We start from the raw sequence: 71912 nt of genomic DNA, 5'->3' as shown, positions 1-71912 counted from the left end.
AGTTTATGAAAATACAAACCATAAGAAATGAAATGTTTTCAAATCTCTTTGTAACTAAAATGACAAGCGACATAGTTTATACTTTATCTCAAACAGGGGAATATTTTCAAGAGTGATTAGCATATTTAATGCACTGGGGATTTGGGCCTAACCCTAGCAGATACGTAGAAGAACCGGTTTCTGATCCCAACTCCATCATTGCACTGTGCACCCTTGGAGAAGTCACTTGACTTCTCAAGACCTGGTTTCCCCACCTAAACAGTGAGGTTAGTGGGATTAAAATGTCATATACCTGGTAACTGTCACCACTGCCCTTCAGGATCTGTGGCCGGCTCACAAATAAATCAGGGCACTCTTCCTCTGAGCTTGAATTTGAACTCAGAACTATTCTCCAGATCGTGCTTCATGTGGCCACCACCAAAATGATTTGAAGTCGGTTCACCAAATGAATAATTTTAGCCTCCTGCACTAAAATTGCCCCATTACAGCAAGATGTGACATTGCTTACCATCCAGTTCAACCCCTCATTTTGCAGATATAGAAACTAAGGCCCAGAGAGGGAAACAACATGACTGAGGGTACACAGCTGGTTAGTGGAAGGGGAAGGTGATGTCCAGAACCTGAAATGATACTCCCTTCACACCTCCTAGCCAGGAAGGGATGGCACAGTCCTCAAACACATGTCTTCCAGGTCCAGGAATGTCCCTCCTCAGGCTCCCTCACAGTCACAGAGCTGAGGGAATTGATTTCAGGGGAAGGGGGCTTTTACCATTGAGTGACAAGGGTGGAGAGACCTAAGAAAGGTGCAATTCTTTGACTTCCTTTTCTCCAAAACTCACGGTCTTCATTCACACTGCTCCACACCTCTTCTTTATAGTCTTCAGGTTACACCCTACCAAAACAGTCTGCAGGGAGATCACCTGTGTTGAATCTTGACTCCAGCATTCACCAGCTCTGTGATGTTGGGCAAGTCACAAATCATTTAACACTCTGTGCCTCAGTTTCCTCATCTGTAAAGTGGGAATACTAGTACTAGGTACCTCAGAATGGTTATGGGGATGCTGTGTAATGTATATATTACATTAAAATGTACATATAGGACTTAGATCAGTGTCTGGCACTTACTAGAACTCTATAAATGTTAACTGTCAGCTGTTATAACTTTATGACCTTAAAGTTGTAGAAAATTCATTATCAGGAAAGCTATGCTCAGGGCAGCCCAGCTCCCGCCTAGCAGCGTGCTGTCAGCTCACTAACTAAAAGAACTTTAAGGTCCCTCAATCACCTCCAAAACACCATGATTTCTTGTACACTGTATGAACACAGATGTTGAGAGAGGCCCCGAGGAATAGTTCTTCGTCCATTCCATGAGACACTGGACTCAATTTTCAGGAATTTTTAGAACATGCTTTTAGCAGGAAAAAGCCACTGAGTCCAAAGCTTCAGAGGCCTTCCCTATTGGCCCGTGTGGCTCATTTAGAGCAATGGTGATAAATGAGGGGAGGTTGTGGAAGCTGGAGAAAGTCAGCAACGTCCTGCTTCAGGTGGGGGGTGTGGGGAAGTGGTGTTGTCTGCTGTCGATTGCTAGAGGAAATGCTCCTTGCATGTGAGATACTTGTAATTAACTCAACCTAGCATGAAAAATGTTATGTATATGAAAATGGTGTACTACCCATGTAACAGTAAATCATTAGCAGATGGTGCAGGGATGAAGATTGTTATTAATGACTTTGGGGAGAAAAAAGGTTTGTGGGAAATGTTTGATTCAGAGGGACAGCATGGTTCTCGCTCAGTTGTCTGGCATGGCACTGGAGGTGGATAGTACAGAGGCATGAAAAGCCAAAAAGCACAGTGTGCATAGGGACCTGCTCTGCTTTGTCCAAGCTGATGGGAACTCTCCTCCCAGAGAGGAACTCTCCTCCCTGTGCCCCTGCCATGAAGACACTGCCTCTGGGCTTCTCTCACTGGATTAGGTCTCGGGTCCTTGGAGTTCTGGGGCCTCACTCTTCCTGTGCACACCTGAAGGGCATCAGGGTGTAACTGTCAGACTTGACCAGGAGCCACAATTTGGTTTAACACAGCAATCATTTTTAGGGTGCCCACTCTGTGCCAAATTCTCAACTCTCACTGGACTGTTCCAAAAATTTAACCCTGAGAAGCAACAAACAAGCCTGAGCCCTCTGCTCCTGGCAGTTTCTCAGGTACTTGAGGCTCGCATGTCCCAAGTCGAAGGGTTCTCACTCCTCCTGTGCCCTGCATCAGATCAGACAGCACAGCATGGGTTAGCTCGGTGCTAGGTGGTGCAGTGCTGAGCAGAGCAGTGGTTAAGCACGGCCTTTGAGGTCAGCCCTGGCCAGGTTTGCCTGTGACTTTGCCAATTGTTAGTGGTATGGTTTTTAGCAGATGACCTTACCTCACTGATCCTCAGTTTCTTCATCTCTAAAATGAGCAAAGTAATACTATCTATTCCCAAGTACTTTTGAGGATTAATCAAGACACATATATAAAACGCTTAGCCCTCCCATGGTTGGGATGGGGATGTTCCAACTCTCTTACCAAGAGGAAGGGTCTACACACCCAGGCTCTCCCCCTACACCACCCTTTCCTTTCACACACATTCCCCCTCCATGAGGCAGTGCAGCAGAGCATTCCAGAGTATGAACTGTGGGCTCCACAACCCTGCCTTCAAGCTCTGGCTCCTCCACTCACTAGCTCTGTGAACATGGACACCTGACTGGCTTCTCCAGGCTGCGGTTGTCCCATGTATAGAACGGGGATAGTAACAGCACCTGCCACATCAGCACTGATGTGTGGACTGAGTGAGATGAGGTGGTCAATGTCCCAGGACATGCCCCCTCAGTCCAGGTATCATCACTCTGCCAGAGGCTGCAGGCAGGAGGGCTAGAGCAGGAATGTGGTCACTGTCCCCCAAGAGCTCAAGTCCAGGACTCCATGCTGGCGAGAGGCATCTTCCTCCAGACTCACTCTGCCCAACACTGACATGAGTTGATGCCACAGATCTCTGCACTTCAGGGCTCCTTTTCTTCATCCCCCTCCTCCTTCACTGCCAGGCTGCCTCAACCAAATCCTGGTTCTTTCAGACCTGAGAGCCAGAGACAATTGGGCTTAAATCCACAATTACTCACTATGTGACTTCAGGCAAGCTGCTTAACCTCTCTGAAACTGTTCCCTCACCTGCAATTAGGGATTAAATGAAACAATGCAATCAATTATGTTTCAATAGGAAAAAAAGAAAGAGAAAAAACAAGACAATTCATGCAACATGCCTAGTCCAGAGCCTGGCACTGTTTAAAAGATGAACAGATATTAAGTTTCCTTGATCCTTATCTTTAGTCTTAAATGCAAACCCCTTTCTCCTTGCCCAATGAAATGAACTCTTCTCTCCAGATTTATACTGCACCCAAACATTCTTTCCAGTGTTTCCTATTGAGCTCCTGTTGTGTTGGAATCAAGGTCTCCTGCACCCTGTACCCTCTCCAGAACCACCCTCTCCCTTTGCATCTTATGGTAGAAATTGTGGCTCTCTCCCAACATCAGTTCTCCTTGCTGTGTAGATTGTTGCATAAGGGCTCCGAATTTGCCATAAATTTGTATACACCTCCTTAAGTTATCTCCCACCCCAACCTGATTCTGGGCTTGCCATGTGACTTGCTTCTGCCAATGAGACAATAGCAGATGTGAGGCAAGAAGACAGTTGAAAAGTGTTTGTGTCCTGGGGTCTGTCCCCTCTTGAGTCTCTTGGAACCCTGATATAATCATCTGAGCAAACCCAGGCTGGCCTGATGGAGGATAACATCCATGGGGAGTGAGTCTCCAATCATCCTAGCCATCTCAGCAAGGATGTTCTAAACCACTCATTCCCAGCTGACCCATTGGCTGACCATAAATGTGAAAGAGATCCAGGCCCAACAGAAGAACCATCCTGCTGAGCACAGCCCAAATTGCTGACCCACAAAGTTTGAGCTAAATAAATAGATGACATTTTAGGACACTAACTTTTCAATGGTTTGTTACATAGCAAAAGCTAACTGATACACCCTTCCCTGCTGTGCAGCACTCAGGGGATTTGGATGAGCCCTAATTAGTCTAATCTATCAGAGTAATCCCCATCTCCTGACCACAGGTGCAAAGGTGGCTAGGGTGAAGTCAGTCAGCACATGGAATCACCCAGCCACCAACTTGGTCAAGAAAAGTTATGTGACTGAATTCAAGCCAATGAAACTCAGGGAGAGGTTTGCTGAAGGACTCTGTGAATAAAGCTGCCTTGTCATTTTGAAAAATTTTCCAGAAGACTTCTCTTCCTCTGGGTTTTAAAATGTATGGATGTAGAACCAGAAACTACTACCTTTTTTATTGCCTCCATAAAGGAAGCAGTCTAAAGACAAAGATAAAGCAAGAAGAGAGCACAGATGAGAAAATTGAAAGAAAAAAATGGACACCGGATTAACCATTGGATTAAGTTGACCCTTACACCACTTTGTACCTGGACTTCACATTGCAAAAGACAATAAATTTCTTTATTACCTGTGCCAGCATGAGTCAAGTTTTCTCCTATTTGCAACCAAAGTCATCCAAACTGCTATAGCTCCTCTCATAAAATGAAGAATAAGTTTCTCCTAAATGACTATGCTTCCAACCCAACCTTCTCCACTCTGCAAGCTCTTCTCCCACCCTACCAGAAGGGAAGATGAGGACCCTGGTCAGGGAGTGAATACCTCACTCCCTCTGAGCCAACAGCTCTCTTTCCTAGGAATTTTTTAATTTGTGTTCTAGAGGGTCAGGCTCTTTGGTGATGAAGGCTATGAGAAATAAGACACAGAAATGCCATGTGTCCTGCCATTAAAGAAAGCTATTTATCATGGAAACAGAGAATGAAACAAACATGCCCAAGAGTCAACTTATGGAGAGAGAAGGGGAGAGAGAGAGAGAGAGAGAGAGAGAGAGAGAGAGATCTGTTGGCAATAAAATCTCTGGTTCCAATTGTTCTTCAGACCCATCTGCTTCCCTCCTTCCCCACAGCTTGTCTGATCTGCCCTTCCTGGGATACTGGAAGACAACAAATTGTCCTTTTCTTACTTAAGCTTCTTTGAGGTTGGTTTTTGTAATTTTCAGTCTGAAGAATTCTTTAAAATGTGCGTTTCACCCTAACCCCTGATATCATCCTTGGTGAATTCAACATTCAAGATAATGCTCCTCCACCATCCTGGTCAACTACAGTCCTTTTCTCCACTATTCCATGGCCTCTCAGGCCTGGGACCCTGTCATAACTCTGCCCTCCACCTCCAACATCTCAGACCCAGCTGTGATATATGCATGTATACTAGATTCAGAGTCAGAAGACCTGAATGCACATCCAAGCTCTTGTAGGGTGGTCTGAGCTTGGAAATCAAAGGTACCTATTTTCTCAGGCCAACATCCCAGCTCCTGTTTCACTTACCTCCCTAAAAATTCTTGACAAAGTGCTGCTCTTAGTGACTCCCTGATGTCCCGTGAACCCAAGCCCTACCTTCTTACCCTCCCCTAGTCAAGGACCTCACCCTTTGACTCATCTCTAATTCTCAGATCACTGAGCTTTGCTGGAAATTAAATAAACATGAATTAAATAAAATTAAATGCCAGCACTTTTCACTCATTCCTTCCACAAACATTTATTGGGCACCAACAATATGGAATGCACTGGTCAATCAGAAACTAATCAAACCCAGCCCCTGCTTTTGCCAAGCTCTTGGCCTAATGGGGGATCCATAGTTTAAATAAATAACTTCAACATGGTATAATAAGACCTATGTTTAAAAATCATAGTATCTTTTTTTTTTTTTTTTGTCTTTTTCATGACCAGTAAGGGGATCGCAACCCTTGGCTTGGTGTCGTCTGCACCATGCTCAGCCAGTGAGCACACCGGTCATCCCTATACAGGATCCGAACCTGTGGCGGGGCGCTGCAGCGCTCCCAAGCGCCACACTCTCCCAAGTGCGCCACAGGGCCGGCCCAAAAATCATAGTATCTTAATAGCCCAGTAGAGAAGTATCCACTAGGGAAAGTGCCCTAGAGTTGGTAACTCCTGAGTTTAGTCTTAAAGAACTAATAAGAATTTGGAAGCAAAGATATCCCAAGCAGAAGGTAGATGCAAAGTGACTAAGGTATTAATTCTTAATTCTACAAATACTTACTATGCACCTACTAAGTGGCAAGCATCATTACAAACACAGAGGGTACAGTGAACAAAACTCTGCCTATTCCTGCCCCTTCCCAGACAAGCTTCTAAGCTTTCCCACACTAGGGGCATGAAAAAATACTGGCATGTGTAGAGGACTGTTTAACACCTCAGTCACCTGTGAAGTTTCCTTCTCCCCAACACCCCCCCCCCACCCCCAGTCACTAAGAGCCATTGACTCACAGACCTTTATGTTAGTAACACTTCAAATTTACCCATGTTCAATAGCATCTTGTTAATCTCCGGCAATTCTAACAACCTATTAAGATCTTTTCAAAAGCTGAATAATCATTCCATGTGTTTGCTACCACTTCCAGGTTTACGTTACCTGCAAAATCAGTAAAGCATCTGCCCCTGGCATCTTCATCCAAGCCACTTGCAGAAGTATTAAATACATTGTGCTTGAAGTGAAACAAGCATCCTGTGCCAGACACACTATGTGGACCAAGCAGAGATGCCCCCCATTGACATCAAATCATTCCCTCATGCAATGACCTTAGTTCTATGTGCTTGACATTGTTCTGTTGCCAGATAGGTCGCATAACTACCTCTGCCCTTGACGTATTCAGTACCTAGCCAGACTTTCAAAGACGGCAGCTACTAACCCTGGCAGGGGAAGGTGGGACATATTTCTAAAGGAAGGGGACATTTCAACTAGCTCTTGGAAGACACATAGGAGCTTGCAGGTGGTTAAATGGAAAGTGGAAAGGAACATCCAAGGGGAGGGAAGAGTGTGTGCAAGCATGATGCATCAGCAAGCAACCTGTGGACACCTGGGGTGGCTGCAGCATGGGGCATATGGAGACTGGAAAGGTGGGCTGTGCCAGTGGTGAGGGGCCCCATGTATAATTCTTTAAACCCATGTCATTTTCCATTGTGTCCATAAAGTCATCTTGAGAAACCACCAGTTCTGTTGTGGGGCTGAGTGAGCCCAAGGTTCCAAGTGGCATCATTTCTTGATAAATAATTCAAAGCCCTGTCTTCATGGATCCACATATGTCATCCCATTCATGGAGCACTGATTTATGGACACTTAGCTTTTGAACACAAAAGGCTCTGATTCCATTTTGTTTAAAAAAAAAAAAAAGCAGAAGTGCTCAGAATTTATTACACTTAGGCATGTTCAGAAAATGAGAGCAAGAGAGAGCTATGGGCTATTTGATATAAATATGCAAGGATGTTATTGTGGTCTAAGGGGAGAAGAACTATCCTGCCGACTGCCTCCCAGCCTGTCCATCCTGAGGGGCAGAGAGGGATAAGAATGCTTTCTGTAGACCCTAATAGTCCCCTGTGACAGCTAAGGCCCTTTGCATTACAGATGGGAAAATTGTCTAAAGGCACACAGGAAGTGTGGCAGAGTCGAATCACTCTGAGCTCTGCATCTCAGACTAAGGAAGTGTCCACTTCTTTGAGGCTTCACCCGTTTCTTCAGATCCAAAGTATGCGTGGACTGACCACTACATGGAGGCAGAGAGGCTGAACAGACAGAACAGAGGCTGACGCTAGGGAGGCGTTGAGCTCAGCCTCTCAGTTCTGCCGCTCTCCAGCTGCCTGATCTTGGGCAAACTACTTAGTCTCCCCATGTCTCAGTTTTCTCATCTCTAAAATGGGGGTTATAATGAGTAGACGTCACAAGGATTAGAGAATGTTTGGATAGTGCTCACTATACAGACTCATCTCTAATTCAGAATTCATCTCTAATTCAATGCTGAAGGGGCTTTCTATCTTTTGCCATTTCTCTGGGTTGTATGAGTATTTTATATTGCGTGTCCACATCTATGATGTAAAATAGGAACTTAACTTACTTTTGTACAAGCATCTTTCTTATGTATGAAGTTAACTGGATATTTCTCTAATCCAGCAGTTATAAAATAAGTAAGTCTAGTATTGGTTAAGGTTGAGGAAAGAGGCTTGCTTATGACGCTGTCGGTGAGAGTATAATTGGCACCATATTTTGGCAAAAATTTGTAAATGTATAAACAAATTCAAAATATATATACTAGAGGTCTTCAAACAGTTTATAGAAGAATTTACATTATCTTTCAGTTCTATCTTTCCACAAACTTTTAAAAATACCCTCATACCCTAAAATCCTAGGCTCCCGTTCCACAACTCTATCTTACAGATACATTAGTAGGACCATGTAAAGCACAAGATGGAATATTGTAGTGAGAAAAAAGAAACAGGAAAAATAATGTAAATATCTGTCCACATCTGAATGAATGAATTATAGTACATCTCTACAAATAAAATTCTATGCAGCCATTAATAAAGTACCATATGTACAAATGTGAAAGAAGTCTACAACATGTTGTAAAGTGAAAAAGCAAGTCACGACACAGTAAGTATAGTATTAACACTTATTTGGGGTTTTAAAACCCATACATAATAAAAATAGCTAATGGTTTATTAGATATTCTTTGCCAGACACTTATCTAAATATTTAATCCTTACAACTATCTCATGAGGTAAGTACTATTATTCTGTTTTGCAGATAAGGAAACTGAGGCATGAGAAGTTGAGTAACTTTCCCAGGGCTGTAGGGCTAGCAGGTGTCGGGAGCCAGCACTGAGCTGGGCAATCCGGCCCCTGAGCCTGTACTTTCAACCACACTCCACGTGTGGGGGAGGAGAGGCCTCTCTCTGCCTACTTCATCCACTTTTGTGTTGTTTGGATTTGTTACAATGAGCATGTAATTGAAAAATAAATTTTTTATAAAAGCATCTAACCATGTGGAATCCTTGCCTGGGATGGGAGCCAAGAGTGGGTGGAGGGAACCGTGGATGCTTTTCTCAGCTGGGCTGAGCTCAAACTTGGCTTTACATGGAGCCCCCAAATTACACCTCCCTCATTGGCCAGGAGAGGTATGTGGTGAAAAGCACAAGTCTGGGCATAAGATAACCTGACTTCAATCCCACCTCCATCTCCTATGAGTAGTCTTTGCCACGTGTCTTAACCTCTCTGAGCCTCCATTTCTCACCTGCAAAAGACTAACACCACCATTATAGGCTTGCTGCGAGAACCAGAGAGAATGACTGGCACTTAGCAGGTGGCAGTAAGAGTTGGCTACTGGGCCCCATCCTCTCTGCAGCTGTGACTCCTGGGGACCTGGTTTCACATTATTTTGGCTGACATCATCTGGGAAAGTTTTATTGTCACACAGCATCTATATCTAACTCTCAGGTCCAAGCTCAATTCAGGAGAGAGGGTTTCACAAGGATATTATAAACCCAAAAGCCCAATGTCTTCCAAGTCTCCCCCATTTTCAAGGACCCTCCTATTCCAAGGAACAAAAGGGACAGGAAGAGATTTCTGTTCCCACCTCCCCCAATGATCTAACCTCAGCCCTTGGTGTTCAGAATCTGTTCTGGTGTTTGGAAACAGAAATTTGCCTCATGTTTCCCTCTCAGTGGATCTGAGAACCACCAGGACACTCTGATGCAAAGCTGGGGTGCGGAAGGAACAAAGCCATGACACTTGGGTCCTGCCTTTAGAAACCTGGACTTGAGTTTGCATCTGCAAATGAGAGACAGAAGGGCCGGAAGTTATTTTGATCCCTTTGAAGTCTCTATTTCACCTTTAAAATGACCTTAATATTAGTCTTCTCAATATTACCCAACATCACCTGCATGGATTGGATTAACCAGATAATCACTCAAGTCTCCACTACCCCCACTTCCAGCCCCTAACTGGGTACCAATCTCAGAGCCAGAGGCTTCTCCATTCTGAAGGTCCTTGCAAAGTCTGTGTGATGCTCTGTAATCTCCTGAACAGCTTCGTTTATCGCTATTGTGCGTTCCTACAGATTCTTAATGACACCCTTTCTGAAGCAGCAGCGAGGTGCCAAATGGCACTTGCATTTCCAGGAAAGCAGCCAAACTCGTTAAGTTAATAAAGGAATTTAGCTGTACAGAGATGCCTGCTTCACGTACGTTCCCGAAAAACCCTCACTAGCACAGCTCATCAGAAGCCATTAAACCTCTGCCTCCACCTGCAAAGTACCAGTCCCACTGAGTCACAGCGCACCAGCCTCCATGGGCCGCAGAGGACAGAGCCCTCCACATGCAAGCTTGGGACGCATACCGCAGAGCCCAGCCAGGTGGCTTCTCTGCCACCTTTGCTCCCAATGTGGCTCCCCAAGTACCTCTCTCCACACCAGAGTGAGCCCCATTGGAGCCCCATGGATGTTGTCGGGGAACAGACAGGCCGCATCTATCTGCCCAGTTGTTATAGCTGGACTGTTCAGATTTGCAGCATAGCCTGGATGGCAGGAAGCAGCTGTCAGATGAATCATTAGAACAGCCACCCAGATAGTCTCCCTGCCTCAATCTTAACCCCTCTCCTATCATATTTCCTGTCCACCATATTGCTTTATCAGCTCCTCATTTCTCATAGGAGACTAGTGCAAACTTCTGGTGTAGCACTGGACCTTTGGGGGTACCCTCCACCACCACTTACCTCTGTGGCCTTCCCTAACATCATCTCCCACTCCCCACCTGCCCCCACTCCAGCTCCCAAAACACCCCCTGCTGTCTCCCTCACTGCAGGCCTATGGGTACCAGTTTCCAGATGCCTAGCCTTCCCCTCCCCCACTGCCTCCTCTTTTCCTGCATAACTACAGCTCATCCTTCAAGACTCCATGCAGAAATCTCTCCCCTGAAGATTTCCTGGGCCTCCCACGTGGCCTAACTTGGATGCTTCTCCTTCAAACTGCCCCAGCAATGGGCACGTTCATGTTCCAGAGCATTCGCCACGCCGGACTATGCTCACCTGCCTTGTTCTCAGTCTGCACAGCTACAGCGTGAGTTCCCCAAGAGCAGGAACCAGGTCATTTTCCCTTGTGCCTTCCCACACACTGGCGTGTCCAGGCACAAAATAAATGAAGCCAGAAGACCCTGTCTGTGGAACGGGCATCAGCGCCCTATGTGTGGAGTCCCCGTCTTCCTCGCCATTATCTCTCTTTAATGACCTTTGTAGAAATGTCCTCTTTTCCTCTGGTACACAGATCTCTTTTCCTTGCCCTCTCAGCTCTTTCTCTCCTCCTCTCTCCTTGTTCAACAGGCATCATATTTATTGCCAAACTGAAGCTTTAAATATTTTCATTTCCCCACCGCTGGGGAAGCTTTCACCTGGTTCCATCCACTTCCTTGGAGTGGCCCATCCATCTTCTCCCCAGCCCACTGCCCTTGTATTGTCCATGCCTTCAGCAGGACCTAAGCCATGTTGGGACCTAAAACCACTGGACTGCAGGGGGGAAGGGAGGGATTTTCAAAAGTACAGGTTTTTTTTTTTTTTCTTTCCACCCCCTGACTTTCTGATCTTGATTGCTAAATAGGAAAACAAGGCTGAGAAGCTAATCGGCACTTTGCAAAGCTAACAGTTCTTTCTTTGAGTCTTGTAGAGTTTTGAGAAATGATCAAGGCCAAATGACTGAAGCTGACCTTGGCCACCAGCCAAGTCAACCAGAGCTCTGCAAAATGAAACCATGCAAAAGACTGCAGAAAAGATGATTCTGCTCCGGAGCAAATCAAAATGTTACAGGGTCCTGAGTTAACAGCAAAGATGAGAACAGAAACCAGACGAAGGCTTGGTGAGACCTCGTACCTGACTCACAGACACAGACCCCTCGTAGCTCATGTCTCCTTCTCTCCTGCTTTTCACCTTCCACATTCCATCCCCTCGACTCCTCCTTTAAACACCACTCAGTAACATTCTCCTACATATCCAGTTCTCCCAGCACCATTTGCTGAAGAGGCAGTCTCTTCCCCAGTGTGTAGACTCGGTGCCTTTGTCCAAGATCAGATGGCTGTAGGTGTGGGGGGTGATTTCTGGATTCTCTATTCTATTCCATTGTTCCGTGTGTCTGTTTATAAATAAATAAATAAGTATACAATCAGTGGGGGTGGGGGGAGACACAACAATCACAACAATTCCTTGAACTTGTTAAGACAAGTGAACAGATACGATGTAGATGGGGGAGCAGGGAGAGGGAAGGAAGAAAGTGGAACTGGTAAAGGGACAAGAAAATCAGCTACACTGTATATTAACAAGTTAAATAAAAAACCCTCAGTAAACATAAATCTTTGAGATGGGATAGTCTACGTCTCCTTCAGCTGAATACATCTGCTTTTCTAACACCAGCCATTTGGCTTCTGAGTCCTTTTTCCTGTCCTTCTCAAGGGCGTGGGCAGCTGGACCTGAGTTCAGTAACAGAATCATTCCTACACCCCTCAGTGCACCAGAGGTTGGGGAGAGTCTCTTACCCTCTCGCTATCCTGCAGAGGAGCATGAGAACCAGCAGTAGGGTCGGCCAGCCCAGGTTCTGGCTCCAGTGGGGTCCCCTAAGTCACGTTATCACTGTTCCATAGTGGGGATGGCCACATGACAGACTCACTTCCCTTAATATTCTTGCACAGATCAATTGTTGAGTTCAGCCAGGACTCTCAGGAAGGGTTTTATATTTCCTATTGGCACCAGCTCTTGGCATAATGAATTGCTGAAGTTCACTACCCTCTGAATGTGTTTCAAACATCCTTTTCCAAGAGTCAGGGCACAGAAAGTAATGAGGATCAGGAAGTAGTGGCTACATGTGGATTGTGGTCTTGCTCCCTATCTCACTCTGCCAGGATTCAAGATCCTCCTTCACAAGAACCAAAGGGCATGGAAGGATTGGCTCAGCCAAGGATCCAGATCACCAAAATCACCTGATGAAATCATGATAGGAATCATGTGGCAGATAACAGCAGGAGACCCCTCTGGCTCTTGTAAGGGCCACCAATGGCAGCTTGCCCAGACAGAAGTCAGTGGCAAGGGAGCCTGGGAAGCACAGCTTGCAGGAGAAAGACAGGGGATGGGACTAAAAGCAAAGGGCAGTGACCAGCCCAGGGACCAAGGGACAGACAGACTCCAATAGTTCATGTACCCCTCTCTCCTCCTGAGTGCTTTATAGCTTTCAGTTGTGTCCTTTCTCAGCTTCTGTCCTTCTATACTGAAGGGTCTGTCCCCACAAGGCAGTCTCCTCTGTCCATCCTATGGGCTCCATTAATTTTACAATTCTCCAAATACTTATCATGCACCAAACATATGCCGGGCACCCTGCTGGGCAATGAGAGGAAGGCAACACTGAAAGGGATGAGATATAACTCTTGTTCTCAAGGAGTTCGTGGTCTGGGGAACAGGGGAGACAGATTAGCACACAGCTCTCTATGACAAGAAATAAATAATTTACAGGAGGCCAAAGAATGAACTGTGCCTGGGAAAATGGGAGAAGTCTTCCAGCAAGAGGTGACAACTGAATTGAGTCTTAGCTGAGAAGGAGCTCATCAGGTAGGAGAAAGGCATCCCAGATAGTCTGACCAAAGGCCCAGAGTGGGTGACAGAACACGAGAAGCCAAGATCAGAGTGGATGGCCCGCACGGAGGGGGACACAGATGAAGCCTGAAATGTGGACCCAGGTTAAAGGGGCTTGTGGGCCACACAGCAGGGGGAAGGCATCAAAGGGGTTTATCAAGGGTTGTGACATGATTAGGTTTGTGTTCCAGAAAGATCTCTCTGGCTGTCTACCTGGAGGATGGGTTGGAGGTGGTGGGATCAGAGGCAGGAAGAAGAGTTTGAGAGGCAATTACCACCGTAATCCAGGAGGAGATGATGAGGTGCAGAGGGATGGAGAGGACGGCCAGGTGCAGGAAATGGAGACGTCTTAGGGGCAGGGTCATGTAAGAGACGATGTGGGACGAACGCGCCTGACACACGGCCTGTCACTGGGCTTCTGCAGTCCCAGTGGTATAGAGATCAGAGCTGAGCCCAGAGGCCTGGTTTGAGAGTTTATGCAAAGAGAGGGAGGCCTGTCTTTGAAGATGCCCTGCCTGATGGTGCCTAGCCTTGGCGATACTTTTTGCTGTAGAGGCACATGGGCACTGACATCAGAGCTCCCTGCATCATATCAGAGCAAAGTTTGAGTCGTTTTCCCCAAATCACTCCTGCATCTACCTCCTGGCTCATCTATATTGATGGCTCTGAAATTCTGTCTCCTCACCTGCTGGTTTCTGAGCTGGGTGGCAGAACCTACTGTCCCCAGAGTCTGTGTGGCAAACTGCAGCTTGGTCTTAGATTCACTCTCTTGTGAATCTTAGTGATCCTGGTAAATCTTGTGAGTCATAGAGTCACTCCCTAAGCTCCACCTTTTGTTCCTGATTCTTACTTTCCTCTCCTTTGTATTATATGAGAGTCTGAGATAGTGAGAATCTACATAGAAGAACCAAGAACCAGCTCTTTCAGTCAGTCCAGATGTGAGAAAACAAACACAGGAAAGAAATAGGTGGAAATAGGGATCCTTCATCTCCTACTCCTCAGAGAGGATTAATGGAGCCATTCCAGGGGGTTGAGCTGAGAGCCAGATCTACATCTCCTCTATCCTCAGCACTGTCTTGCACAATTAGACAGCATGCATCTTTTATTGAGCACTCACTTTGTGTCTGGAAGTGTGCAGGACACTGTGAGCTCTTGGGGTGGACAAGGCACCCCCCCCCCTGCCCTATGAATGCACATCTTAAGCCCTTTACAGCCTGGCCCGAACTTGCTTCCCCAACACCATCTCTTGCTGCCCTCCCACCATACACGTTTCACCACAGTGACATGAAAGGGACAGGAACTAGGAAGTAGAAAGTCCATTGATACAGATGAGGGATGAGGTATTCAACCCATTTGGTTCTGCACAAAGAGAACAGCTCATTTGGATTTAACCCAGCAAGATACCTGGTTACCAGTGAGGGTACAGAAAGACTATTAAGGGAACCACATAATTTAATAAACATGTTAGGAACAGCTTTTGTGCAAGTTTTATGGCAAAGCCCTGGGAAGAAAAAGACCAATCAACCAAAGAAAGCCAGGTGCTGGTAAGAGCCCTGGACAGCTCCATGGAGACCAACTCATCCTACTATTCATTCATTTCTTTGCTCAACATATACACATTAAGCTCCTACTGCATATGACTTGTGCACTGGTTCGGTGCTGGGGCTACGGTGGTGTACAAGATAGACACAATCCCTGCCCTCACAGAACTTACTTGAGGGAATAGACAGGCGAGAACACATAAAAGATCAGTGACATCTTCCTGCAGGCTTTATCCCTATCGCCATAGACCTCCCTGGTCTGGGAGAAACTCTGCAGATCCATAGGCCTTGGTCTGACTGCTCCAGTTCACACCTCATTGAGAAAGGAGATCCACTTCATCTTCCCAAGATCCACTGGCAGCAGGACCCTGTCCTCTGATCTGACCAAAAGTGATCCCAGTTGGAGCCCAGGAGATCCTTGAGAAGCAGGAGAGGCATCCCGTGAGTGGCGTCTGCTTCTTCCTCAGAGGTTTTATCACCGAGTTTCCCTCTAGGGCCTGAGCAGGAATACCTAGAGACCTCAATCTCCAAACTGTACTTCAACCAGCCCACTCCGTGGGCCCACTGGATTGACAGAAAGGTTTCCCCATCTTGGTCCCAGAAACAGCCTTCCAGACCGCTTATAATGCCTTCTCTCATGGCCCAAAGAAGCCCTACATGGTCTTATTTATGCTAAATTATCACCACCTGGTGGCCTAAGCCAAATTTTGTCAAGAAAAGAGAGTCTGCAGTAATGGAGTTTAATGACCAGTTAACATTGCGGATTTGTAGTTTTCTAAGGAGGTTTAGCAGAGCTGTCACAAGGGGCCTCATTAATTCTCCACACTGAGCCCCAGATAGCTGAGGATTTGGCCTGTTCTTACAGGCTCCTAGAGGGAAATTTCACATTTACCTCTCCAACTCTTTTCTGCACTTAGCACCTCTCACTGGGCAGAAGTCCTACCCCAGAGCTCATCCTAGTTCCTCCTGCTGCAGTTAAAGCCCTTTCACTTTGATTGACGTGAATGGAGCTGGATTCACTCAGAGGTCATCATCTAACCTCTGTATTTCCTAGCTCAAAAGCCTCCAGGAGGAACAGCAGGCAACAGTTCACTTAATGCAATGGACACAGGCATGTTCTGAGAGACTCAGGCCTCCCCCAGTGCAAGAGCCAGAACAAGCTCAGGGTGCACATCCCACCTGCATCCCAGCTGCCTTTTAGAGGCAGCCTTGGGAGTGACAGGAGGATAAGCCTGTTGGAGGCAGACACAGAGTCTGGTCTCCCTGGGAGCACATTGGAACCCCTGTGATGCACAGAGATGAGGCTTTGCAGTCTCCTACATGTGGTTCTTACCTGCAAAACAGGGATAATCCTTTCAATCTTAGAAGAGTGTCAAGAAGATGAAGTGAGCTTCATGCAAAGTGCCTGGCATGAAACAGATCCCACTCAATAGATGTCAGTCATCTGCCCCCTCTCCACTCCCAGGACTGTTGTCAAAAACCTCAATTCAACCAGTTTATGTACTCACAACCGTCTTGTTCTGGAGGGATTCAGGGCACAAATTTACATATATGTAAAGATGTAAGATAAAATAAAAATATTATTAAGTTAACACACATATCAAGCAAAGTTAGAGTGAGAGCTGGGAGGAGATAAAGATGAAAACAGGAGTTAAGGCAATACACAAACCACATGCTTAAGATTGAACTTGCTTGTATATTTTTAACAGATGGGCCAAACGTTGGCTTCCAAGAAGACAAACCAAACAGTCACATGTCCAGTCACTTGAAACAGTGCTTGAAAGAGAAAAATAAACAAGTTTCCAAGAGAAGCACATTTCTAAACCAAAATTTTTCAGTGTGTGATCTCTTCAACCCAGATATCCCTTTTCTGGGAATCTATCCCTTAGAGGTACTCACGCATGTACAAAAAGATATACGTGTGTACAAAGTTGGTCATCGCAGCCTCATTGGTAACAGCAAATGCAAATAAAAACAAGCTAGATTTTCATAAAATTGGATTAATTAAATAAATTATAGTACATCCAAGCCACAAAATACGTGCACAACCACAAACAAGGGAAAACAATGACTCAGATCCATATGAACTAACATGGAAATATCTGCAAAATACCTGAGGAAAAAAATCAACTTGTAAAAACATTAAGTCCTATGCATGTAGTACATAGAGAAGTTCCTGCATTCATGTAAAAATGTGTTTTTTCGTGTAACCCTGAAACATTCATGTAACTTTCATGTACCACTGGCTACCCCTGGGAAGTGAATGGGATGGTGGGAAAAGTCAAAGGAACATTTTTGCTTTTTACTTTATGTATTTCTGTATTGTATTTCATAATCCTAATAATTAATTTAGAGAACAAGGGGGAAATGTCATTTTAAAAATTGCATGTAATTGGGTAGCAGTACGGTATCAATGTTAAATTTCCTGAATGCTATCATTGTACTATAGTATGCAATCATTGTACTAGAGTTTTCTTACTGTGTATAAGAAAACGCCCTTGGTTGTTAGTAGATACTTGCCGAAGTCCTTAGAGATAAAAGTGAAAGGGTCGTTTGCCCAGCCCAAGCACAAACACACACCAGAGAGACAAAGTCTCAACAACAGAAGCGTTTATTGATACCTAATGAGAGCAGCAGCTACGGGGTCTGAGCTGGCAGATTATATAGGCGCTGACTGTAAGTTGTCAGCAGTGGCTAGGCTGGGTGAGGGGGCTGCGGTTGTCTTGTCTTAGCAACAGGGCTCTGGGGTTGGAAGGTAAGCCCAGATTGGAGAGCAGTGATATCCGGGGTGGCTGAGCAAGACTTGTCACCTCATGATAGGTTGTCTCATCTTGGGGTGAAGTGACTTTAGTGGAATTCCCCACTGACCTGGGACTTGGTGATAAACAGGAAACTTTGTGGGGAGGGTAGAGCTCATCGAGTGCCAGGTGCAAGAAAATGGGGGTTGGGGGTTGCAAAACTGCTGCTCAAGCAGTTTCCCAACAAAGAGCTCATGACATCTGCAACTTATTCGCACATAATCAGCAAAAAATAAAAATAGTGAAAGAGAGTGAGCCGAAACGCCAGGTACCGATCAAGCTTTATTAAAGGAGGAAAATCTGCTAGGTGGCACTCAAAATGGAAGCAGCAGCAGATGTGGGGGGTGGGAGGGCTTATATGGACTGATACAATCAAGGAGGGGCATTGTGCTAATGTGGAAGCTTTGCAACTAGGGTGGAGAACTGCGCCCTTGTGAAAGCAAAAGGGTTTCTGTTTTGCAGAAGTCAGGAGGCTTCTCATAAAGGGAAGGGGGCAGGGGTTTGGTGGTGGAGTGGGAGACAAGGCCAGTGGCTATTTTGTGCTTATTGTGTGCACAATTGGTGCCGGTCACCTCCAAGATCCCTCAGACAGAAAATAAAATAAAACAATAGTTACAGAGAGAGTTAGAAAGCTAATAAGTCATAATGCTAATTATTGGAGAATCTAGGTTAAATTTATGTGAGAGTTTACTGTACAACTCTTGCCATTTTTTGTAATTTTGAAATGTTTTCAAAGAAAAAAGATTTCTAAAAAGTTATGCATGATTTCTTCCTTTTGGGGTGGAGACTTTTGTGTGCCTTTTTGGGTTCTAGGGGGACCCCACCAGTCATTGCTCTTGACTGAGACTTAAATGCAGCTAAGAATGTCACATGCAAATACTCAGGGTGAGAGGGTGTGTTCTACCGTAAATGACGGAAATTAACTGTGTCCTCTGGATACTTTTTGTTCTTGGAAGATGGAAATGTGGGTGTATGTACAAGTATCCTTGTCCAAGTTCGCAGGAGACTAAAAGCAAACTAGGAGAGATACTGAGTCCAGATATTTCCTTCACTTCACACTGGCGGAAAGACTAGAAGTAGCGGAAGAGGAGGCATGGTGCTAGGAGAAAGGCTGGATGGACTAGATTGTATTTTTTAATTAAAAATTTCAACTACTGGTATTCAGTGCACAGTTTTATCTAAGCCTGTTGGTGCAGTTTTATTTCACCAACTTTGGGGAAATAAACTGTCAGACTGTTGGGATTGTCTTCTTGGGTCCATGGTACTGACCACATACCTGAAGGGAACAGATATTTCTGCAACAGTATCCTGGAAGGAGGTTAATCCTGGGGCCTGTGTTAAGAGTGGTATGCACATGGGGGGAACTTGTTCTTTCCAGGGGTCCAAAGCCAGATGGACCCAGCCTCCAAGGTGTGGAGGCGGCAGGAGGATCTCGGGGCTGGGGAATGACCCGCTGTGTCAGATGGAGACTAGCCAGTGCCTCAGAGACTGCCACTGAGACAGGGGCCCCAAGGACGACGGTCTTGGGTCTGCAGGCTCTGAGAACAGTGTCAATAGCAACCGGTGTAAGAGACCCTGTGCTGTATTTATTTCCTTCATCCCTGATCCCTCAGAGAGTCTTGCTCAAAGTCAGAGCCTCGTATCCTTGCCCCAGCTGTGCTATGGAGAACTACAGAGGACTGTCCCGCATTTCAGGAGTTGACAGAAAAAGAGCAGCGACCCCAGAATTGGTGGACCAGGGAGGAGAGCTGGGGCCCCCTGCAATCTCGGGAGGACGGAGACAGCATCTGAGACCATGACCAGGAGGTGAGGGGGAAACTGAGGACTGACTTCAGAAGCCCCATGAGGCAATGCCTGGGACACTCTTAGAAATCGCTGGGAGCAGGGGAATTTTAAGAAGGCCAGTCTCCAATAGCAATCCACACTTAGATTCAAGTCATAATAATTTGCGTATAAAAAGAAAGTATCACTCTACTGTGACGGAGTGTGGGACACGTGGATTAGCCTCATAAGTTAATTTTTAATACGAACTAGGATGACTCAAATAAAAGTGGATTTTAATGTGCTCCTATAAGTCCTTGATGAAAGAGAGCAAAGACCCAAAGCACCAGAACAGGGATAACTTTAAAAATTCAGGCCTCAGACGGAGCACGCCAATGGGTCCTATTAACCAAACTGATGACACAGTTTCAATGCACAGAAAGTACTTGAGTGCCATCTAATGGCCACGATGAGCAGCTGTTCAGAAGGATGAAAAGGAAAGAATCCAAAAGACATTCAATACGTATAACTTTTATTGTGCTCATATCGTGGACCAGGCAGTTTTAGGAGCGGGAAATACAACAGTGAACAAAACAGGCTAATTTCTGTCCTCAGGGAGCTAAATTCTATGGACAGGAAGGGGTGACAGAAAGTAAACAAATAAACAAGTCTGTAATGTCAGATGATAAGCATCATGCAGAAAAATAAAACAGGGGAAAGGTTCTAGAGGGAGTGAGGTACTGCTCTATAGGAGATCAGGTAGCAAGCCTCTGGCTATCTCAGGGAAATCATTGCCAAAGAATGGAAAAGCCAGTGCAAAGGCCCTGCGGTACCGAACGTACTCCTGGTGCGTTCAAGGAATTGGAAGGACACCAAGATGCAGAGCAGAGTGAGGGAGAGGAACCAGGAAGGAAGTAATGCCAGAGAAGTGTCAGGGGTCAGATCGTGTAGGTCCCCATGAGCCACTGGGAGGACTTTGGTTTTTACTCAAAATGAGATGGGGAGTATGGGAAAGTTTAAGCCCAGAGGTGACCTCCCCTAATTTACATTTTAAATGGATTATTCTGGTTGCTGGACAGAGAGAAGACAGTAATGGGACAATGTCGGCGACAGGGGAAAGAGGAAGCTACAGCGGTGATCTGGTAAGAGACCGTGGGCTGGACTAGGGGCATCAGTGGGCGTGGAGGGAAGAGTCAGATTCCAGATCTATTTAAAAGCCAGTGTCAGCAGGACTAGCTGACAGATTAGATGCAGAGTTTGAGAGAAAGAGAAGAGACAAAGGTGACCCGATGTTCTGGGACTGAGCAGTCATTTACTGAAACGAAGATCCTGTGAGCAGGGCAGGCTGGAGGGCAGGAGGGAGGTGATGGAATTGGGAGCTCTGATGGGGGCTGTTCAGTTGGAGAAGACTGCTACGCCTGAGGGGAGAGGTCGAGGAGGCTGTTGGATAAAGACTCTGGAGTTAGGAGGAATGATAGGGCCAGAGATATAAATGTGGGACATGTCAGCCCATGGAGAGCACTTAATTCACGAGACTGAATGAGGTCACAAGGCGAGTGTGCACAGCTAGAGAACAGGAGGGGTCTGGGAAGAAAGCGCAGGGTGCAGGAGCTTCTAGTGCACCACGTGCAATCAAATCCCACCTTCAGCTCTACCCCCTCCTCATCAGGGAAATTTGGGCTAAAACAACAGAAAGGCTCCTTTCCCCACAGAGATTGGCAAAAGTAAATTTATCCTCCTCCACATTAGCAGGGGTGTGGGGAGCAGCCCCTCAGCTGCAGAACATGAATGTGATCACAGTCAACTTGAAGGTAGTTTGAAGTGTGTGTATGTGTGTGGGCATGTGTGTGTGTGTGTGTGTGTGTAAGACACACAATGTGCTGGGAACAGCAGCAACCTCTGTGGAGGGGGCTGGGACTGGGAACGTCGGAAAAGCCATGTCTGTATTGCTTGAAGTTTTAACAATGAAACTGTATGTATGTATTACTTGTGAGATTAAAATTAAAAGTAATTTTAAAAGTAAATTACTCCTTCATTAATAATAGTATCTGAGCCAAGGCTGTGCAAAGCATTGAGCTATTTTTCCAGATACAAGAAATTCAAGACGCAGCTACCTGCTTTCGAGGAGCCCATGATTTTAAAAGAAGAAGGTAACTAATGTTTATGGACCGTCTGCTACATCTCAGATCCTGAGCTAGGCACGTTCATATTTGTTCATTCAACTTTCACAAGGACTTTGGGACATGACTGTCCTTTCCTCACCTTAAAGACAAAACACAAAGAGGCAGGTGTTGCCCAGGACCACAGTCAGTAAGTGGCAAGCCAGCACGGGAACCCAGACCCACCAGCCCCAAAGCCCCCACACTTTCCGTTGAGCAACCCAGCCTCCAGGCACAGATGGCTGAACTGCAAGGCATCCAAGGATATGCTTAATGAACTGTGGGATGAAAGATCAAAGCAGGAAAAGCTTCCAAGAGAGGTGCCATTTTGTTACAGGAAACACTCAGCTCCTGGCTGAGGCTCCCCAGAATTGATATCAAACTCACAGGTCTGGCCGCCTGCCCCCAGACAAAAGAAAACTGCTCAAAAATCAAATGTTGGTGAAAATGCAAGTCAGCTTTTATTCAAGAATACCAGTGACCTGAGAAGAGTTGTTAGGCTAACCCATCTCTCTGGTAAACCTGAAGGAGACTGGCCAGACTAAAGTGATCTCAAAGACTTACATTTACTGAGGGGTTTTTAATGGAGGGGTTGAGGGAATGGAACGTGGGAAATGAAAAGCAGGAGAGAAGGAGGTGGAGCTACGAGGGGTCCGTGTCTATGAGTCAGGTACAAGGTCTCACCAAGACTTCTGGTTTCTGTTCTCATCTTCACTGTTAACTCAAGAACCTGCAAGATTCTGGTTTGTTCCAGAGCAGAACAACCCTTCTGCAGTCTTTCGCGTAGTTTCACTTTGCAGAGCTCTGGCTGACTTGGCTGGTGCCCACGGTCAGCTTCCAGTCATTTGGACTTAGTCACTCCTCAAAATTCTAAGTCTCAAGGAAAGAACTGTTAGCTTTGTAAAATATGGTTTAGCTTCTCAGCCTTGTTTTTGCATTTAGCAAGCAAGATAAGAAAGTCAGGGGTTGGGAAGAAAGAGTGGAGAGAAAAAAAACCTGTCCTTTTTAAAATCCCTCCACCCCTGCAGCCCAGGCAGTTTTAGGTCCCAACATGGGTTCGGTCCTGCTCACTCCAACAATTTGGGTTGGCCCTAAAAGAATGAGTAGGATTACAGCGGGTGAAATTTTTTTTAAAAAGAGAGAGAGAGAGAGAGAGTAAGTCAACTTGTATTAAGCAGGTGCTAAGCGCTCCAGCAGCTGTGCTTACCACAATCACATGCATTATTTGGTTTTATATCCTCTGAAGTAGGTATTATTACCCCATTTTACAGATGTAGATACTGAGGCCCAACAAGTTAAATGACTTGTCCAAGACTGCAAAACAGCTAAAAGCAGAACTGCACCTTCTGACTCCAAATTCCATACCCCTTCCCTCCAAATCTTATTGACCTAGAATTAAATAGAATGGACTGGAAGAAAAAAATATCCTTGGCCTGGAAGTCCAGAGACCCCAGCTTGGCCACTGACCTGCTGTGTGACCTGAACAGGCCTCCTTCCACTGGCCTTCTTGATATGCCTGAAACTAGTTTAGTCCAGGAGCCCAAACATTAGGTCAGATAGTTTAGGAGCACAAAAGCTCACATGCTCACACCCACAGTCAGAGACACCCCAAGAGAACTGGGGCTGGTGACTGAGCAGCCGAGAAGTCTGCTCTGCTGGGTGCTGGGGGAGCACATTTCTCTGCAACTGTTCTGCTCCCTCCGCCTCTCTCTGCCTGGCCTTGACCTCCCAGGCCTGGAGTTTCTCACATTACCCAGAATTCTAGGAGCCCCTCTGTGCTATAATAAAAAAAAGAAATATTTGGTCTTTATCCTCAGTTCTTGGTACCCAGCTCCTAAAACCCCTGGAATCTCCCTAGTGACAAGAGCAGCTTTTGTACGCCAACAAGATGACTCCCCTGGATAGCTTCAGAATGGGTGCTGGTCACAGGAAAGACCAAAGCAGGATGAGAGGGGAGAGGGGCTGAAGGTGGAGTTGATCACCAATGGCCAGTGATTTAATCAATCATGCCTGTGAAATGAAACCTCCATAAAAGCCCTGACAGTGCTGTTTGTGTGGAGTTTGGAGAGGTTCCAGGCTGCTGAACATGTGGAGGCGCTGGGAGGGCGGTGCACACAGAGAGGGCGTGGAAGCCCCACGCCCCCTTCCTCTCCACACCTTGCCCTGTGCGTCTCTTCCATTTGGCTGTTCCTAAGTCGAATCCTCTATCATAAACCAGTAATAATAGGTAAGTTGTTTTCATGAGTCCTGTGAGCTGTTCTAGAAAATTATTAAACCTGAGGGGGGCTGTGCGAACCGTGAATTTGTCACCAAGTCAGACAGAAGTGTGGGTGGTCCGGGCACCCCATTTGCAGCTGGCATCTGAAGTGAGGGCAGTCTTGTGGGACTGAGTCTTTAAACCTGTGGGGTCTGATGCTAACTCCAGGCAGTTAGTGTCAGACTTGAATTGAATAGTAGGACACCAGCTGGTGTCAAATGGTTGGTGTTGGGAGGGAATAAAAACCCACACACCCTTCTCCCAGGCCCTTTCTCTCACCACACGGAGTGTTCAAATCCCTGATCATCCCACCTTGTAGCTTAGCACTTTCCACTCCTGCTGTCTGATGTTAGAATGCCCTGTGATGTGCTTACTGGCTCTTTAGAAAAGACTAACATTTATATAACATTAGTAAAGGTTACTAAGAGCTTTTGCTGAATTGGAGCCTCGTGTGGCAAACTTATGATGTCCCATTTAATAGATGAGCAAACTGAGGCACAGGGAGATGAACCACCCACACAAGAAGTCCCAGCAAGCCATGGGCTCAAGCTCCTCAAGCCTGGCCAAACCAAGGCATCTCCAGAAACTCCAGGTGTTGCTATACAACAGCAAATGAGATGGGTAATGTCATTCCTTAACCTGGAGCCCCCAACCTCTGCTGTTCTTACAAAAGAGGAAGGAAGCTCGCGCCTTGCTCCGCCAGGGCCTGGCTTAGCCAGGACGAGGCAAGAGCTGTTCCGCTTTTGGGGGAAATGTTTACAAGCTGAGGGCACAAAGCAGACAGCTCCCTGAGCTTGAACACACACTTCACTGCCCCTCGCAGCATGGTGGGAGCTCGTGAGAGACTGAGAAAAGTGTCCCCTGGCCCAGCTCTAATGTCTCCTGATAAGGAGCTGCCCTGGCAGACACAGGGGGCTGCACACATCCTGAGAGCCTGGGCCCCCCCGACCTGCCTGGAGAGGCTGCACGGTGGCTCTGTGCCAGGCTCTGGGTGACAAGCTGGAAGGGTGCCTGTGCGAAGATGTGCTCACTATATGTTGAATGTGTCTGCACCTGCTGCAGCATCGACCTGACAGGGCTGATGCCCCCAGCCTGCCTGTGGATGTGCCCTGTCTGGATATCTGGCTCTGAATCTCTGCTGTCGCACATGTGTCCTGTGCCCACTTTCCCCTCCCCTGGCCACGCCCCCCCATGGGTTTCCTCTGGGTGACTTTTCTTCCTAGTCTGGCCGACTGGGGGCTGTTCTCCCTGGTGTGTCCCAGGGTCAGGACAGGTCTGAAGCCACCCAGACATTGGCAGCCCTGAGCTCCATCCTGGGCTCTGAAAGCCACCCTGTTTGCCTCTCCCCCAACCCCACCTCCTATCAGCATGCAGCTCAAGGGTTGGTCCCAGGAATCCAAGTCCCAGAAGGGGGAAGAATTTGAGGAACACCGAATAGTGAGTGTCCACACCTCGTCCCCTCATCCTCCCAACCCCCTCCCTCTTCCCCTCCCTGCCTGGCTCTGGGCCCCACCCCAGCAGCCCACAAAACCTGACTTCCTCCAGCGTCTCCCTGTCCCCTCTGGGCTCCTCCTTCTACAACTTTTCCCACCTCTTCTCTTCCTGTCCCTCCTCCCAACACGATCTACACCAGCAGATGCCCTGAGGTTTACAAAACTGGATTCTGAATGCTGAGTAGGAGTTTACCGGGCCAAAAGGAATGATCCCCGCAGCAGTCTTGCATTGGAAATTAATAGAAACAAAGGCAAAGGAGGACCACTGTTCCCTGCCTGCCTAACGCCTCTCACCATCCACGCACCAGGAAGGTCCCCAAGACCCCCCAGGGCAGAGATGGCTGGCAGAACCCAGTGCCGGCTGGCCTGTTACCTGGAGCTGCTGAAGAAGGAGGAACTGAAGGAGTTCCAGCTTCGGCTGCCCAATAAAGCGCACTCTGGTGGCTCTTCAGATGTGACACCAGCTCAGCCAGAGACCAGTGGCACAGAGGTGGCCTCATGCCTGGTGGCTCAGTATGGGGAACAGCAGGCCTGGGACCTGGCCCTGCGCACCTGGGAACAGATGGGCCTGAAGTTGTTGTGTGCCCAGGCCCAGGCAGAGATGGACTTGATGTCAGGTGAGTGGACAAAGGGCCCCTCTGCCTGCTCATCTCTGACCCCCATCTCTCCCCGCTTGGGACCCCACCGCCACCACTGAACCCTCTCTTCCAGGCCATCCTCTGGGCAGTGACTTGGGACTGGCCTGTCAAAGTGGGGATCCAGGCCCAGACTAGGCTGGAGCTGAGAGGCTTACTAGGGGGTCCTTGCTGGACCCTAGAACCCCACACCCTCTTCTATTCAAGTGCCTTCTGAGGACCCAAGGTGGTCCTCACAGGGCCTGGGAGGGAGATCTCAGAGGGCCACAGAGGGGAGGTGCTGATGTTCATAAGGGAAAAGGGAAGGGGGGGCATGGGTTTCAAGCCCCTCCGAAGTGGGGCACTTGCCTGGCATTGTAGTTATGAGCACAGACCTGGGAGTCAGGCAGAGGCAGGTCCTAGTCCAGGCAGTATGATGCTGAGCAAATCCTAGGATCAGTCTCTGCCTCTGTTCCCCCATCTGCAAAATGAGTGAGTAAGAGCCTGCCTCCTTAGGCTGTGTGAGGGGTGAAAGAGATAATCCACGTGAAACATTTGGCACAGAGTCTAATGTGTAGAAAGTGCTGCTGCTGCTGTTACTGTTACTATTAGCAGCCCGTGGAGGCAGAATCTACAGTCCCACATCGGAGAGCTGGGGCTCAGAGAGCAGTAGCGACTTACACAGGGAGGTAGTGTCAGAACCAGGACAGAGACGCACATTTCCTGGATCGCAGATCAGGACTTTTTGCCCAGTGGTGTCTGTAAGAGCATCATTCTCGGGACGAGCCCGTGGAGGAGGTTGTGGCAGACTACAGTGGTTTCACTGGTTTCTCCTGACCTCTGTCTTGGTTGAGACGGGAGAACTGCTTCATATGAAGAGCCCTGGCTTCAGTCCCCTGGACCCTGCCCCTGCCTTTCTGACAAGCCCCAACCTCTTTATCTCCTTCCCGTAGTGCGCTCTCCCTCATTCCCTTACTCCCCAAGTGCACCCAACTTGGAGTCCCCCAGCTGGCCCACCTCCACCGCGGTGCTGCAGTTCCTGGGCCCTGAGTCCCTGAAGCGCCCCCAGGACTCAGAGAAGAGGAGTTTTAGACAGCTTCCTGGCACATCATCTGGACTCAACTGGAGAGGTGAGGCTCGTTGAGTCAGGCTGAGAGCCCTGGATGGAGCTGTGAGTCAGCCAGGGTGAGCATGTGCCTGTGTGGGGACCTGGGGAGGGGGACAGCAGAGGAAGGATGGAGGGGCCAGGATGGGGTGATGAGAGCAGTAGGCCCAGACGTGATCTTTCAGGGAGCTACCAGTGCTGAGACTGCACCCCTTCCCATTTGACAGATGGGGAAACTGAGACCCATGTGGGTCAGGCAGTGAGTCTTACCCAACTGGGTGCCATGTGTGACATGGCCCTTGCCCAAGCAGAGCTCCACTCATAGTCTTGGTGGGCTCTGAAGGTCTTTGGGGTCAGTATGGTCCAGAAGTTCCAAGGAGGATTATATTCTCCAGCTGGGCTCCAAGAAGAGGCGAGGCTCATTCCTCAGCCCCAGCCAGTTTCCTAACCTGACTTCTCTTATTTTGATCTCTTGCCATCTGACTCACCCAGGCACCAAACCTCAGCTACACCCTTTTCTCTTCCTCTTCCCATCTCAGCATCGAAGTGCAGAAGGACTACAGAGGGCAGCTCACTTGTCCAAGCTCACTTAGCACTTAGTGGCAGTGCCAGAGCTGGGACCAGGAACAATCCAATCCTCCTCCTCCACTTGCTGGAGGAATGGAGCAGTGATTTCTTCCTCCACTCTGCTGCTGCTTTGTGAAAGTCTCCACCTGATTCTCCTTTCTCTTTCACTTCCTTCTGTGCCCACTCTCACTCCTGCTGCTCCCAAGCCCTGGCAATGCTGGTTACAGGCTCAAGCTCTATTGCCCTCAGTTTTTGCCCTGACTTTACGCATTTGCTGTGCGACATGGAACAAGTTGCTCCACTCCTCTGTGTCTCATTTCCTTTTCTGAGCCTTCATACTACTTAGTTTCCACTCCTTGTGCCACTTCCCACTCCACAATACAGAATTTGCAACTCTTTAAGCTCCACACATAATCCACTAGCATAAAAATCCAAGTGCATGATGTAGGCTCTAGTGAAGGTATTGTAGAAGAAAGTTAAACTGCTCACACTTCTCTCCCCACAAAGGATCTCCTCCAGTGCATCCACCAATATTCGCTTCTTTCCTGCCCTTCCCCCAGGCAGTATCCAGTCTCACTGGCTCTTCTCTCCTCTATGATACAGAGCAATTCTGCTCTGCCCCTAACTTGTACAGCCCAAGTTTCACTGCCTAGCAGAGCAGTGCCTGGCAGTGAAGAGACCCCACCTTCCTTAGAATGCCACATAGTAACTACTTATTGTTACTTGAAATGGGGAGCTCAGCTCCCAAGTGTGTATCAAAGTCTTTCTACCTAATACACACTGTACTCCAACCAAGAGGTTTCAGAAAAATTGTATGTCTACCTTTACATGGTTTTAAGAATAAGATAACATCCATCTCACAGGAGTCATGAGAGTTTAAAATGTATGCACCTGAAATAAAATGGTTGTTCAGCAAATGGTTATTTCTTCCCTGTCATTCTCCCTAGAAAACCCTTTCCTGATCTTTGGAGCTCTTCCAAGATCCCCGGACCACAAGTCTCCAAGCCAGGAGTCACCCAACACCCCCACATCCACAGCAGTGCTGAAGATCTGGGCACCATCACCTCAGCCCAGACCAGAACCCAGGAAGCAGGAGGCTTCTATGACTGGGTCATCTCTTCCTGAAACATCTGGAAGTTGTAGCACAGGTGAGGCCCTGCTGAGCATCTGGAGATGGGTGGGTGAGGCAAAGGCATGGGCAGAGTCCTCTGGAAAGGCATGGGCAGAGTCCTCTGGGGGCCAGGTGGGCAGGCTGAGCACAGACATCTCTCCAAAAATCCCATCATTGGAGTCGCTCCATTGGACCAAGTCACAGTTTCCAAGAGGCCCCTGAAAATTTAAATGAAGATGTGTTACCTACCATGGAAATACGTCACCTGGTTTAGTGGGCAGGGCATTGGCCTGGGGTCAGGAGATCTGGATTCCATCTCCACTGAGCTCCTCACCCCCGAGTTGCCTAGAGTAAGTCACATGCCTGTGTTTGCAGGACACTCATTCTGTGTCAGGCCCAGGGCCCGGTGCTTCACATGCACATTCTGCCTAAGTTACACAACCACTCTGTGAAAGCAATATTGTTATTATCCCACCTTTGGAGGGAGAATGAGAAAACTGAGGCACAGAAAGATAAAGTCTCACAGTTAGTAGTGGCAGAGGTGCAATTCAGCCTCTGCACTCTCTGACGCACAATCCACACCTTTAACCCCTACATCCTACTCCCTCTGCCATCTGAGCAGTGAGGACGTCACACAGAAGCCACAAGCACACGAGCTCCTGATGTCAGTCTTAACCCTGAACTATACTACCTCTCAATGCTAGGACAAGTCTGAGAGATGTTGAGTTAAAAGGATTCCTTCTGCACCCAGCCAGAAGTAAACTGGTAAAATTAATGGTCCTAAAATGTGACCCAGACTCAAAGTATATCAATTGACTTAATTAGTCTCATCCCTTCCCATTCAAAATAGAAAAGAAGGAAGGAAGGGGGCAGAGGTGGAAGGAAGGATTAAAAGCAACTTACAGAAACATTCAAATGCAATAACCTCTCTAGAATGCAACCTTAAAAATGAAAAAAATATGAAAGCCATGAAGACTAAATAGTTGCTATAATTAAAGCTTCCATTGGTTCTGAGCATCCTAGCAACCAGGCAAAAGGGGTAATATGATGATGATGTAATATCAATTACTCAATACAGGAGAAAAGACCTATTCAAGAGAAACCCACTTTCCCCCCGATTCTAAATTCTAACAGAATTTTTCAAGTGGGGAACTTAAGGTCTCCAACAACAGTTTCATAGCAAGCACAAAAATCACGTGGTATGCTTTTTGATATAGTAAGAGCAAAGGTAGAAAAATTTGTTTGTGTGAGGAACAAAAGAGTAAATATTTTAGGCTTTGTGGGCCATAGGGTCTAAGTTGTAACTGCTCATCTCTGCCCTCATAGCCTGAAAGCAGCCACAGACAGGACATGAGCAAATGCACTGGCTGGGTGCCAGTGACATCATATTTATGGACACTAAATTTTGTACTTTGTATAATTTTCATGTTATGCAATATGATCCTTCTTTTGATTTTTTCCAACCATTTAAAAATGTAACAACCATTCATAGCTTGCAGGTTGTACAAAAACAGGTGGCTGGCTGGGGCTGGCAAACTCCGGCCAAATCCAGCCAGCCACCTGTTTTTGTGGATTTGGCCAGAGTTTGCCAACCCCTGATCAGCGACATAATATTAAAAATGAAACTCATTAGAGGTATCAAGGGTAGAGGGAGGATTTCTAAAGTACGACTCGATTCAAGAGGATTAGATATGTCACATGGTAAGAAATCCATGAAAACCAGGAGGTTTTGGTAAATGTGGCATCAAGAGAGCTAAGTCCTCTCGGGGCACCTGAAGCAGACATGGCCTGAGTGGGCGGGCTGTGGCTGTGACCTCAGGTGGCCATCCTGATGCTCTCAGATTTTCACATTGCCAGAAATCTTCCCACAGGAGACAACAAAAGCAAATCTACAATTCGCCTAAGGAGAGAAATGAGAGGCACTAAGAATACTGTGAAGGGAGAGCAGGGAAGGGGCTGCAAGGGTCCTTCTATTTGGAATCTGACTGACAGGAGACTGAGATCCCCCCCCCGGGGACAGTCCCTTATGTGAGCTCAGCTCCTCACAGTTCAAAAGGCACCTTCCCAACTGTCTCAGGTTGGGCTCCGTCAGAAGCAAACCCTGAGAGAGGATTTCCTGCAGGTAGTTTATTGGGGAGATGATTCCCTGGAAGCTCTGGTAGGAGAGAGGACAAGTGGGGCAGGGAAGGGGAAGCCCAGGAAAGGTGCGTGATGGAGCAGGTTACCCCTCTAAGCAACTGAGGTTCGATGCTGCTGGGGATGTGTGGGAGACAGTGGAGAACACACCTGGAGTTGTCTGTCTGGAGCAAGGGACCCCCATCTGTCACCAGTGGAGGGCTCGTGCTGGCCTGCCCCACTTGTGGACCATGAGCTCTCAGGCAGGCAATCACGGGTGCTTGCAGAGGGACACTGGCTGGCAGGTATGGCAACAGTGGGTGCTGAGGGAGTGTGTCAGGACCCAGCAGCATCTGCAACACCAGCCACCCTCTCCTCCATTCCCCCATGACTTCCTACAAGGAGATGTCACTATCTCTGACTTACAGGTGAGAAAACAGGCTCATGGGGCTAATGGCCCAAGACATGGGCTTAATGAGGACAGAGAGCTGTGTCTGTTCTATTCACTCTTTATCCCCAGCCCCTAGAGCAGCATTTGGCACATAGGAAGCCCTTGATAAATATTTGAAGAATGAAGAAAAGTCCCACAGGAAGTATGACTTGGCCAAGTCAAGACTTGAGCTAGGATCTCGTACCCCAAAGCCCATGTTCCCTCCGCTGCACTGGTGAGAACATACCACGGTATGCAGCCGGCACAGTGTGTGGCTTGGAGCATGTGCCTAAAACAGTTGTTGAATGAATGAACGAGCGAATGAATCTACTTTACATCTCTATGTTCCATCTTTCCCTCCCTTACTTAGGAATCAGAGAAAGATACCAGAAACAGAGGAGAGAGAAGCCCTGTCCCACTCAGTCCTGGAAAAATGAGGATTTGCACCAAAAATTCACACAGCTGCTACTTCTACAAAGACCTCACCCCAGAGGTCACCTCCATCATGATGCGGTGGAAGAGCAAGGACATTTGATTGAGATCAGAGATTTATTTGGCCCAGACCGGTACACCCAGGAAGAACCTCGCATAGTCATACTGGAGGGGACTGCTGGAACTGGGAAATCAACACTGGCCAGGCAGGTGAGGGGAGCCTGGGAGGAGGGCCAGCTGTACAGGGACCGCTTCCAGCATGTCTTTTATTTCAGCTGCAGAGAGCTGGCCCAGTCCAAGGCGGTGAGCCTCACTGAGCTCATCACAAAAGACTGGGCTGCCCCTCCAGCTCCCGTTGAACAGATCCTGTCTCGGCCAGAGAAGCTGCTCTTCATCCTCGATGGGTTGGATGAGCCAAAATGGGTCTTGGGAGAGCAGAGTTCTGAGCTCAGTCAGTGCTGGAGCCAACCGCAGCCAGTGCACACACTGCTGAGAGGTTTGCTGGGGAAAACCATACTTCCCGAGGCTTCCTTGCTGATCACAGCTCGGACTGCAGCTCTGCAGAAGCTTATTCCTTCTTTGGAGCAACCACGTTGGGTAGAGGTCCTGGGATTCTCTGAGTCTGGAAGGAAGGAATATTTCTACAAATATTTCATGGACGAAAGCCAAGCAATTAGAGCCTTTAGCTTGGTTGAATCAAACCGAGCACTCTTGGCCATGTGTCTCACGCCTTTGGTGTCCTGGCTGGTCTGCACTTGCCTGAAGCAGCAGATGGAGCGGGGAGAAGAGCTCACACTGACCCCCCAGACCACCACGGCCCTCTGGCTGCACTACCTCTCCCAGATTCTCCCAGTTCAGCCCCTGGGGACCCCGCTGAGGGGCTTCTGCTCTCTGGCTGCCGAGGGTATCTGCCGAGGAAAGGCCCTGTTCAGTCTAGGTGACCTCAGGAAGCACAGGTTAGACGGGACCATCATCTCCACTTTCTTAAAGGTGGGTGTTCTTCAAAAGCACCCCACCCCTCTGAGCTACAGCTTCATCCACCTGTGCTTCCAGGAGTTCTTTGCAGCAATGTCCTGTGCCTTGGGGGATAAGGAGAGAAGCAAACATCCTGGCAGCATCAGAGGTGTGGAAAAGTTGCTAGAAGCATACGGAAGGCACGACCTGTTTGGGACACCAACCGTGCGTTTCCTATTCGGCCTTTTAAGTGATCAGGGGGTGAGTGAGATGGAGAGCATCTTCGGCTGCCGGCTGTCCCAGGAGAGGAAGTGGGAGCTGCTGCGCTGGGCAGAGGCTGAGGCCGAGGCCCAGGCTGAGCAGCCCTCCCCGCAGCTGTCCTCTCTGCAGTGGCTCCACTGTTTGTACGAGGCTCAGGATGAGGAGCTCCTGACACAGGCGATGGCCCGTTTCCAAGGAACAAGAATGTGCATCCAAACGGACATGGAGCTCCTGGTGTCCACTTTCTGCATTAAGTTCTGCCACCATGTGAAGAGGCTCCAACTGAATGAGGGTGGACAGTACAGACAAGTGTGGAGGCTCCCCAGTGTAGTTCTGTGAGTACCCCACTCTCCAGCTCCTCTGTCAGTCCCATGAGCCCGAATGTCCTAAGCGCCAAGGTCACTCTCATTAGGGCTGGTCAGGAAGCAGGGGGAGGGGCCTGAGGGATCCAGGTCACTAGCAGCTTCTAACTGCTAAATCTGACTGCTGTTCTCTGTCCACCCAGACCCTCTGCAGTGCCTAGCAGGGCCCTGCTTGCTTCTGGAAAGGCCCACTATGGCCCTGCCTTGTGCTGCAGCCTCTGCCCCACCTCTGTGATGACCGCCACATTCTCTCCTGGATGCGCTCCCACCTCCACATGGGCCTTAGTTGCCCCCACACTCTCCAAGGACCAGGCAGCTCACCTGTGTCTGCTCCTTCCTCTCTTGTCATGCTTTCCCTCTAAGAAATTGCTCACTTGGCTGCTCCAGGCACCCCCTTGATGGCTGTTGACAATGACATTGGCCCTGAGATCTTCCTCTATCACCTCAGAATGCATGTGTCTGAAAGGGGTCCCTATTTTTCCCTGCAAAACTGACTTCCTCATTTGTGTCCATGATGCCTCATTGCCACAGGCTCTCAACCTGAACCCCCTCCCCCCCGAGCGTGAAAGAGTATCTTTCTCTAACCATCCTCCAACCCCAGCAACACCGGGACTTCCCCGTCCAGGTTCCCCTGCCTCTGTTGCAGTATTGATCGTATTGTACTGGTACTTTAGATGTTCATTCTGTAAATATTTATTAAGCACTGATTTTATGCCAGGCCCTACAGATCACAGATTAAAAAGTACAATCCCTGCCCTAAGGAACTCAAAACATGGGGGCAGGAGGAAAGACATCCATCCAGTAATTTCAATAGACTGGAATTCCTGCAATAATAGAGTCACGGGCAGGTATGATGGTGGCCTGCGGAGGGGAGTGACCACAGAAGTGGACCAGAGAAGGAAGGATTCTCAGAGGAAGAAACCTGTGATTTGAATCTTTTACTTCAAGATCTTTAAAGCTTTTTCCCACAATAAAACACAAGTTTATTGTAGAAAAAAATATGGGTATGTAGACAAGCAAAAAGATGAAAATTAGTATAACCAAAATTCCATCGCTCAGAGATGACCGTTATTAGGAATTGAGGTATATCCTTCTAACTTTTTCTCTGTGCACATTTCTATGGCAAAATTGAACCATACTATACATTTTGTTGTACGGTCAGCTTTGTTTTCTTGATATATCAAGGCCATCTCCTCATGCCATGAAGTCATGTGATACGTACGACACCACTGTGAATGACCACGTGCTATTCCACAGCGGAAGTGCCATGGCTGACTTGACCATTCCCCTATTCTTGGCCATTCCAGGTTGTCTGTAGTTGTTCATGGTGATAAGCAGGAAGCAGGCCTTGAAGGACCTGGGTACAGGTTATGCAAGTGGCAGTGGCCTGACATGGGGGCTTCAGAAGAGCCCTGAGCAGGCACATTGGCAGAGGCCAGATGGGGGCAAGAGGAACCAGGGACACCAGGCCAGCACAAGAGCATTTGGAGTGGACAGTGCCAGTGGAGCCTGGAGAGAATCCACGGGAAAGCCAGAGGCTCCAGCTGCAAGTGGGGAGGGAGATTTTTAAGGTACTGAGTGCATCAGGCAAGGCAGAGAGAATGGAAAAGAGACTACTAGAAACAAACGGAACTGGCCAGGAAGAAATGAAGATTGGCCAAAGGCTGTGGGAAGGGAGAGGAGGGCCAGCCAGAAACATTAAGGAAACGAAGAAAGCGGGGTGGGCAGCCACCAGGTATTTGGCTTGTAATTAAGCATCGTGCATTTTGAATAATAAATTTTAATTTTCTTCTTTGAGTCCCCCTGATGAAAGATGGCAAACATTGACTGAAACAAAAAGTTAAAGATTTATTATTCAAAGTTCACAAAACTAAATCAATGTAAAAGAAATTCCAATAATTAAACCTTCCAATAATGGCTTTTTTTTATATGTTTGCAGCATTTATGCTTTTGGAGTTGTTAAAGCTTAAAACTGTGCTAGGACTTTGGGGATGCTCTATAATAATTCTTAGTCCTCCACACACTCTGCAGCAGGTACCACAGTGTCCTCTTTTTGCAGCTGAAGAGATTGAGTGAGACACAGAGAGGTGGAACTCATGTGCAGGCTCCAGAGCCCTTGCTCCTCCCCTCTGCACATTTCTGCAGACTTGGGGGGAAAGAGCAATTGAGGTTGGGGACATATTGGGATGTATCAGGTTGAAGAGTCATGGGGGTGTTGAGGTGGAGATATCTGGCCGTAAAATAGAAATGTCAGTCTGAAACTTGGATTAGAGCTTGAGTAGCTAAAGCCCTGGAAGTTGATGATGTCACTAAAGTAGTGTGTGAAGATGGAGAAATTAAATGGGTGGAAATTATATGAGGCAGAGTCTACTCCAACACTCTCAGATGAAGCCCGTCATCCCCTTCAGGCTGCAAATAGTCTCTCCTAGGACATTCCCCTTTGCCACCACTCTCCTGAGGATCCTGTCTGTGGTCTTGCTGTGCTTGGAAGGGGATGGGGCCCCATGCAAGTCAACCTGGACAGCAGACTGCTGGTATATGATTAAACACAACATCCCATCACAAAGTTGTCCTCAAACCCTTCTCCCAGGCTCTGTTCCCACCTCCCATCTACTTCCTTTCTGGGTACTGGGACTCTAGAATGTCTGTGCCAAAGAAAGACACGTATGTCAAAGGGAGGAAGGCTGTCCAAACTACCGAGTTCCTCCTCCGTGCCAGGCCCTATGCTGGGCACTGCAGATGAAAAAGATGAATATCCGCCCTTGCCTCTGAGGAGCTCCCAGACCGAGGCAGAAACAGACACATGAAATGAACACATCGGTGCGGTGTGGTAAGGGCTGTAGAATGAGGAGCCGCATGGAGGAGGGGCACCTAGTCCAGGCCAGTGGGACAGGTGGGAAATGTGGTCAGTTCTAGGGCTGGCACTGCCCATTGTGGCCTGGCGCTCAGGGGGACAGAGCTCCACTGTGTCATGCAAAGCTGAGCACCTCAGACTCCACACATGCAGGTCACATCTCTCCTGTCCCTCTCCTCCTCCCTCAGGTCCACCAGGGTCCCGGTCACAGATGCCTGTTGGCAAGTTTTCTTCTCCATTCTTGCGGTCACCGGAAGCCTGAAGGAGCTGGACCTAAGTGGAAACATGCTGAGCTGCTCAGCACTGCAGAGTCTTTGTGAGACCCTGAGACGCCCTCATTGCCACCTGGACTCCCTGCGGTGAGTGTGGCCTGAGTCCTGCTCTGATGCATGGATGGGCAGGAGATCCAAGTCAGAAGCTGAGTCTAGGATGAGGGATCCGTCTTCTTATTCATCAGCCTTCATTGAGCCTCTCTTGGCCATGCACTGTGACAGGTGTAAGGGCCACTGTGGCAAACAAACACAGACAGGATTCTTTTCTCACAGAGTTTGCAAGTGACAGATGTTACTCAAGGAACCATACTAACAATGGCTGCCAGGCATGATTGAGACCCAAGTGGGGGTCATGCTCATGGTTCATGCTGGCAGCCACCTGCCCTGTTACTCAGCTGGGAGTGGGGTGGGGAGCAGGGAAATGGCAGAGTTGGGGTTTAGCCAGAGGAAGGTGACAGAAGGTCAGAGGGTAAAACATTCAGGATATTGGCAATAAGGGATCCTGAAATCTAAGCTAGATTGCAAGGGAAGCAAGGAAAAGAAACTGGTGAGAGATCAGGGAAAAGGACATTGCAAGAAAGGAAAGCAATGCAGGGACTGCACGTTGAAAAAGGTCGGTGGGAAAACACGAGCAGGCAGAGTAAGGAGGAAATCTACCCCATCCTAAAACGGTTCCAGTGAGAACCACCTGAGTCTAGTGGAAATGCTTTTGAATGGGACTCAGGAATCCTGATTCTACCTCAAACTTCACCCTTCAGTAGGATGACACCAACCTGCAACGTACCACTTAACACTGACTTAGAACTTCACAGTCCCCAAACCAAAGCACCTTCGTGTCCATTGCCTTGTTGGGCCTTCAAATTAAAAAAAGAAAAGAAAAACAGCTGTGAAAATAGCAGAGCAGGGACAATTATTCCCATTTTCCAGATGTTAAGACCTGAGGCTCAGGGAAGATAACTGACTTGCAGAATTCATACAGCTGGCAATGGGAGAGCAGGCACACGGACGCACCGAGTGCCTGACCCAGCACCAGCACCACCTTTCTGTAGGGTAAGCCAGAGCTGACTCATGCTGGCTCACTGGGGTAGCATCATAGAAAGAAAGAAAACTGGTCCAAGATTACCAAGCCTGGATCAGGCAAGTGTGAGCATTTCCCACACTAGAAACTTGGCTCTAATGGAAGAGCACACACCTTTACCACCATGGTTGCCAGACTATCCAAGACCCTCAGGCAAAGTCCTAACTAATGGCTGGATTTCTCTCTCTCTCTCTCTCTCTCTCTCTCTCCTCTCTCTCTCTCTCTCTCTCTCTCTCTCTCTCTCTCTCTCTCTCTCTCTCTCTCTCTCTCTCTCTCTCTCTCTCCCCCCCCTCTCTCCTCTCTCTCTCTTTCTTTTAAACATAACTGCAAGTTTGTACCATTTCACCTACATCTCGCCATTTCCTTCCACCTCCCCCACTCCCAGTAACCAATATTCTACTCTCTGTTTCTAAGTATTTTACTTATTTTTAGATTTCACATACAAGTGAGATCATGCAGTGTTTTTCTTTCTATGTTTGTCTTATTTCACTTTTAGATTTCTCTTGAAATAGGCTAGAATCAAGAATTCTAAAGGGAGAATTTTTTTTATTGTGGTAAAATATATATAACATAAAGATTTCCGTTGTCAGTATTTTTAAACATATCATTGTGTGGAACTAATTATATTCACAATGCTGTGTAAACGCTATCTCTATCTCCAAAACTTTTTTGTATCCTAAACATAAACACTGCACCCATCAACCAATAACTTCTCATTATTGCTTCCCTTGCCCTCATCCATTACCTGTAACCTCTAATCTACTTCTGCCTCTGAAATTTTTTTCTCTTTTTAATTTATTTTTTCTTAATTAACTCATGATAATTGTATATATCTATGGAGTACAATAGAATGTTGGGGTACATTTATACTGTGTGCAATGATTATACTAGGGTGTTTAGCGTGTCCACCTCAAACATTTGTCACCTCTTTGTGCTGGGGACATACAGCATCCTCTCAACTAGCTACGTGAAGTTAGACAGTATTAATTGTTGGCTGTATTCTCCCTATATCGCTATAGAACATTAGATCTTATTCTTCCTATCACTTTACAATTTTGTATCTATTGACCGCCCTCTTCCCATCCCCCATCATCCCTTCCATCTCCCCTTACTAATCTCTAGTAACCACTATTCTATTCTTTATTTCGACAAGATCAACTTTTTTAGATTGTATATATGGGTGACAACATGTGATATTTCTCTTTCTATGCCTGGCTTATTTCACTTATTTGCTCCAGGCTTATCCATGTTGCAGCAAATGGCAGAATTTCATTATTTTTTATGGCTGAGTAGTATTCCATTGTGTATATGCACCACATTTTCCTTATCCGACCATCCATTGGTAGACATTTAGGTTGGTTCAAACTCTTGGCTATTGTGAATGGAGCCGTGATACACACGGGAGTGCAGGTGACCCTTCAACATGATGATTTCCATTCCTTTGGGTATATACCCAGTAGCGAGACTGCTGGATCGTATGGTAGTTCTATCTGTAGTTTCTTGAGAAATCTCCATACTGTATTCCTTAATGGCTGTGCTAATTTACATTCCTACCAACAATGCAATGAGTTCCCCTTTCTCTGCCGCCCTGCCAGCATTTGTTCCTTTCTGTTTTTTTGATAACAGCCATTCTAACTGGGGTGAAATGATACCTCACTGTGGTTTTGATCTGCACTTCTCTGATGATAGTAATGTTGAGTCTTTTATCATATACCTGTTATCCATTTGTATGTCTTCTTTTGAGAAATGTCTGTTCAGCTCATTTGCCCTTTTTATTTTCCTTTGGTGACTGGCTGCTGGTATGGGGATCCAAACCCTTATCCCTGGTGTTATGACACCACACTCCAGCCAACTGAGCTAACCAGCCAGTCCCCTGCCCATTTATTAATCAGATTATTTGTTTTGTTACTATTGAGTTGAGTCCTTTGTATATTCTAGATATTAATCCCTTGTCAGATGTACAATTTGCAAATACTTATTCCCATTCTGCAGCTGTCTTTTCACTCTGATTGTTTCCTTTGTTGTGCAGAAGATTTTGATTGTTTCCTTTGTTGTGCAGGTTTTTAGTTTGATATAATTCCATTTTTTTAGTTTTGCTTTTGTTGCCTATGCTTTAAAAGTCTTTCCATAAAATCTTTGCCCAGTCCTGTGTCCTTTCAGCTTTTTCCCCATTCAGTATGATGTTAACTGTGAGTTTGTCATATATAGTCTTTACTGTATGAAGATACTTTCCTTCCATACCTAATTTGTTGAGCGTTTGTATTTCAGTGGTATCAGCTATAATGTCTCCTTTTGCATTTCTGATTTTATTTATTTGGGTCTTTTTTTCTTGGTTAGTCTGGCTAATGTTTTGTTGATTTTGTTTATCTTTTCAAAAAAACAACTTTTCACTTCACTAATCATTTGTATTGTATTTTTAGTCTCAATTTCATTTATTTCTACTCTGATTTTTATTATTTCTTTTCTTCTACTTATTTTAGGTTTGGTTTGTTCTTGCTTTTCTAGTTCCTGGAGGTGCATTGTTAGGTTTTTTATTTGAGATCTTTCTATTTTTTTTATTTAGGCATTTATTGCTATAAACTTTCCTCTTAACACTGCCTTGGCTATATCCCATACATGTTGATATGTTGTGTTTCTGTCCTCATTTATTTCAAGAATTTTTTTATCTCCTTCTTAATCTTTTCTTGGAATTATTGATCTTTCAGGAGCATGTTTTTTAATTTCCATGTATCTGTGTAGTTTCAAAAGTTTTTGCTATTGATTTCTAGTTTTATTCCATTGTGGTCAGAAAAGATACCTGATATGATGATTTCGATTTTTTTGAACTTGTTGAGACTAGTTTTATAGCTCAACATATGGTCAGTCCTGGAGGATGTTTCATGTGCTGATGAGAAAAATATGTATTCTGCAGCTATTGTATGAAATGTTCTATAAATGTCTGTTAGGCCCATCTGGCCTATGAAGCCACTTACATCTGATTTTTCTTTGTTGATTTTTTGCCTTGGTGATCTGTTCAGTGCTGATAGTGGGTTGTTACAGTCACCAACTACTATTGTGTTGGCATCTATCTCTCCAATTAGATCTGTAAAGCTAAGGCTAGGGCTCACAGACCCCTCGAGCCCATTGTACAGACTGGGTCACAAACCCTCCACACGCAGCTCTACGAGCTAGGTAATAGGAAAAGGTCCTGGGAGCCGTGGGTGAAGAAATAATAGGTTTTATTCAGAGGTAGGAGCAGCCACCCTAATGGCTTCCCGGAGCATCTGTGGAAGCTTCACACATCAGAGCCGTTAGTCCTTTTATACTCAAGTCCATAATCCAAAACACCCAGCAGTGGCTGCAGCCCAGAGTAGAAATGGTCAGAAGGGAAAGGCGAGCCTCAACATGGCCCCATGCACACCAGACACTCAGCAAGATTCTGAACATCCGAGGGGCCCTGACCATTTTCTTTATATTTTCCCAATAAGATATGATAACATTTGCTTTGTATATCTGGTTGCTCCAGTGTTGGGTGCATATATATTTATAATTGTTATACCCTCTTGCTGTTTTGCTCCCTCTATCACTATGTAATGCCCTTCTTCATCTCTTGGTACAGATTTTGATTTAAAGTCTGTTTTATCTGACATATGTATAGCTACTCCTGCTTGCTTCTGTTTTCCATTTGTGTGGAATATCTTTTTCCACCCCTTCACTTTTCAGTCAATGTGTGTCTTTGTAGGCAAGGTGTGTTTCTTGTAGGTGACATATGATAAGTCATATCTTTTATCCCTTCAGCCAATCTATGTCTTTTAATTGGGGCATTTAATCCATTTATATTCAAGACTATTATTGATATGTGAAGTCTTACTCCTGTCATTTTGTTGGTTGTTTTCTGATTGTTTTGTGTATCCTTTGTTCCTTTCTTTCTCTCTTATTCTTTATCCTTGTGGTCTAGTGGTTTTCTGTATCAGTGAGGTTTGATTCCTTTCTCTTTCTAATCCGTGTGTCTATTCTACCAGTAAGTTTTGTATTTATAGGTATTTTCATGGTAGTTGTAACTGTTCCTTCTTGTCTAGATGTAGGACTCCTCTAAGCATTTCTTATAAGGACAACTGGTGCTGGTAAATTCCATTAACTTTTGCTCCTCTGAGAAAGACTTTATTTCTCCTTGATTTCTGAAGGATAGCTTTGTGGGGTATAATATACATTGCTGGTAGTTTTTTTCATTCAGTACTTTAACCATATCATCCCATTCTCTCCTGGCCTGTAGGGTTTCTGCTGAGAATCTGCTGTAAATCTAATAGGGATTCCCTTATAAGTGACTTGATGCTTTTCTCTTGCTGTTTTTAGAATTCTCTCTTTGTCTTTAATTTTTGATAGTTTGACTACAATACGTCTTGAAGAGGGCCTTTTTTGCTTGAACCTATTTGGGGACCTTGGAGCTTCCTGGATTTGGATGTTTGTATCTTTCCCAAGACAAGGGAAGTTTTCAGCTATTAATTCATTAAATATGTTTTCAATACTTTTATTGTTTTCTTCTCCTTCTGGAATGCCCATAATTCAAATATTTGTTCACCTACTAGTATCCATATTGTTGAGACTCTCAGATGTATTTTTTATTTCATTCAATGGAATTCTTCAGTTCCAAGATTTGTTTGAATTTTTTATGATATCTACCTCTTTGTTAAATTTCTCATTCAGACCATGAATTGTTTTTCTGATTTTATTGAATTGTTTGTCTGTATTCTCTTGTATCTCAGTGTGCTTCCTTAGGAGTATTAATTTGAATTCTTTTGCCAGCAAGTCTTCGATTTCTGACTCTTTGGGTTCAGAATAATAATTGGAGCATTATTGTGTTTCTTTGGTGGTGTCATGTTTTCTTGTTTTTTCATGTCTTGTTTGCCTGCATTGATATCTGTGCATTTGGTGGAATAGTCACCTCTTTAAATTTTATAAAAGGCTTGCATGGGGAAGAACTTTCATCTGCAAATATGTCTTTGGGTCTTGATTGGATAGAGTACAAGGCCACTATGTGGGGCTACAGAGAGGGGGCCTTGCTAGCTGCCTATCAGTAGTAGGCAAGGCAGCTAAATGGCTCTACAGTGGGGACCCTACCAGCCACTTCTCAAGCAGTGGGCAAGGCTGCTGAGGACAAGACCTCCTGGCTGCTTCTCCAGGAGGGTGCAAATGTGCTTTATATCCATTGACTGGAGGTGAGTTTTTTAGGGTAGGGACACATGAGCTATTTTTCTGGGTTTGAAGCTTGCACAGAACTCAGCTCACTGGTGGGACGGGTGGGGGTCGGCCTGTCTGATCTCTGGCCAGGGACATGGGGGTGCATCAGTTCAGTAGGCCTGAGTTTGGATTCCCAGACGTGCTGGGCTGGGGTCCCAGCCACCCCTGGGTCCAGACCTCATGCCACTGGTATCAAGGCATTGTAGCCTATCATATGAGTGTGCTGGGATAACTGCAGAGCCTAAGGCTGGGGAAGCACTAGCTACTAGCCCCAGGGCAGGGCACACTCCCACCACCGCTCTGGTTTGCAGATGGCTCCATGCCGCATTGGCTTGGGTCATTAGGGTGGTGGGTGGGGAGTACACCGCACGTGCCCCTTTTCTGGAGCAATGCAGCACATGTATTCTAGGCAGTTCCCCACACTAGTCTCCACACTGTGAAGTCCTCCTGCAAAAAGATTTGCAGTCCTCTGTGGTGAGGATGGGGGTTGGTGTGGGTCCTCTGCCTACCTTTTCTCCCTGCAAGTAAAAATCTCTCCTACACCAATCCAGGTGGCAGAGACATGGCAGCTGAGGCCATGTGCCTCTCTCCTCTCTATGCTGTCATCCTGGGCTTTTGTGCTCCACAGGGATCTCACCAGTCTCCTGCTACACTTCTAAACTCTCCCACAGACACTTCCATATTGCTAGTTAGCTGTCTATTAGTTTTTCTGGTCCTGTTTTGTGAGAGGAATGTGCCCCAGGCACCTCTAGTCTGCCATCTTGCTCCACCTCCCCTGGGTTTGTTTTTTTGTTTTAATGGGCATGTAAAACTGAGCCCATTACATAGACAAAGGCGAAGGATTTGGTACAGGAGAGGTTGGAGATCTCTAACCGGAAAGAGGAAACCAGAAAGAGGAAGGTCTTAGGAGAGCCAGAAGGACATTGAATCAAGACACATGAGGCTTGGCCTCCTCTGGAACAGAAGGGAAAGAGAAGGGCTGTGTGGAAACACGGGCAGCTGAGTTGGACAATGTGAAGGACACTGAGGGTGGCAGGTCCCACAGCAGCAGCATTCTTTAAGCAATAACCTTCTGCCAGTCACTGTCCTAAGCACATGGCATACATTGTCTCCTTTGATCTTTGCAACCACCTGTGCAATAGGCTGGTGAATCATGTTATAGGTGAGTAAACTGAAACTTGAAGATAAAGAAACCTCCCCTAGTCTTTGACTAGTTACTGACAGTGGCAAGGTTTGAACCCGTGTCTGTCTGGCTCCAGAGCCTGTGCGCTTCACCAGCCCCCTCCACAGCCCCAGCTCAGATGGCCTCAGTCTCTTCACTGAAGTCCAAGGACAAGTGTCCTCAGTGGGGCTGGGGAGAGGTTGGGAAGGAGAATCCACACAGCACAGCTTGTAATGGTGAGTCATGCGGGGATGAATAAAACCATGACAGAGGCACATGTGTATATGGTGACATGAGTCCTGGAGGCAGGAATATGCCCGGCAGAAATGGGCATGTCAACAAGCAGGAAACCAGACAGGCTGGGCAGGTGGAACCTGTCATCAGGGAGGTGTGGGCTGGCAGGAGGCAGCCATCTGGGAAGTGGGCCCTCAGCCATGAGAGGTGGCTGGTGGCCAGCACAAAGCCACATCTGTAGGGACATCTCTCAGCTGGATGCCTGACTTCCCTGGGCCACACTCTGCAGCTCAGGACTGGAGCAGAGAGAGAGACATAATCAAAGGCCAAGGGCAATGTAAAATGCCAAGTGTTGGGACGTGTCTTTGATACAGCTGACCTTGGATTCCTGGCTGGGTAGGAAAGTCCAGAAGAAAGCCAGAAAAAACAGAGGGGGAAAGCAGATCTTGTGAGAGCAATGAGAGACAGGAATTTTAGGAGAGGGGGGCAGACTTTGATGTCCAACCAGGACAAGCAGAACCAGGCCCCACCTTCAGCCTCCGCACTCTTCACCCACAGCCCTTCCCACAGTCACATCCCACGCCCCCTCCCTCAGGAGCCTGCTAAGTCTCCATCTGCAGCTCCAGACCCAAACCCAACACTCTCCTCTTGTACGTCCCGGAAGGTCCTCAAACTCAGCATGTTCTAAGCTAGACTTTCCTCACTAAAGAAAATCTGCTCCTCCTTTCAGGACCAACTACATCATTTTCAGAAGCCAGAACAAAATGAAAGTGCAATGCCATTGCTCAAAATTCAGGATAAAAGTGCCATTAAAGGTACTAAGGTATAAAGCGTCTGTCTTTCTTCCAGTTTCTCTCTCAAACTATCAGGGTATTTTTATTTCCTGTTTAATGTTGCACTCCCTTGGGCAGGAGGATACTAGCAAGGGGGGCCTGCAGACTTCTTCCCAGATGGCTGCCTCCTGCCAGCCCACACTTCCCTTGATGACAGGTTCTACCCGCCTGGCCTGTCTGGTTTCCTGCATGTTGACATGCCCATTTCTGCCGGGCATATTCCTGCCCCCAGGACTCGTGTCACCAGAAACACATGTGCCTTTCTCATGGCTTTTTTCATCCCCGCATGACTCACCATTACAAGCTGTGCTGTGTGGATTCCCCTTTCCAACCTCTCCCATGTCCCACAACTCAGTTTGTGCACACAGCCCTCCAGATCCCAAGTGCTCCCTCCCACAGTCGCCGAACCCATGCACCATGCCCCAGAGTGGGTGGAAAGTCAATCCAGACATCACCCCTTCCCGAGGGCCTACCATCCCAACCCACAGCATATGGGAGACCACCCGTGCCCCACAGAGTATTGCCAGGGTGCACCAGGTATCCACATCAACAGTGGGTAATAACTTTGCCCCCACAAATGTGCCTAGTGCTGCCAGCCCAGAGCGGGTCAGCTGCCAACAAGCCCTACTCCAAGATGCCCTTCCCCAATCCTCTCTGTGCCTGATCCAGGCCCCCACTGGAGACAGAGGGCAACAGCGATCACTGGGCTGAGGGGAAGGCTGGGCAGGGGCCCCACAACACCAGGAGACAGGGAAGTGGGTGCCAAGAACTGCTCCTGCTGAGGGAGGGAGTGAAGGAGGGAGGTGGCAGGAGATGGTATCATGAGCCAAGCCTCCACTGTCTCTTTGGACTCCACTTACAAAACACAAACTCAAGGAGAGAATTATTAGGAAATTCAATATGGCAGCCACAGAGCACTAAGCCCCAATCGCGAGACCTTCTGAGCATATGGCTGTGTAAGCCCCAATCGCGGGACCTTCTGAGCATATGGCTGTGTGCAACTGCTCTGCTCGTGCACCTGTGAAGCTGACCCTGCCTCCTCTCACATCTTCTCTCTCAGCAAGCAGCAGCAGCTTCAACTCCACATCCAACCTAGAAGCCCCCTGGCCCCCACATCTACAGAGGCAACAAGTGCCTTGGGGTCTACTTGAAGCATCTCCCCACAGCCACTGCTCTGACCCATGTGCTCATCCCACCACCTGGACCATCTGCTCCCTTCCTGGCCACATCCAGCCACCCTCCACTGGCTGTCAGAGAGCTTTCCAGAGCAATGCAGAGATCACATCATCACTGTCCTCAAGAACTTTCAGGGGCGCATCACTGCCACCCGAACAGGGTCTGAGTATCTTACAATGACATTGAAAGTCTACCACTATCTTGTTATTTTCTAGCTTTACCCCCAAACTCCATCTCCCTGCCATGTTGCCTTTATGCCAACATCACTAAACTGTCATTGCACACCCACCTCCCAGCCAAGAGTGCCCCACCTGCACCCTCACCTTGGAAAACCACTCATTCGAGGCTCACCTTCTCCCCTTACTATTGTCAAAACCAGTCAATCATTCCTCTGCCTTCAGCTGCACCTGACGTGCCTTTGATGCTATTTCACTCATTCTCTGCATACTTATTAAGTGCCTGCTATATGCCAGACTGTGCTCTAGGCACTGGGGTACAGCTAGTAACCAAAACAGGCAAAATTCCTTCCTTGTGGAGCTTACTTTCTGTGGGGGAGGGAGGACAAAAAGCCACATAAATAAGTAAAATACCTTGTGTGTGATATGGCCAAAGAGAAAGGTAAAGCAGAAAGAAGCAGGGAGTCTGGGGTGTCTGTAAAATTGTAAATAGGGAAGATGGTGAGGCAAGATCTCACCAAGGTGACTTACTTTTGAGCAAAGACTTGAAGCAGGTGAGGAAACAGACCACGAGCTATCAGGCAAGAAGAGTGTTCCAGGCAAATGGGTCATTGTCTGTTCCCCTCCCCCCACCACCAATAACCCTGAGCAAAGAGGTTGACAGAGTGGGGATAGGAAGAGGAGCCAACTGCGATCCCCTTCTAATATCAGGAGTCAGCGATCCCTGGAAGGCTAGCCCACCTATAATATTTAATGCTCACTTGCATCTACACAGGACAAAATTGAGCCCCATAGAGTTTAAATTATTTTCCCCAGGTCTCAGAGCCAGGAAGCAACACCAGGATTTGAAGCCAGGTCTGACAGCAAAGCCTGGTTTTCTGCTTTCCCAGTCCCCTCTCTTAGTGAAGATCCTTTAAGTGCTAGGTAACCTGCTACCAGGTTGGTCTGCAGATGGAGCCATGAGGTCCTGAGCATTCTGCTGGGAGCCAAGCAGACCCCGCCATGGGAGTCAAGGGTGGCTGAAGCAGGGCTGAGACCCCAAGAGCAGAGGATCCCATCCAAGATTCCCCCTGATAGCGCCTACATATAATAACACACAGCACATGCACAGCCCTGTTCTTGCATAAATGGTAGCACTGCAAACACTATCCAGCACCTTGCTTTATCACCTAAAATGTGTCTTGGAGACAGTACCACATCATTATATACAACGTTGCTGTGTTCTTTTTAATGGCAGCATGGAATTTCACTACAGGAATTTACCATCAGCTTTTAATCAGTCCCCTGTGACGGGCATCCAGGTTACCTCCAGTCTTTGGCACAGCAAACAGAGCTGCAGTTAACATCCTCGTCCATGCATCCTGAGACACAGTGTATTATCTGCAGCCTATATACCCAGAGGTGGAATTGCTGGGTAAAGCGTATGTGCATTAAATAATTTTGCCCTCTAAAAAGGTTGTCCTGGAACAGCACATACTCCAGACCCCAATATGCAGTGGGGAGCCCAGGACAGGCCGTTGGTTCCGATTGAAGCCACCATACTCCCCCTCGACTTTTATTGTACCAGTTCACTCATTTTTCTTCTGGACTGTAGATGTCCTTAATATTGAAACCCACCAAAACATCTCATGTCAGCTGACTGGGTGTTTGGCAGGACTGATGTGGTTAACAATTAGGCCCGGGTATACAAGTGGAACACTGGGTAAATTACTCCTACAAGGTAGGTATGGTGCGTGGGTAGTGTTCATGGGACTCACACAGGAGAGAGGGAGGCCGTCTGCATCCCGAAGGGCTCCTTGGCTGCAAGAAGAAAGTTCAAATCTCTCAGATTTTTGCAAGCCAGTGAAGTCTTTACCTTCCTTTAATGTTGCCCTACAACCCCCAAAGGGCCACAGCTATAGCAAGGGAGAGCAGACCCCAGTTACCCAGAAGAGCCAGCCCTCAGGACAGTGACTGTGGGCCTGTGTGTGTCTCTCCTGCAGGCTGGTCAGCTGTGGCCTCACGTCCAGCTGCTGCCAGGTCCTGGCCTCTATGATCAGCACTAGCTCCAGTCTGACGAAGCTAGACCTACAGCAGAACGACCTGGGTGACCTCGGTGTGAGGAGGCTCTGTGAGGGGCTCCGGTGTCCCACCTGCCAACTCAAGTTCCTGTGGTAAGGCCCTGCGGGTCCCTGCTGGGCAGAGGGCAGGGGAGGGGAGAGAGGAAGGATAGCAGGGGACTGATTAGGGGAAGGAACAGGGAGGTATAAATGCATAGTCAGCTTGGGTTCATTACCGGCTCCACCACTTACTTACACTGCATGACTGGGGCAAGTCAGTGTCTTCTCTGAGACTCGGTTTCCTCATCTGTGTAATGGGAATAATATACCCACCTCATGGATCGTGATAAAATAAAATGTATGTAAAAACAAGGACAGTGCTGGGAAGAGAGTCGGGCATGATCAGATGATAACTATTAGTGAGGCTGCATGTTCTAAGGGACTCTTGGGTTCACTTCACTCCAGGGCAGCGACTCATTCATTCATTTGCTCAATCATTCATTCATTGCATGCCTCCCATGCGCCAAGCACAGGGCCAGGCGCTTGGATAGATAGTGAGCAAACAGACATGGTGGGCCTGCCCTCCTGAAGCTCCCACCCTAGGGGGAAAGAGGTAGGTGGGATCACCTGTTAACACACAACCTGCATTTATAAGCTCTGTCCAGCACTATGAAGGGGCAGCAAAGGGCTTTAGGAGAGTGTAACACTGGGGAGGATGGAACTAGATAGAAGGGCAGGGAGGACTTCTTAGGAAGGGAGATCAGGCTGAGGCCTGAAGAAGAAATAGGAGCCTGTGAAGCCAGGTCCAGGAGGACAGTCCAGGCAAAGGGACAGCGTGGGGCAGGCTCTGGACCAGGAAGGCCCTGAGAGGCTGGAATGGAGTGGACCCAGCCTCATTTCACACCTTCTCCAAGCCGTTACCCCCACACTGTCTCTCAGCCACTCCTCTTTCCTCCACCTCCATGAGCACAGGTCCAAAGGCCATTTCTGGCTGTGGCACCTGGCCCTGCTGCACACTCAGAGAACCGACAGGGGCTCCCCATCCAGAGCCCTCCAGTACAGCTCTGAGGCTCTAGGCTGGTTTTTGAAGGGGCCCTTGGGCTTTCCTCTGCCAGGCCTCCATTTCAACTCTCAAACCTAAAGGAGTGGTCAGGCCAAGATAACAGGGGTAAATAGTCTACACATGGCTTCTCCCGAAACTGCTGAAACTGGCCATTTACAACCAGGGAAACTCCAGGGGCTGGCGCCCACATGCCCCGCCGGCTCCCCACCGTGTGTTTTTGGCTATCACCATCTCCCCCATGTTGAAGAGCCTCTCCAGAGCTTGGCCTCTGCAGGCGGATCTGCATCCAGGCACCAGCTCGACATCACTTGTGAAACCCTGGTTGCCCCAGATGGGAGCTTGCTCTCTGAGGTCCTGCTAGTGTTTCTGCCTCCATCCTTCCTGGAGCCACAGGACTCAGTCGAGAGGAACAACCTTCTGCTTGGAGGGCTCCGTCCCCTCTCCAGAGGGAGAAATGCCCTGATCGCAGTGAGAGCGGTGAACACACAGCCCCTCACAGGACGCAGGGTCTTTTCAGCTCCTGCCTTCCTGTGCCTCACGACACGCAGAGCAGGAGTGGCTCACCCCATATTATAGGCTGAGGACACAGAGGCCCAAGAGAAGCCACCAACTATCCCAAACCTGACAGGAATCCCAGAACACAAGGCCTGTGATTACGGAGCCAGGACTCTCTCTTTGCAGCAACCGTTCCCACCCCTGGGAAGGAAGTCCCAGGACCGGTCCCTACGTGGTCATTTGAGGCCATGGGGAATGGCCGTTCTGTGGTAGACACTGTGAAGTGCTGCCCAGATACCCTCTGGGAATGAAGACGTAACCCCCAGCCACAAGGAAGCCTGCTGGCCGCTGGCTACAGGGATGACCTCTGCCAGTGACAGCCACCTCACCCAAAGTCATGTCCCCTTCTCGGGGTGGTCTGGGTCTAATGACTGACTGATGTTGGAGTACAAAGGCCCAGCCCCTCACCCCAACTCCAGACAGCTCTAAAAGGTTGTCTCAGCTTCAGAACTCCCCGTACAGCTGGCTGAGGCCTCTGTTGAGACAGCCTTGCAGCCGGCAACCCCTCTGAACCAGCAACCATGGGGTGGACCTGACAACACTCCCTAACACACCTCCTCACTGCCCTCTCCATCTCAGAGCCTACAGCAGGTTCCTTCAGGAGGTGGCAGATCCCAGGGTTCTGGGCCCTGTGGACCTTGGGATCATGTGGGGGATCCCAGGGGAACCAGGCTTTCTTCATGCTTGCAGGCTGGACGAGACCCTTCTGAGCAACGAGGTAAAGGAAGAGCTGAGGGCCCTGGAGGAAAAGAGACCTCAGCTGCTCGTCTCCAGCAGATGGTAAGGGGTGGCTGACCCAGGCCCAGGGCCAAGAGTCTGGGGGTGGAGGGAGAGACAGAGAGAGCCAGGAAGTAACCGGGAAACCACAGCAGCCAGAGAAAGGCTTGTTTGTTTAGTGCAGATAGAATCACATCACCTCCCTCCTTAAGCCCTTCCATTAGATGAGTAAGGAGATGAAGAAGTGAGAGAGCAAGTGAGTGGGCGAGCGAGTGAATGAGTCGAGTTACTGAATGAGTGAGCAGTGAAGAGATGGCTGGAACCACGAAGGCAGTGACCACGAGGGGGAGACAAAGACAAAGACACCGAGAGAGACCAACCTCACCCTCACCCCCACCAGCCACACACACTCACACACATACGCACATCCTGTGGAGGGAGAAGCCCCGGGGGCAGGACAGTCCCTTCTCTGCCCCCTAGGAATCTGCTGCAGCCCTCATGCTACAAAGTGCATGTGTCCCCAAGTTCCTGGCTGCTGTGCCTCACCTGAGATGGAAGGGAAGAAGATCCTAGGCTTAGGAACAGGAGTCATTCATTCATTGAACAAACATTCCCTGCAGACCCACTGTGTGTCGGGCACTATTTGGGGAAGTGAGGACACAGCAGTGAACAAGACAGACGTGGCCCCACCTCAGGAGCTTAGTCCAGCAGGAAGACAGACACAAGTTGTTATGCCACAAGGCTGTGTAATTACACCTGGGGTTGGTGTGGATGCATTGATGGGCCTATGTCACCTTGTCCAAAGGAGCGGAGCTGAGCTCTGAAAGATAGGAGGGGTTAGCTGGGCACAGAAGGGGTCTATTCCAGGCTCTGAAGGAGGAAAGAGCTTATCTCCTTTGAGGAACAGGAGGCCAGGTGTCTGGAGCAGCGCTATTCAAAGTGTGGTCTGTGGACCTGCAGCAACAGCATCAGCATGACCTGGGAGCTTGATAGAAATGCACATTCTCAGGCCCCCCTCCAGACCTGCTGAATTAGAGGGAGTGGGCCCAGGGAGCTGTGTTTTAACAAGCCCTCCAGGTGATTTTTAAGCACACTGAGTTTGAGAACCACTGGTCTGGAGGTCAGGGAGTTGGGGGAAAGTTGCCCAGGTGGGGTTGAAGTGGGTCAGGGCCTGAGGTGGTGACCATGTGAAGACATTACAGGGCTTCCGCAGCAAAGTGACATGCTGGATTTGTATTTGAAGATCAGCTGCTGTGTAGAAAATGGGCTGGAGAGAAACCAGAGAAGAAGCAGGGAGACCTTTCAGAGGATGCTGTGGTGGTTCTGGCCACAGATGCCGGGGTCTGGGACTAGGGTAGAGGCCGTGGAGGTGGAGAGAAGAGAATAGAAAGGGGAGCTACCTGGAGGTGTCAAGGTGATCAGCTCCCAGGGGCCAGGGAGGAGTCAGGATGATGCCCTGGTTCTGTCATGCATGATGTGTCGATGACAGGGACTACAGGAGAAGCACAGGATAAGGACCAGGATCAATTCAGACGTGTTGAATTCTAAGTGGGAATGTCCTGTAGACAGCTCCAGCTTCCTCCAAGATCTTAGGGAGAATGAACAACTCTGTGTCTAGGAATCCAAGTGTGATGATCCCAGATGAGGATCCAAATGGAGAGACGAGTCATAATATGTCCTCACTCAAGAGGCAGAGACCAAAATCAGGTAGTTTTATTTGTTTGTTTGTTTTTTAAAGATGACTGGTAAGGGGATCTAAACCTTTGACTTGGTGTTGTCAGCACCACGCTCTCCCAAGTGAGCTAACCGGCCATCCCTATATAGGGATCCGAACCTGTGGCCTTGGTGTTATCAGCACCACACTCTCCCGAGTGAGCCACAGACCGGCCCTAGAATCAAGTAGTTTGAATGGCCCAGGCTGGGAGCATCATGACAGGGCTGGGGGGCATTATCTCCTCCATCTCCCTGCCTCTGATGTGGGACAGGGCAGGGTCCCCACCTAGGAGGGCCCCACCCCCTGTGAGATCTTTCGCTCCTAGAACCTTGCTGAATTTCTGCTTCTCTCTCCAAGCCTAGGGGACTGGTGCTGCCTCTCTCTGGACTGTATAGGTCATGCATCAGACTCTGAAACTGGGCCCAGTCTCCCTATCTGGGCTGCTGAGGCCTGGGAATCATCTCTCCATCCCTGCATCCATCTTTTGAGCCATGTTTCTCTATTAACCTTACCGCCTGAGGCATGCTAGGAAGAGTGACACTTTTGGATGGGGGGAAGGGAGGTGGACAGAGGCTGGGTTGGGGGACAGTGGGGTAGGCCTCCTCAGCAGACAGGCAGACCCAGGAGCAGGGACAGAAGCTGCAGACACACTCCCTGCCCAGGCAGGCCAGCCTTAAGAAGGTCCCTTCCATGGTCCAGTTGTGGGGGGTGGGAGGCCCAGGCAGGAGAACTGCACCTGATCACTGCCCTGCCTGTTCCAGAGGGAAGCTCCCCACAAATAACACAAGTGGAACCCTTCTGTCTGCCTTCTCCTGCCTTTCTGGGGGAACTGCACATGGAGCTTCTGGGGACCGAAGATGTCTTCCGGAGTGCCACAGGGCCTGTGGCTGCTGAGGTAGTTGACAAAAGCAGGAGCCTGTACCGGTGAGTGAGGGGGCTCTGCCTGTCCCACCCAGCGCCCTGCCCTGGGTCCCCATAGACAGCTCCCCTCCCAGTACCCACTGGGTCCTCTCCCCTTGACAAGCTAGAGGCAGAGACAAGGCTGAGATAGTGGGTATGTGTTTTGTTACAGAAAAAGAAATTTTATTATGAAAATTTTTAAACAGACACAAAAATGGAGAAAACAAGGAACTTCCACATACCCATTACCCAGCTTCACCAACCATTTTGCCAAATTGTTTCAACCACTGTATTCACTTTCCTCCTCTTTAGTTGTTAGGTATTTTAAATCCAAGACAGCAGGTGACTTTATCCTTAAACATTTCATTATGCTTCTCAAAAAATAAGAATGAAGACCTTTTCTTCCATCACCGCAATGCCATTATCACATCTAACAAAGTTGACAATTCGTCTTTTATATGAACTAAGACCCAGTCCATATTCAAATTTGCTCTCTGTCTAAAATGTTTTCTTGCAGGTGGTTTGTTCTAATCAGGATCCACACAAGGTCCACTCATTGTATTTGGTTTGTTATGTCTTTTAAATTTCATTTAATCTCCTGTAGTCTATGTGCTCCTGTGTTATTAATACCTGCTTATGTGCTAAGTACTGTACTAGTAGCCGGGAACCCTAAAATGAATTTGGAGGCCCTGCCCTCCAAGGGTTTACAGTCTCATAAGTAAAAAATGTCTCTAATCATAATTACGATCTTTTATATAACTCCTTGCCTCTCACCAAACACTGTCACAGACATGATCTCAGCTGGGAGATAGTGTCACTCCCAACTCACACCTACAGAAGCCGGCTTCTTGCAACCCCACCATTTCCCTTGTGGGAGCCTGGAGAAAGTCACTACGATCTCTGTAAAGCACCGTTTTCAGCTCCAGGTGTTTATCATTAATATCAGCATGTAAACCGTTATTAACGATTGCCAAATAGGCCCTTTAAAAAAAAACAAACCCTTGCCTATTTCATCATCATCATCATCATTGTATTCATCACCATAACAGTGACAGCTAACTGCTCCCAGGCATGTATTAAGCTGTCAGCATGCATTAGGTCACGTATTACTCACTACCCTTTTATTATTATCCCTACTTATACAGATGAGGAAACTGATAATAGGAAGGTTAAATAATTTGCTCAGGGATCCACAATCAGAGAGTGAGGAACCAAGACTCAACTCCACATTTGTCTGACTCTGACATCTGGGCCTGGAGCCACTACTGTATCCACAAGCCCCTGCACAGGGCCTGGCTTCCAGCAGGTGCTCGGTGAGTTTGCGTAATTTAGTGTCTGCCTCTCCCTCTTCTTCCCAGAGTTTGCTTCCCCATGGCCGGCTCCTATCACTGGCCCAAGACGGGTCTCTGCTTTGTGGTGAGAAGGGCAGTGACCATCGAGATTGAATTCTGTGCTTGGGACCGGTTCCTGGGCAGGACTGTCCCTCAGCATGGCTGGATGGTGGCAGGGCCTCTGTTTGACATCAAGGCTGAGCCAGGAGTCGTGGTAGCTGTGCACCTCCCTCACTTTGTGGCCCTCCAAGGTAAGCAAGAGGGAGGCTCAGCGAGGGTGGTGGTGGTAATATCATGCCTGAAAAAGACTACAGGATGACAGCGTCCTGGGGAAGGAGTTCATGGCTCCCTTAGAGACTGAGAGGGAGTGATGGAGGTGGAGACAGATTTTCTCTCATCCCACTCTTCTGCATATCTTTTTTGAAGCACATGTCTCCCAGTCTCATAATTATTTTTGCCTGGGATTCCTTAAAAGTTTCCCTAAATGGAAAGTGATCTCCTCAATAACAATAATAACTAACATTTATTAAGTGCTCTTTACATAGAATTCCAGCAGAAAACAGATGATATACTCAGTTGAGGTTTTTGAAGAGACTTTTCAAAGAGAGGACTATTTACAAAGTAAGGCTAAATGAGTTAATAAGGAATATTGGGGTCACCAGGGACTAGCTGCAATGCGAAGCCATTACTACTCCTACAGGCAGGGCAAAGAAACAGAGTCACAGACTCCATTTGAGAGATGGAGCCATGAAAGAGGGGCTTCCCAATAGATGAGAGTAGTCATAAAGTATCCCAACCTGTGTCAGTTCCCACAGGTAAAGTCCCCCAAAATATAAGCTCGCAGTCAAAAATCTCACAAAGTATTAACAAGGCACCATAAGTCAAGACCAGCAGAAACTACAGGTAGCAGGATCTGTCCCTTAAATACTTCAGACATTGGAATTATCAGAAACAGAATATGAGCAAAAAGACTGACCAGTTAGCCCAGTTGGTTAGAGCATGGTGTTATAAGACATAGGTCAAAGATTTGGATCCCGGTACCAGAAATGTGTGTGAGAGTGTGTGTGTGTGTGTGTGTGTGTGTGTGTGTGTGTGTGTGTGTGTGTGTATGAGCAAAAAGCAAGACACCATTAAAAACTGATAAATTGAATTTGGAAACAAATGAAAACTAAACTAACTATATGAAGAAAAAAATGAAAGAAGAGATTAACATGGACGATACCATGAGAAGGCCTAACATACATCTCATTGGAATTCCAGAAGCATATGATAGAGAAGATGGAAACAGTGCAATATTCAAAGAGATCATTGCTAAGAAATGTCTAGCATTGCTGACAGATCTGAGACTTCTCAGAATGAGAAACCCCAAAAATTCAAATCAGGAAAGAGAGAGAGAAATCAACAGTAGAACCATTATAGTGAGATTACAGAATAATGAAGTCTACGAGAAGATCTTGATAGCTGCCAGAGATAGATTACCCACTGTACAATATATGCATGTATTGAAACAACACACTGTACCCACAAATATGTGTAATTAAAAATAAAAACACTGGAAAAAAAGAAGAAAGATTACCTAAAAAGGTACAGTACTGCAATTAGGCTGATGACTGATTTTTGATAAGCAACAATGGAAGGCAGAAGACAATGGAATGGTATGTTCATTATACTAAGGAAATAACTGTCAATCAAAAATTGCAAACACAGAAGAATTATTTTTTAAGAAGAGGATAAAACAGACATTTTAAAGCAAACCAAAACCAAGAGTCCTTTCCACAACGAAATGCTTACTGAGGGAAATTCTAAAAGATGTACCTCAGGCAAAAGGAAAATGATCCCACGTGGAAAGTCTGAGAGGCAAGAAGAAAAATAAACAAAGATACTGAGACACCTGTGAAAAAGCTAACAAAACTCTGACTGGATAAAACAGCAATATGAAGGTCTGCTATGAGGGGATTTAAAAGGGAGAGAGAGAACCAAATAAATACCAACAATAATAGTGAATTGAAATATAGTTCAGGGCTGGCCAGTTAGCTCAGTTGGTTAGAACATGGTGCTGATAACACCAAGGTCCAGGATTTGATCCCTGTACTGGCCAGCCAAAAAAAAAAAAAAGGAACATAGCTCAGAAGGAATACAAAGGGCAGGGCTGACATTCAGACAGAGGCACCAGTACTGCCATCCAGGTTGAAATTTTGAAATAACTCTGTTCTGGTCAGTAAAATGAAATTCCTCACTTCCTGAGACCACACACTACCTCACAACGTCATCCAGTGTTGGCCACCAATGCAGAGAATGAGGACGGGGTGTGGCATGGACTGGAGGGGTGGCCAAGGCAGCATTTCTCTGGATAAGCCCAGGGCAGGCAAGAGGGTCTGAGCCTACCAGGCAGCAGGACGGGGACATCTGGAGCAGTGTTGTTGGCAGGGGATGCAGCACAGGCTCTCCATACCAGGCCATGTGGACAGAGCTGGCATCAGGTGAAACCCAGCCAATGCTGAGTACAGGGACTTAATGTCTACCAATTTAATAAGAAAGCTAGAAGGGTCCGATGTGGTTCCTGATGTCAAAACATGACTCGGGCTTCATTTAATTGATGATGGAATGATTTGATAAACAATTTGTTACAGCTTCTATCAGTTGTATGATATGCACTGTTTAGTTAGATAATAAAAGGGAGTATATTTTTAATTTTTCACTTAGATATTGATTGGCATATTAATTTATAGTGCCATCCCAACAGTTTGATATATTTAGTATCACCTCAAGGTAAAGATATTCATTATCTTTAGACTTTAAGTACACACATTAAAATATTATGGTAATCAATTACAGCATATATGTAAGAAGAATAATCTTCAAACTAGTAGAAAGGGAAAAAACGGAATGCGAAAAATAAAAAGCAAGGAACTGCCCAGTACCCAGGACCAGGAAAGACTCATTTGTTGAGGCCACAAAAGCTCCATGAATAATTCAAGCTGCACCTCAGCAGGAGAGCATGGGCCGGAGGAATAGCAACCAGAGCCTCGTGAGTCCTGGGGCGCCTGCTTTGACACACAGCATCATGTCATGCAGGTGTTCCTTAGGGAAAGTTCCCAAGCAAAGTGGGGCAGTGGGGAGGGAGTTTCAAGACAGCTCTAGGGGCTGCAGAGGCCATTCGGATGGGGAGAGGGTGCTGATGGCTCAGACGACAGCCAGCACAAGTTATTTTCCCCACCTGTCCACCGGAAAAAAAAAAAAAAAAAAAAAAACAATCTGCAGAGTCATGAATGCAGCCACCTCACAACCATGCTGCCTCTTTCACAAGCAGGACCTAGGCCAGGGGGGCTCCGGGTGCTCTGTCAGGAAGAGAGAGGCTTGGCCAATGGAGTCAGTGGGTTCAGCCCTGCTGTAGCTCTGCCTGTGCCCAGCAGTGAGAGAACTTGGTCTGCTAGACCTGGGATGCTCAGGGCTGCACTGCTGCCTGTCACTGTACATCTGGGTATTCCAGGGAGCCTCATGCAGGTAAGGCCTGGAGCCAGAGTGCACCAGCAGGGCCCGGAGGGGCCAAGTCTACCTTTAGCTGCTGCTCCCAGCCCCCTTCTCACACCCCACTGAGAGGACAACTAGACACACCCTGGTCAGTCTTGTACGTCCATCAGGTAGGACTGGGAAACGGGATTTGCCCAAGGAAGTGATGACCCTCCAAGTGCACAGAAATCTAGCCAGGGTCTGCTAGGGTGATAGTCGTATCTGGACAGGACTGAATTCACTGAGTTGGTGGCACTGTTTTGGGGGGCACCTGAGACAGGGCTAATAAGAACTGTGAACAATTCCTGAGCATTCTGTGCCAGGTACCATGCAAGACACTTCCATATGTTTTAATGTCATCTCGATTTCATAACGACCTGGCAGGCTAGGTACTGTGGTGTTCCCCTGGTGTATCAATGAGGAAATTGAAACTCAGAGAGATGACTCTTGTCCAGACTGGGGATTCTAACCCAGGTCCCATTAATTTCAGAGTAAGAGCTACCCAACCTCAGTACTGCCCAAGCCCATGTCCCACCAGCCTTCCCTAGAACACATTCTGGACCTCACCCTGTGGCCAGACAGGATTTACTCCCTTGGGATTCTGCACACAGAGCAAGAAGCAAACTGCACAAAGGCTGCTTTTAGCTCGCAGTGCCTATGCCAGGAACACAACCCTGGGGCCAGGCAGGGCCTCTTCCAGGAATCCCTGCTGCCTGCTATCCAGGCGGCAGCTGTTGGTTGTCTTGGAAACGATGACCTCACCACCTAAAGCAGGCCCATTTTAGGATTTGGGTTGCTGCTTCGCTGTCATCAGTGAGGTCTTATGTCAGGTCATTCACTTTCCCAGGTGAGTTGTCTCCCACCACAGCTAGAGCTTAGGGCTTTCGGCATCTCAGTTTCACCTCAGGACCTCACAGACCTCACCACCCGGGGCGTGCTCACCCTCCTGCAGGACCAGCTCCACCGGGTGTGAGGCCCAACATAAAATGAGAAGGGAGGCCCCTTGTTTTAAAAGGATTAAGAATGTCATGATGGCGACAGCAGAACGTTAAATCAAGCACCAGACCCTTCTGAGTGCAGGGCCCTGTATGCCTGCACAGGCCACACACCCGTGAAGCTATTCCTGTCCTCTGTCCCCCACCACCCACCTCCTTGAGCATACACACCCCCTGCTGTCCACATGGCCCTTGCTCCAGGAAAGTGAGTTCCCTCATTCTCACTGTGCTCACTACTCTCTGTGCCGTCCGTGGGGAATGAGGACCCAGCCACAGGTACAATCATTCCCCAGCCTCTCCCTCGACCCTCCTGCCCACCGCAGGAGCTCACCTGGACTGCACTGCTAGGAGCCATAGTGGTATTACACCTGCTTCAAAAGTGATGGTTCTCTGAAACGAGCACCTTCTGAATCAGACAATAATAGAGAGCCCCCAAACTCCTCAGATTTAGCAAAATGCTTCAAAACATCTGAGTACCTTTTTCTTCCCAGACCCCAAGGATTACCTGGAGGGATAGGCCAGGTTGCTCGAGGAAGAAACAGAACCACAACAGCCAGGTGTTGATGTACCTGCTCAAGCTGCATTTTGTCCATAATAGTAGCGGGTAGCCCTTGCTATTCCAAGGGCTTTACAGACACAAACTCAATTTAACCATCCCACTGAGGCTAGGAGGTGGATGCTGTTGTTGGCTCCACTTTACAGATGATTCACTGAGAGGTTAAGTAACTTGCTCACAGTCCCATAGCTGGCAAGCGCTTTTGCTGGGGTCACACTCAGACAGTCATATCGTTTAATCGCTCTGCTAGATGTATCTCTAGTGCCCCCACATTTAAGCGATGCGTGTCCCATGGTCCCTCCTTGAGCAGGAAAGTTGCTTTGCTCCTCAACAGCTCACCTGAGCCCGGGTGGTACTGACAACACACTTAGCAGTGAGGGCAGGGCTGTGGTATCAGGCCACAGCCCCAAGGCCAGGGTCTAAAGGAGAGAGAGCCCCCAGGCTCCTAAGATGGTGGGAGCAGCAGTAGCAACTCTGGGCATATGCAGGGAAAGGAGGAAGCCGATGGACTTCCCTGACAAAGCACTTGTGATGCTCTAGGCCATTGTTCTATTCTCTGTCTGTCTTCCCTGTTGGGCCATGAGCTCCAGAATTGCAGTGCATGTCCTTCCACAGGAAATTGCATGTTGTAAGTGCTCAGTAAACTTTTGTTTAATAAACAACCTGAGGCCCTGTCACAAAAAATGCCTACCCCATGGCAGCTAGTTCTGAATATTTCTAATGAGACCAGCCGAGACAGCTCCAGGTAGCAGGTCCTGGTCTTCCTGCCAATGATATTTGCCCAGTCACCACTCAAGCATCTTCCCTTCAGATCACCATTTTCCCTGTTGCTTTCCTTCTCTTTCCAATCTGTCGGCACAAATATACTGTCAGTCAATGCATCTGGAGAAGGTGATTCTGCTGCAGTCTATTGAAAGGACAATATATGCAAGCAGGAAGGCGACCAACTCATCCCAGATGGCCTGGGACTTTCCCGGTCTTAGCACTGACAGTCTTACATCCTGGGAGCTCTTAGTTTTGGGAAAGCCAGAATAGTTGGTCACTGCTATGGCTGGAATATTTGTGCCCTCTGAAACTCAGTTTGAAACTTAATCCCCAATGTAACTGTATTAAGAAAATGGGGCCTTTAAGAGGTGACTGGGCCATGAGGGCTCTGTTCTCATGGATGGATTAATCCATTCATGGGTTAATGAATGATCAATTGGTTAATGGAGGATTAATGGGTTATCATGGGAGTGGGGTTAGTTATCACAAGAGTGGGTCTGTTATATAAGCTGGGTTGGCTCTCTCTCATGAGTCCCCTCACCGTATGAGTCTCTGTGCCACCTCAGGACTCTGCAGAGTCCCCACCAACAAGAAGGCTCCTAGACCTTATATTTCTCAGACTCCAGAACTGTAAGAAATAAATGTCTTTTCTTTATAAATTACCCAGTCTCAGGTATTGAGTTATGGCAACAGAAGAGACAAAGACAGTCACCCTGGCAAGAAGACAAGCATTAGAGACACATGGCACTTTCTGGAATTCGGCCAAAATCCGTCTGGCACAGAGCATCTGTAAGTGCCACGAGCTGTGGTCAGAGTGCCGGGATCTGGGACTAGGGCAGTGTCTGGCTGTGTGGTCCTGGGAAAAGCACCTCCTCCCAGGGTTTCAGTTCCTGCATCTGACACGTGAGGACCTCCCGGGGCTGCAGAGGTCCAGGGGAGATCATCCACCTAGTGTCGCTGATGGCAGCACAGAGCAGCACCATCTCTTGGAGAAGCAGTTTGGGGGTTAAAAAAAATAGTCATATCTTTCCACACATTATTCATCCCTTGGTACTTACTGATTCCAAGACAATAGCACAAGGGAAAGGGGAGCTAGAAAAGCTCTCTGCAGAAATATATGCATTGCAGTGCTAGTTATGGTGAAGAGTTGGAAGCAAACGACTCCGCAATGAGAGGCAAATGACGAATGACAGGCTGACACATCCACTGGCAGGATCCTCTGCCGCAGTCATTGGAGAGGTCTGACAGATGTCTGTGACAATTTAAACTGATGTGGGAAAAGCAGGAGACAACGCTGCATGGACTAGGATGGAAACATTGAAAGGTGTTGCTGCAGACAAAGACCGATAGAAAATGGCACAATGGTGACAAGAGTTATATCACTTCATTGGTGAGATCATAGGTGAATTCTTCCTCGTTTTTTCAGATGATGTACACAACTGTGATATTATTTTTCATACAAAAATGCTATTAATAAATAGGAAAACTTAAGTAATGGTCTCTGTGACCCCTTCTGGGATTAACATCACTCGGTGATATTCTTTTTTTTTTTTTTTTAAAGATGACCGGTAAGGGGATCTTAACCCTTGACATGGTGTTGTCAGCACCACGCTCAGCCAGTGAGCGAACCGGCCACCCCTACATGGGATCCAAACACATGGCCTTGGTATTATCAGCACCACACTCTCCCAAGTGAGCCACGGGCCAGCCCACTAGGTGATATTCTGATTGATGGCCACAAAGACTAAGGGCCTTGTCCGGCTTGCTGGATGTCTTCCTGCCTAGAAACCACCTGCATTGCAGCAGTTGCCAGGCAACGCAGGGATGGATCCAGGACTCTTAACCTCTAGGCCAGTGTCTCTCTCACTCCAGCCTTCATCCCTCAACCTCTCTCTTGTAGCTTCAGTGTCCTCACCTGGTGCATTGATCAGAGGCTGCAATCAAAGAAACCAATTCTGGCTGATTTAGGCAGAAACAGAATGTATTGGAAGATTTTTGAGTAGCACATAGACTTAACAAAAGGGAAGGCAACTAGTCTAAGGGGGACAAAAAGGCAGTGACCTAATGATGCTGAGAAACCAAGGACACAGCAAGGTCACACCAAGAAAAATATAGAGAGACCTTTGCTGCGGACACAGTCACTGCGGGACCCTCCTGCTGCATGGGCCACTGGACTCTTGAGCTCACTGCTACTGCCCAGATAAGCTCTGTCTCTTCCTCTGTGTTTCACCGCTCTAGACTTGAGGTCCTGATTAGGTGCATCCAGTCAGTCAAGTCTTGACCCCTCACCTGTATCACAGCTGCCAGAGTGTAGCATCTTCCTGAATGTGAGGCTCAGCTTGCCTCCTGCCAAGACCCACACAGTGATAGAGAAGGGGGTTCTTTCCGCCAAAATGGGTTTGAATGGAGGGTGACCAAATATTGACCAATCTTAGACTACCCTTGGTCGCTCTATTTCTCCACTGTCCCTTTCTTTTTGTTCTCTATCTGCCTAGAGTCAAACCTGCCAGCATCATTCAATGGTGATAGTCTCATAGTTACAGAATATACACCAGGGCGGGTAACCATAACCATCCAATATCTTTCCCGGCTCCAGAGCCTGGGGCTGGAACTGTGTACAAGTTTGGCTCGAGGGGGTTCCTGTGGTGCCGCCACCCCAAAGACATTATCGCCCGCAGCCTCCAAAGGCCCCAGGCTTAGGCATGCCATCTTCCCCATACTAGGTGTCTTAGTCCATTCAGGCTGCTCTAACAGAGTACCATAAACTGGGTAGTTTTTAGACGGCTTATAAGACACAGAAATTTATTTCACACAGTTACGGAGGCTGGGAAGTCCAAGATCAAGGTGCCAGCAGATTCAGTGTCTGGTGAGAGCTCTCTTATTCACAGATGGTGCTTTATAGGTGTTTCTTATCAGGGCCAAAGGGGCAAACAAGCTGTCTTGGGTCTCTTTTATAAAGGCACTAATTTCATTCATTAGGGCGCTACCCCGATCTCATCACCTCCCAAAGTTCTCCTCCCACTAATACCATTACCTTGAGAGTTAGGATTTCAACATATGAATGTGGGGAGACACAAACATTCAGACCATAGCACTACGTTCCCCAAGAGGGTTCCTGAGCCTAAGCCCTGGGATCCTACCGCCCCAGCCATGCCTGACTCAGGGAGGGCACTGAATCCATGCCTCTCGAACCCATTCTTCAGCAGGAGGCCATATAGACATCTCCCTCTTCCACGTGGCCCACATTAAAGAGGAGGGGATGCTCCTGGAGAAGCCAGCCAGGGTGGAGCCACATTACATAGTCCTGGAAAACCCCAGCTTCTCCCCCATTGGGGTTCTCCTGAGAGTGATCAACACTGCCCTGCGCTTCATTCCCATCACCTGCATCGTGCTGCTCTACCACCACCTCCGTCCTGAGGAAGCCACCTTCCACCTCTACCTGATCCCCAGTGACTGCTCCATTCGGAAGGTGACAGTGACAGCCAGAAAGGCTGGACCAGGGTGGGCTGACGGTTGACATGAAATGCAGGGGTCCTCCAGCGGGAATGTTGATGTGGTTTTCCTGCCCCCTGCTCAGCCAGGGATGGGTCTCCTGACTCCCCAAGGTCTCCCCCAGCTGGGTTTGCTGCTCCATCACTGATCTCTGGTCAACACTTTGCAACCTCTTTCCAAGAGTTGGAAGGATAGGAGGGCTCCATGCCCAGAAAGGCTACAGAGCCTTTCTCTATTCTCACTTCTCTAGCAATGACCCTATTCCCACCCTGAAGATAGCAGAGGCCAAGTGTGGGGCTCTCTGTGTTGCAGTGCACAGGGGAGAGGTGTGCACAGGTGGTATACATCCCCACACTCAGTCCACACAAACAAACTGACACACCATCTCACCTTATTCAGAGCAGATTCCACAGGACAGAATCCTCCCTTAATTGTTGTTCCGTGTGTTCCTCAGGCCATAGATGATGAAGAAAAGAAGTTCCAGTTTGTGGGAATACGCAAGCCGCCCCCACTGACCCCTCTCTACATGGGCTCCCGCTACACTGTGTCCAGTTCAGGAGGGCTGGAAATAATCCCCAAGGTGAGCAGCCCAGATGTTGGTCCCCTTGCAGGGATTGGAAGTCATGCTTGGGGTAAAAGCCCATGGGGCAGGTCCCAGAGCTTTCCCAGGAACAGGGTGAATTGGGGTTGGTCAAAAAGTAAGTGGAATTTGGGGTGAGCAAGAATGCTTCAATGATAGGGGGAAAGGGAATTAGGGGGAGGGAGGATCACATCAGGATGGGAAGAAAAGTGAGGCTTGACTAGGGGGCACTGAGAAGAGTCTGGGCTATAGGGCACCAATGCCCTCTACCAAAACCACCAGAATCACACCTGAACACCTGGGTTTACTACCCATTGCGGCAGGAGAACATACACCATGGGGAACCATGCAGCATCTCAGTAAAAGATTGTTATAAAGAACCTAGTACAGGATTTGGGCCTTGGTTGAGTAATTTGGGGCCAGGACTAAGGAAACGAAGATTTGCTATAGAATGGGTATTGTCAGAAAGCAAGGAAATTCTATGATTGGGAATCTCAGTAAATGTTATCTCTACAGAGGGCAAACTGAAGCAAGGAAAAAAGCAATAATTGCTAAAAAAAAAAAAAAGAGAGAGAGAGAGAAGAAGAAAAGAAAAGAAAAAGAGTAGCAGTCACTCATTTAGTGAGGGGGATGTTTGGCATTTTGTGGGCTGCCCAACGACCTGTCTGAAGTGGCTGTCCTGTGAAGCTGTGTATGTCCAACAGGAGGACAACACAGTGAGCTGTAAGCCTCGGCCCGGTTTGTGATGACTTTGAGGTCTAGCTGTCAGTGTCAGGTCAGTTCCTGGATGTCAGAGGCTGCTTTTCATTCATTCTCAGTCCCCCTTTCTGGTAAAAGGCAGATGAAATCAGGCCACTGGGCATTAATCCACAGTATCCAAATCTTCACCATTGCCCAGATTTTACTGCTAAGGATTGGAGGAGCATCCATGGAATGGTGGTTTGCAGTTGGACCAAGGTTAATCCTTCTTTCTCCTTCTATGGTGAAAGAGTCTCTGAGTCATTTGAGGTGACAATGGCTATGCAGGAGCATTTAAGACTCAGGACAGAACATTATTAAAAACAAAAGGATTATGAGTCTTCGTAATGGGCCTTGAAACCAGAGGACTCGATGATGAAACCCACTCAATAAAAACATGTTCAGAAAGCAGTCGAGTCCCTTTAAGGAAGCCAGGTGCTTTGCTTTTTTTCCCTCCCTAGCCACAATTAGTTCTATGTGCAACAAGAAGTATTTGCTATCATAAAAATTCCCCTTTGACTAGCTGTTACATTTTTGTCTGAAGGGTCAGGTGAGGGATGATAGATCCAGCAATCGGTTAAATTCAGAGCAGTAGCTGTGGTTTGGGATAAAAGCACAAGAGTTTTGTTTTTCCATAAGTGGTAGACAGAGACCATAGGGTCAGAAATAATAGGATAAAAATAAGGGAGATCATATTAGTGTTTTAGAGAGCGTCAAATGGAATAAGAGACAAAGATTAGCAATAGAATAAAGGGATAAAAAAACAGCATTGAATCAGAAAATTAATCTCGTTCTGACATCTTGGGCAGAAGCTGTCCACCTCTGGAGTCAGCAGGTGCTGAAGGATTCCTAATAATCCTCAGTTGTATCAGTCGGGGTTCTCCAGAGAGAATCAATAGGATATGTAATAAACACATGAGAGGGACTTATTAAGGGAATTGGCTCACGAAATTGTGAAGTCCCACAATAGGCCATCCATGTACCGGATGCCAGTAGTGTGACTCCGTCCAAGTCTGAAGGCCTCAAAACCAGGGAAGCCCACGGTGTTTTTAGTGGAAGTCCTGGAACTGAAAGCTGGAGAGTCTTGAGCTTTGATGTCCATGGACAGGAGAGAAGAGTGTATCCCAGCTCCAGCAGATAAAGAGCGATTCACATTTTTTTCTCTGTTTTTTATTCTTTCCGGGCCTCTAGCAGATTGGGTGGTTTTTTCCCCATTTGAGGGGGGGTCTTTCCCATCCAGTCCATTCAGGTTCTCATGCTAATCTCTTCTGGAAACACCCTCATGGACAACATCTTGAAAAATAGCTTTGCCCAGTTTTTCAATATCCCTAATCAAGTTGACACCTGGAATGAACCTTCATATCAGTTTAAGCTCTCCAAATGGACTAGATGTCCAGTAGTTAGGAGGGAGTGATAGTTTATCTTTTGAGCTGAGACACGTGCATCCAGGGACGAATGTCTTGGAGTTTTCCTGCTGTGTCAGTTGTTAACAAGGAACGAGAGGAAGACATGATTCAGTCATTCAACAAATACCGAGTGCCGAGTATATGCTGTCTTCGGTGGAGATAGTTCAGTGAACAAGACAGACTAATCCCTGCCCTTGGGAAGATAGTGACCAAGCATCACAAAGTGCTGTGAAGAAAACATAGCACCGTAATAGAGTGACTTGGGCTACTTTAGACTGGGTGGTCAGGGCAGGCATCTCTGAGGAGGTGACATTGGAGCTGAGACCTCAATGGCAAAAGAGGTTCAGGCATGTAGAGATTTGTGGCAGTTTCAGGCAGAAGGAATGTGTGCAGAGGCACACAGGTGGGAACAAGCTTGACACCTCCAGGTGACAGAAAGGAGGCCAGTGTGGCAGAGCTTAGTGTGTGTAGCAAAAGAGAGGCCAGACCACAGGCAGAGTCTCCCAGGGCTCATGCGCCCTGGCCACTCTGAGGTGGAGTTTGGGTTTTGTCCTAAGTGCAGTGGCAAGCCCTTGCAGGGTCTTAAACAGGGTGATACAAGACCTGACTCACTTTCACAAAGATGCCTCCAGCTGCTGGGTGAGAGTGCACAATAAGCAGGCAAGCATGGATGCGGAGCGACAGGGCACAGGCTCTTGCAAAAGGCAGGCTAGACTTGATGGTGGCTTGACTACAGTGGTAGAAGTGAAGATGGAGAAAAGTTGATGGATTCAGGGTATATTTTGGAAGTAGAGGCAACAGGACTTGGCAGATTGGCTGGGTATGGGAGGGAGTTCCAGATGATGCCTCCTTTGGCACCTGCGTATTCGATGGATTGTGGTGCCATTTACTGAGTTTGGGGAAAATGGGAATGAGTGTGTTTGGAAGACAGTTGGGAATCAAGAGTTCTGTTGTGGACGTAATTTAGGAAAGGGGATGGATGTCAATGTTCTGTTGATTGAAAGTGGATCAAGTTTAAGATTCATTGGGAAGACAGGCTTTGGGCTGGAGAAATAAGGGTTTGGATTCAAGATGGGGGAGGTCAAGGAAGAAGAATCTGTCTGATTCAAGATGGAGAGAGAAAGATCTGGAGTAGGATGCGTGAGCTCCATTTTTAAGGTTGAGCCCTGACTCATCCATGGGGTACCCAGCTGTGTTCTCATCCTTGAGTCAGGATTTGTGGTCTGAAGGTGGCAATTGATTTCAGCACAGGAGATGATTAGAGTGTCCCTATGGGGTTGAGCAGGGCTAAGAAAGTGTCAGGTGGGGAAGGACTTGCAGGATGAACAGTGGTTTCTCACATGGCAACTCTTTCTCTGTTCAGGAACTGGAGCTCTGCTATCGGAGCCCTGGAGAATCCCAGCTCTTCTCTGAGTTCTACATTGGCCACTTGGGGTCCGGGATCAGGCTGCAAATTAGAGACAAGAAAGATGGAACCGTAGTATGGGAGGCCTTGGTGAAACCAGGTAAAACCAGAAGTCTAGGGAGCTCAGAGGTGGGAAAAGGAAGTCAATGAATGTGTGTGTGAGAGAGAGAGAGACAGAGACAGAGACACAGAGAGAGACAGAGACAGAGAGATTGCATTAACATAATTTACGGGGGCCGAGCCCGTGGCGCACTCGGGAGAGTGCGGCGCTGGGTGTGCGGCAACGCTCCCGCCACGGGTTCGGATCCTATATAGGAATGGCCGGTACACTCACTGGCTGAGTGCCGGTCACGAAAAAGACAAAAAAATAATAATAATAATAATAATTTACGGATAAGAAGAAAAAACCCAGAGAGGTTATGTAGCTTTTTCAAGTTATGTAACAACTGGTATGACTAGAATTTAAACTCAAGTCAATCTGACCCTAAGCCCTATGATCTCTCAGTCACCATCGTGTCTCCATTTTGCCCTTGATTTCACCGATTTCAACATTCCCAAGGCCTTTGGCAAACTTTCCCATGATAGCTTGAATGTGAGATGAAAGAATAAGAACTAGATAGTTATATGATTGCACGGATTTAGCCAATTTTAGCAATATCAGATGCTCTCCCCTGGACCATTCAATATTTTCAAGGTAGACAAGAATGAACTTTCAAGAAAACGTACTGTCTCTTAGTCTAGCACCAACATCCCAAGAATCAAAATCCCCTGAAAAGTCCTAGGGACAACCAGCCCTTGTCAGCTGTCAAAAAATGGCAACACTACCTCCTGAGGCTTCACAGTGTGGTGGAAGCAGGATGGGCTTTGCTCAGTCTTGGCTTAGTTGTAACCACAGGTAGAGAACTAACCAGCCCCAGTGTCAGACCTGGGTTCAAATCCCGGTCTGGCACCTGCATGCTTGGTGATCTTGGGAAAATTACTTAACTTCTTTGAGTCTTGGGTTCTGTTCCTAATCTGTACACTGAAGATCGTAATGACTAACAGGTAGGAGTGATGGGAAGATTAAATAAAATGATGCCTGTACATGCCTCACGCACTGGTCCTTAATAAAGAGTCGCAATATCATTCTTTTCCTCACGTTAAGCCAATGCCTTCCTTCTGTCAGTCTTAGTTCTGTCCCCTGGAGCTCCTTCCCCATGGGAAAGCCCTGCAGATACTTGAAGACTGGGATCATGGTCTCCCTTATGTCTCCTGTTATACAAGTTAAACACCTCCAGATCCTTCCATCATTCCTCTTGTATTTTGGATTTTAAATTCTTTGCCATCCAGTGATCTTCTTCAGTAGAGTTGTCTGTGAATGAGTCAGGATTGACTCCAAGATTGTCCAGTCAGCATGGAGGATGAAGAACATCCTCCTCTCTCCATCCAAGTGGACCTGGTGCTCCCAGTACCACAACCTGCATCCCCTCTTATGTCCCCTCCCCACACTATTAGGTCACAGGGAACATGAGGTCTGCTCAGACTCCCAGGCCTTGTTCACATGAGCTGCTGTGGAACATCCCCCCACCCCACTCTCTCCTCTGCAAGTAATTGTTCAAGCCTCTTCATTTTTTTGTTGTTTGTTTTTTCCTATTAAAATTCACCTTTTATTCCCACGTGCTTGATCTCGATTCTGACATCCTAATTCAGAACACACGTATTTGGTCTATGTGAGTCTTAAAGGCCAAACAAGGTCAAGGAAGTGGGTTTCTATTCAGAATAAGAATATGTCCAATAGTTGAAGGTATCTAACAAGGGACTTGGTTACTTCTCCACTAGGAATTCAGTTCAGGCCAAAATTGGACAAAACTGAGTCTGGGATATTGTGGAAGAAATCGCTGTCACTCACTCGGATGCCTTCTCTCTATCAGTCTATGATCCTGTCCTCTGGGCCTCAGTGTCTCCATATGCATAAGGAAAGGATTCACCTAGATAATCTATGTCTACTCCAGATTCTGTCAGAATTTGTCCGTAGCTTGTTCTCAGAATCAAAGAATCTCGGGCCGAGATTCTCAGGAGAGTGCGGTGCTGATAACACCAAGCCAAGGGTTAAGATCCCCTTACCAGTTATCTTTAAACAAACAAACAAAAAAAAAATTTCAGAAGCGAGTGGGGTTTTCAAGGTGTATCGTGTGTGTGTGTGTGTGTGTGTGTGTGTGTGTGTGTGTGTGATGTGTGTGTGTGTTTAATAAATGAGCATTTGCTTAATGTAAATAATGAAAAAATTTTTCAGCACAGCTGTTGCATTTAAAAAAGTGAAACTACATACTATGTTTGTAGCTCAGTAAACAGATTGTGTGTTGATAGTTACCCCCGTTAAAGATGTTTCTTCATCTCTGTTTTCCTCCAGGAGACCTCAGACCTGCAGCTACTCTGGTCCCTCCAGCCCTAATCGGTCAGTAACACTGTTAGAGACCACAGGAGGCAGTGGCAGTTCTGGGGTGTGCTGTCTAGTCCTGGAGGGAAGCGAAGAGAAAGGAAGGAACCCTGTCGTTGCAAACCTCACAAGGGATCAGGCCTTGGAGAGTGGGGCATGCCCTGGGGCAGAGTCCCTCCCCAGCCCCCCGCTCCTGTCCATGGAGGCCCGAGCACCTCCCACTGGACGGCCTCAAATGCCTCATCATGAACTCCACTCCCACCCCCAACTCAGGGCAGAATGCCAGGCTAGACACTGGCACAAGGAAGGGCAGAGGTGCATTTCTGGCGGTCAGATGCCTTTGCAGAGGGAGAAGGAAGCCAGGGATGCAGATGAGGGGAGTAAAAAGAGCTAGAGGTGGGGGATTGGAGTCCGAGGCTGCGGTCGGAGCCCTCCTGCTTTGTTCTTTGCTAGGCGCCCCTTCACCCCTGGATGTGCCATCCTTGCTGCACTTCGTGGATCGATATCGGGAGCAGCTGGTTGCCCGAGTGACATCGGTGGACCCTGTCCTGGACAAGCTGCATGGACAGGTGCTGAGCGAGGAGCAGTATGAGAGGGTTCGGGCTGAGGCCACCAAGCAGAGCCAGATGCGGATGCTGCTCAGCATCAGCCGGTCCTGGGACCAGGGCTGCAAAGATCGACTCTACCAAGCCCTGAAGGAGACCCATCCTCACCTAATTGTGGATCTCTGGGAGAAGTGGGGTGGCAAAGGGGGGCTCCTGACAGGCTCAGCTGCTGAAGTCTGAGCACAGCCTTGGAGTCCTGGCTGGGCCTGGCCCTTCCTTGGATCTCAGTTTGTGCATTTACAAACAAGTTGCTGTCTGCGTTGACTTCCAGCTCTAAAGTTATGGAACTTGATGAACCTCTGCTGGGCATTCACTATATGTGCATGCTCAGATTTGCCATGCAAGCACCCAAACCACCTCCCTTGGTGCTCCCAGCTCAGCTGTCCAGGTGGGATAACAGCATCTCTGGGAATGTCCATCTGGAGCTGGCAAGACTGCTGCAGACCTTGTAGAGCCTGGTCTGGTGGCCACAGCAGCCAAGCCTAGAGCCCTCTCTGTCCTGTCCAGATGCAAGGAGGAGTTGGGGGGACACGAGGCTGTCTGGAGCCTGACAATGGAAATAGACATGTATCCTTGGA

General features: G+C 47.7%; 1 protein-coding gene across 1 annotated transcript; it reads left to right on the top strand.

Annotated features, from left to right (window-relative positions):
* The first annotated feature begins 25931 nt into the window (after positions 1-25931).
* Positions 25932-71514, top strand: NLRP1 (NLR family pyrin domain containing 1). The gene is given in 16 exon segments (XM_063109831.1): positions 25932-26211; positions 27162-27338; positions 28828-29028; positions 31907-33518; positions 36588-36758; positions 48530-48700; positions 50895-50984; positions 52540-52628; positions 52804-52823; positions 53351-53559; positions 54894-55117; positions 63899-64161; positions 64639-64764; positions 68272-68413; positions 70703-70747; positions 71183-71514. Coding segments are annotated over 16 exon segments (4152 nt in total).
* Positions 71515-71912: the final 398 nt, after the last annotated feature.

This window comes from Cynocephalus volans, chromosome 10 (genome assembly GCF_027409185.1).
Source record: "Cynocephalus volans isolate mCynVol1 chromosome 10, mCynVol1.pri, whole genome shotgun sequence".
NCBI classification, from domain to species: domain Eukaryota; kingdom Metazoa; phylum Chordata; class Mammalia; order Dermoptera; family Cynocephalidae; genus Cynocephalus; species Cynocephalus volans.
Note: the sequence above shows the minus strand (reverse complement) of the source record. Positions and strands in the feature narration are given on the sequence as shown.